Source organism: Arachis hypogaea, chromosome 15 (genome assembly GCF_003086295.3).
Source record: "Arachis hypogaea cultivar Tifrunner chromosome 15, arahy.Tifrunner.gnm2.J5K5, whole genome shotgun sequence".
In the NCBI taxonomy this organism is placed as follows: Eukaryota; Viridiplantae; Streptophyta; class Magnoliopsida; order Fabales; family Fabaceae; genus Arachis; species Arachis hypogaea.
In genome coordinates this window covers 18,928,329-19,000,417 of record NC_092050.1, presented here as the reverse complement: position 1 = coordinate 19,000,417, position 72,089 = coordinate 18,928,329, and the positions used below count along the sequence as shown (strand labels likewise).

Here is a 72,089-nt window from a genome sequence, read left to right as displayed (position 1 = left end):
CATCTGAAAACAACATTTGTATGGGATGAGAACCGGGGTTTTTAGCATAGTAAAGGTGTCCACATATATAAGATATAAGGTCCCAAAAAAGTCAAAGGTGATACTAGAACTCCGATACTCAGATTTAAAGCTTAGAGTTAAAGTTTAAAACCAACATACAAGGTGAGCCATCTAAGATACCCAAATTCTAACTTAATCCTGACTTAACTCTAACTTATGCCCTCTGTTTCTCGCCTTCCTCCCATCCTCCAAAACTCCAGTAGAACCACACAGACAAACAAAACAGACAAAGCAAACAAAAGTAGAATATAGATACGGCAGGTAGCAATTATAGCAGGTAAGCATAATAATCACATAGACAAGCCTAATTAATGCACAATCAAACAACACCATATCAATGAGTATTCCCTGCCTGACTCATGTGTATTACTTTGCCAGACCCACACACCCGGTAGCTAACCTGAATATCATCTCTCTGACATGCCTCCACACTCTTGGATATAGTGCCCGTCACACTCTCGGATATAGTGCCTGTCACACTCATGGATATAGTGACCTTGCATTCCTTGGGTTAATGTTTCCCATACTCTTGGATATAGCGTTCGCCAAGCTCTCAGAATATAGTGTCCGACACACTCATGGGATATAGTGCCTGACTCACTTCCCAGGGTAAAGTGCTCCCACACTCTTGGATATAGTGTCCGCCACGCTCTTGGGATATAGTGTCCAATACACTCATGAATATAGTACTCGACACACTTTACAACAGAGAGAAAACTCAAACATACTCATCATCAATCATTCTCATTTATCATTATTCATTCAAGTTCAATTATTCTTGTTCACCATGGCCAATACTCATTACATACTCAGCGTTTCCGCACTTCTAAATCATACTTCACCACTTCACAAACTTTCTTCACTTCCAAGTTACCACTCTCTCAAGGTTTAGCTCCCTCATTGTGCCTAAACTAAGTTTAGGGTCTTAGAAAGTAAAAATAGAGGTTTAGAGGTTCAAAATCATGTTTACATCACAAAACTCAAGTTGCTGAAAAACAGGGTCTCGCATACGCAGCCATGTTTCCGCGTACGCGACCCCTGCTTGCGTACGCGAGCCCCCTTGACCCAAATTGATTGCTCACGTTGCGTGCGAGTGTCCGCATACGCGACCCCTTAAATTCACATCCTCGCATACGCGTGCACCCTCTTGCGTACGCGGTACATCAAACCTGAATGGAATGCCCGCATCGCGTGTGTGCTCGAGTACGCGAGTTCTGCAAAATGGCTAAAAATTGTTAAGTGCTGCAGGATCCACCTTTACACACCAAACTTCCGACACGCATAACTTTTCTGTTAGAAATCATTTTGTTGAGTTAAGAAATTAACTAAATTAATTAGTGATGACAAACATTATTTTTGAGCAAAATAAATAATTAGTGTTGATTAATTAAATCTACTTATTAACTAATTGTTTATTGTTGCAGGCCAAATGCTAATAGCCCAAATGGAATAAAAGGCATTCAGCAAAGAATACTGGGCTGAAAGCAAAATAAAGAGCCCAAGCAAAAGCAAAGAAAGAAACCAAAGAAATTAAATCGGGCCAAGCATACCAATACCCGATACAAGCCCGATCTGGTTTCAGAAATGCAAATCCCTCTCTTTTGCTTAACCAAAAGCAACGTCCTTTTCCTCTCTAATCAAGTCACATCAAGACTTCAGTAAAGTAAGAAAGAGAAAGAGAAGAAAAGCTTCCTCCATAAGCCAGTAACCAAAGAAGCAAGAAAGAGAAAATCCAAGCTTGAAGCACAGAAGCTAAAACAGAAATCCCAAGCTAAATCAAGCTTAAGAAAGGTAATCCATCTCATCTTGCATGCATCAAATCTTCATCCCTTCTTCCCAACTCTCTGCTATATCCGAAAATGGCATTCAAGGGAAAGTTGGTCTCTGCCCTATTCTGCTTCACATCTACGGTCACAAGTGATACTTGGGGACCAAGTAGTTTTTCAATGGCTAAGATCAAGTTGACCATAAGAAGATTTCTATTGTTACTGTTTTGTGGCTTTCGGTCAAGTTGGAGAAGTCAGAAGCAAAGGTTCTACTTTGATGCTTGAGAAGAAAAAGTAAGCTTGTGGGTTGGTGAAGCTCAAGGCTCAAGGTGTTGACCTTGGAAAGAAGAACTCAGCCACATGCAAGGAGATATAAGAAGCTTGCTGTTCATTCAGAAGATAAGGAGAGAAAACCAGTAAATAGATGTTATTGTTCTGAGAGAGCTCTTTGAAGAAGTTCAACTAACTGGACAGTGTAACCTAATCAAAGGTGCATTCCGCCAGTATGAAGAACTGAATCAGAGGCTTGCTAATCTGGTTTTTCGCATAGCACAGAGGCTGTTGATGAAGTCAATCTCCTTCATGTTTTACTGATTGTAATGTTCTTTTCAATGTTTATCATTCTGTAATTTCTAGTGAGAAAAGGCATTGTGAGAAAACTCAAGTAAAAGCCATGAGTGGAAAAAGGCTGAGTGAAACACTTGAGAGAAAAGCCTAGAGTTATTTTCAGATTTCTTTAGGTGTGTTTATGTCTTGTATCTTGTACCTGTGAGGTATCCCTTTCTTAGTTGGGTTAGCACTAAGAGGTATAGTTAGGTATTAGCATAGCCAATGTCAAGTTAGGTTAGAACTTGAGTGTGAAAGGATTGGGTCAATCCTGTGTTATTGGTGTATGTAATACTGTTTACTATAGTGAAATTCTTCCATAGTTGTGGAGGAGACTGGATGTAGGTTGCATAGCACAAGGCAACCAAACCAGGATACATGCTGGTGTTAGCTTTTTTCTTCTCTGCTGTGTTCTGTTTTCTGATATTCATGAGACAAAAATAAATTGTCTCATAAATTTCTGCTGCTAAGTTAAAACAGAATCAGAATTGCAAATCTGTTCTAAAAGGGTAACAACAGTAATTAAAAGGAAGGCATAGATTCAACCCCCCTTCTCTAAGCCTACCACAACCTTCAATTGGTATCAGGAGCTAAGGTCTCAAGAATCAAGCTTAACCGCTTGGAGCAAAGATCCAATGGCGAACAATCTGGGCACAACCACAATTGCCTACACCCTCACTGAAGGCCAGTCAAACAACCGGCCACCTTTCTTTAACGGAAAGAACTATTCCTACTGGAAAGAAAGGATAAGGATCTTCATCCAATCCATTGACTACAACTTATGGAAGATCGTTGTGAGTGGTCCCAAGATCCCAACAAAAACAAGTGCTGATGGAGTGGTGACTCCGAAAGAAGAAGCTGAATGGAATGAAGATGATAAGAAGAAGATAGAGCTGAATGCTAAAGCAATCAACCTTCTTCCCTGTGCTATCAGCTTTGAAGAGTACCGGAAGGTGTCTAGATGCAAGACAGCCAAAGAAATCTGGGAAAAACTCCAGGTTACACACGAAGGCACTAAACAAGTCAAAGAAACGAGGATTGATATGCTGCGAAAAGAGTATGAGATGTTTAGCATGAAGGATGGAGAAAGCATTGATGAAGCATTTGAGAGATTCTCAATCATAATAAACAACCTTGATGCTATGGGTACAAACTATGCAGAACAAACCTTGGTGAGAAAACTCCTTAGAAGCCTCACAAAAGAGTGGGAAAACACTGCCACTGTCCTAACCGAGAGTAACAACATAAGTCCCATAACCTATGATGAGCTGAGAGGAAAACTCCTTGCCTATGAAGCCACACACACAAACACAGACTCAAAGAAAAAGGGAATAGCCCTCAAGTCACAAATAGAACCAAAAGAGAGTGAGTCTAGTGATGGTATTTCAGATGACGAACTTTTGTTTTTTGCTAGGAGATTTAGAAGGATGATGAAAAGCAAGGGCAAATACAAGGGTTCAAGTTCAAAGGAGCAAAAGATGGACTTGAGCAAGGTGACATGCCATCATTGCAAGGAGGCTGGACACTTCAAATCAAATTGTCCAAAGCTCAAAAAGGAGGACAAAGGCAAGAGGGAAAGGAAGAGAGTACTCATGGCAGCTTGGGAGGATCTTGAGAATGACTCAAATGAAGAAGAAGAATCTGAAGGAGATGACAAAGACTGTTTCATGGCTGGAAACAACAATCTTGATGAGGTAAACTATTATGATTTGACCATTGAGGATTTGCATGTTATTATTGATGATCTCACTTTAAACACATCAAAACTGCTTGATAAATACAATAAATGCAGATCTGAAAGAGATGTGTTAAGAGCTGAAAATGAATTTTTAAAAGAAAAAGTGAAGGAAACTGAATGTGCTTTAGACATCATTGAAGAAAACAAATTTCTAAAATCTGAACTTGAAAAATTAAAAGGAAAGCACATTGTGGATCCTTCACATGAGTTAATTGCTGAAAATAAAAGATTAAATGATATGGTTAAAAGGCTGAATAGTGACTTAGCAAAATTTGCTCAAGGTTCTAGTAACTTGGACAAATTACTTGCAAGTCAAAGACCATTGTTTGAAAAATCTGGTTTAGGCTACATAGCCAAGGAAGATGCATTTTCTAATATTTCCTCTATAAAGTTTGTGGCATCTTCATCAAATACCAAAACCATACCAAACAAATCTGGTATTGAAAATGCTCCAACAATTGAAGAAAAATTTGATGAAGTATACACAAGTGAAACTGACCCTTCACCAAAAACTGAACCGAGTTCAAACCGGCCAGGTTTGGGTTATATTTCGAAAAATGAGGCTGCTTTCAAGAAACCAACTTTTTACAACAAAACCTCATTCTCGAAAGGCAAAAATATTCAAAAAAATTCTGGTGAAAATGCCTTTGCAAAGAGGAATAACTTTACTAAAAATCAGTTTGTCAAAAGAAATGCATCTCCTCCAAGAACCAGAAAATTTCAAAGCTTTAATCATTTCAAGCAATATAACTCACATCAGTTTCAGCAACACACACCAGAAAATCATTGTGTTAATTGCAAGAAATTTGGTCACTCATATGCACAATGCTTCATTGAAAAGAGAGTTGTAGGAAACAAAGTCTACAATGTTGTTTGTGATTTCAATGCACTTGGGCAACCAAGATGGATTAACTTCAAAGGATCCAAATTAATTTGGATACCTAAGGCTACTTGAAACTCATCATGCAGATTTGCCTAGCATCCAAGAACAAAAAGGACATGTGGTACATGGATAGTGGATGTTCAAGGCACATGACTGGAAGGTCAACCTACTTCATCAAACTAAATAAGTATGATGGAGGTTTTGTGACCTTTGGAGATGATGGTAAAGGTAAAATCATTGCTGTTGGAAAAGTAGGTAATGAGCAATCTACTTTCATTGATGATGTACTTTTGGTTTGTGGTTTAAAGCACAATCTTTTAAGTATAAGTCAGCTGTGTGATTTGGGATATTTAGTTGTTTTCAAAAGGCTTGAATGCTGTGTTATCAATGAAAAGACAAATTAAGTGATGTTTGTTGCCAAGCGTTTCAATAATATGTATGGACTTACTCTTGATGAACTAAAGAATCAAAATGTAGCTTGTCTTCACTCTAAAGAATCTGAAAAGTGGTTATGGCACAAGAGATTGGGCCATGCAAGTATGTTTCAAATAAACAAACTTGTAAAGAAAGAATTAGTAAGAGGTCTTCCTTTGATAAAGTTTGACAAAGACATCACTTGTGATGCTTGCCAAATGGGAAAACAAACAAAAAGTTCTTTTAAACCAAAGGAAGACATCTCTACTAAAAGACCACTTTAGTTGCTACACATTGATTTATTTGGTCCAACAAGAACTCAAAGCCTAGGTGGTAAACATTATGGTTTAGTAATTGTGGATGACTACACTAGGTTTGGTTGGGTTTTATTTCTTGCACACAAAAATGAAGCCTTTTCGGCCTTTGAACCTTTTTGCAAGAAAATTCAAAATGAAAAGGATTTGAAAATCTCTTCTATAAGGAGTGATCATGGAACTGAATTTGAAAATAATTTGTTTGAATCCTTTTGTGAGGAATTTGGAATATCTCACAACTTTTCTTGTCCAAGAACACCACAACAAAATGGTGTTGTGGAAAGAAGAAATAGAAGCATACAAGAGATGACAAGAGCTATGCTTTGTGAGAGCAATGTTCCAAAATTCCTTTGGGCTGAAGCGGTTAACACAGCTTGCCACATTTTAAATAGAACAATCATAAGGAAATTTTTGAAGAAAACCCCTTATGAACTTTGGAAAGGCTACCCACCAAACTTAGATTACTTGCACATCTTTGGATGCAAATGTTTTGTTTTAAATAACAAAGAAAATTTGGGAAAATTTGATCCAAAGGCTTATGAGTGTTTGTTTGTAGGATATTCCACAACTAGTAAAGCATATAGGGTTTATCATCAAGATGCTAGAATTATTGAAGAGTCCATACATGTTACATTCTGTGATACTAACTTGGTGCAAAGCATTTTGGAAGATGGTGATGCAGGAAATCAAGCTCAAAATGAGGATGAAACTGCTCAGAATCATGGAAAAGAAAATTCTGGACAATCTGAACCAGAAACAGCAAATGCTGAAAATTCAAGAGACAATTCCATTTTGTCTTGTGAATCTGAAGGAAATTCTGCAGACAGCAGCACACAGAATCCCTTGGTAACTGAATCTGCCTCCAAGTCCACCAGACCTCGTGAATGGAGATTCTTGAAGAATTATCCTGAGGAATTTGTCATTGGGGACGTCTCTTGTGGAGTGCAAACCAGGTCTTCCACTAGAAAGGCAAATGAAGGTTCAAACATTGCTCTTCTTTCACAAATAGAGCCTCAAAACGTCAAGGAAGCCCTTAGTGACCCCTCTTGGATTAAGGCTATGGAGGATGAGCTTCTTGAGTTTGAAAAGAACCAAGTGTGGACGTTGGTTCCAAGGCCAAGTGAAAAGAAAGTGACCGGCACCAAGTGGATATTCCGGAACAAGTTGGGAGAAGATGGTAGCATTGCAAGGAACAAGGCAAGGCTGGTGGCACAAGGATATGACCAAGAAGAAGGAATCGACTTTGATGAATCCTTTGCCCCTGTTGCCCGAATGAAAGCCATAAGACTTCTCTTAGCTTATGCTGCATTTTGTGGTTTTAAATTATACCAAATGGATGTGAAATGTGCATTTTTGAATGGAGTGATAGATAGAGAAGTGTATGTGGAGCAGCCTCCTGGTTTTGAAAATAAAGAGCATTTTGATCATATTTTCAAACTATCTAAAGCTCTCTATGGTTTAAGACAAGCTCCTAGAGCTTGGTATGAGAGACTTAGCTCGTTTCTTTTGAAAAATGGTTTTCAAAGAGGCACTACTGACACAACTCTATTCATCAAGAACTCTAATGATTCTTTTATTCTAGTCCAAATATATGTTGATGACATTATTTTTGGATCAGCAAATGAATCCCTTTGTTCTGAATTTGGAAAACTCATGACAAGTGAATTTGACATGAGTATGATGGGTGAACTTAATTTCTTCCTTGGGCTGCAAATTAAACAAACTGAAAAAGGAACTTTCATTCATCAAGAGAAGTATGCCAAGGAATTAGTTAAGAAATTTGGTATGGAAAATGCCAAACCCATGGGAACTCCCATGCATCCTAATTCTAAATTAGATAAAGGAGAAAATGAGAAAGATGTTGATGAGACTAGGTATAGAGGAATGATTGGTTCTCTTATGTACTTAACTTCCTCTAGATCTGATATTGTGCAAAGTGTTGGATTGTGTTCTAGGTTCCAATCCAAACCAAAAGAGTCACATCTTTCTGCAGTTAAAAGGATCATTAGATATGTTCATGGCACATCCAATTTTGGTCTTTGGTATCCTAAGATTGATGATTTTTCTGCAGTTGGTTATTGTGATGCAGATTTTGCTGGTGATAGAGTTGATAGAAGGAGCACTTCTGGTTTATGTTGCTTCCTTGGGAAGTCCTTAAATGTATGGTCAAGTAAGAAGCAACCAACAGTGGCCCTTTCCACTGCAGAGGCTGAGTATATAGCTGCTTCTTCTTGTTGTTCTCAGCTTTTATGGTTAAAAACGCAGCTTGCTGATTACAAATTAAATGCTGAAAATATTCCCCTGCTGTGTGATAATATGAGTGCCATTAATATTTCAAAAAATTCAGTTTTGCACTCTAGGACTAAACATATTGAAGTGAAATTTCACTCAATAAGAGAACATGTCCAAAAAGGGGATATTAGTATTCAATTTGTCAAATCAGAGGAGCAATTAGCAGATATTTTTACAAAACCATTAGCTGAGGATAGATTCTGCATGCTTAGGACTTGTCTAGAAATTTTGAGTTATGAATCCTTGTTTGAAAAATGCTGATGTATTTGCTGGAGATTTTTGTCTCATAAACAGGCATGAGACAATTCTGGGCAGGTGATGAACGTTTCCCTCAAGTCAACGTGTTCTGGGCTTGTTTCAAATGAATCTCAATTTGGGCCAACCTCAATATTCAGATCAAGAGTGGTCCAAATGTGTTTCATTAATTTCTTATCACCTCAAGGCCCAAATATGAATGTTACAATCTTGTGTGTTAGTTTTTGATGACTTGTGTGTTTCATGAAAGGTTTTCAATAAATGTTTTGTGGCCCAAAAGGTTTTCAAGAGGATTTAATTTTGGCCCAAAAAGGTGTTTCAGGTTAATTTTGTTGTTTTTCTCAAATTTTAAAATTAACTTCCCTTTTATTTTAAAATAAAATAAAATCTTTCTTGAATGAGGTCATGTCTTTTCAAGTCTTTTCAAATGGTGATGCAGTTGCATGGTTTTGGAAATCCACTTTTTGGGTACGGTTACCAACACTCCCTCTCTTCCCTCCATAACTTCTTCACACACTCTTCGGTTTCTTCCCACTCACTTTACTGCTTCTCTTCCCTCAAAAGACTAAAACTAACCAAATGAGGAAGAAAACCATTCCTAAAAGGCCTCCTCGTGAAAAGATCTTCAAGCTACCCACAAAGCCTTCCACTCGCTCTCAAGACCGCACCTTTACCCCTTCTCCTTCTCCTCCTACCTCTCCTCCTCGCACAGCATCCATGGCTCGAACCAAGACTACACCAAGGTACCCTGCCTCTGCCAAGCCGACGCCACCACCAAAGGCCACACCTTCCAAGCCTGGCTCCTCAAAACCAAGTTCAGCAAAGCCTGGCTCCTCCAAAGGCAAACGTCAGGCGACTGAGGAACCCATACCCGAACCAACACAACCAAAATCCAGGTCGGTTCCAATGCGATCTCAACGAGGTAACACTCGAGTCCCTCTCCAGAATGTTAAAGAACCAGACATTGGACCTTTTGATCACAAAGCTCACTTTTTGACTTCTCATTCGAACTATAACCCTTATAGATTCAAATCTGCCATGAACAATGATTTTTATGAGAAGGTTATCCAGTATCGTACCCTATGTCCCTCTTTTCTCGCTGATTTGCCATCTTTGAAAAGAAAAGGTTTTCCTTTTGTTGATAACTTGATTTTTCTGGACTGGAATCACCTTTTTGACATCAAAAAACCTGTTTATCCCTTGTTGGTCAAAGAGTTTTATGCAAACATGACTTATCATGAAGGCACTGCTCATTCGTATGTCAAGGGCCGAGATATCGTTTTAAACAATGAGACCATCAGTAATGCTTTGAAGTATACTGATGTTGGGCCCTATGCCTATACGTCAGTTAAGTGGGATGAAGGGGTTGGTGTTTCTTACAATGATGCCATGGCTAGTATTTGTGAACATATCTCTTTAATAAATGGCATTACACCTACTCACAAAGCCCTAGGATATGAGCGTGCTCAACTGCACCGAATAGTCAATCATATTATTCTGCCTCAAAGCGGCTCATATCAAAAGGTTTCCTACACTGATACTCTTGTTTTATATGCCCTTCTCACCAAAACTGAAATTTCATTTGAATATTTGATGGTTAGATACATGTTTGACTCTGTTAGAAGTGAAAAGGACAAAGCTCTTCCTTATGGCATGTTTCTAACTTGCATTTTTGAGTATTTTGGTGTTGACTTGACCAATGAGAAATATGAAAATAGACATTCATATCTAAAGGGAGGTGGTTCAGTGAAACAGCAAAAAGGACCAACTCGATCTGAGAGAGTGGTTCTAGATGATGATGATGAAGAGTTCATTCCAGATGATTCTACTGCTCCTTCCACTGAGGGTACTTCCATCTCCACGAGGAAGAAATCCACTCTGCTGAATGTGGTCAGGGACGTTGCTCAAGAGTTTGTCTCCCAATCGAATCACTTGATTGAATTGAGCAAAGAGAAAAGGAAGCTGGCTAGCAAGCATGAGAAATTTCTGAAGAAATCAAGGGATAGGGTGGCTGTACTTATGACTTTCATTGACAACCTTCAAAATGATGAAGATATTGCCACTGATGCTGAAGAGGAAGCTGCCTCGGAAGGGAATGGTTCTGATGCCTAGGATTTGTCTCATAAAATCTGCTGATGCTGCTCATCTTTTTGTCTCAAAAACTCTATTTTATTTTGCTACTGCTTGGTATACTTTTGTTGTCTTGGATAACTGTAATAACTTTGAACACTGATTCACTTTTAGTTATTTAGACAGTTATTTTGGCTGTACACTAACCTTTCTTGCAGGGTCTATAGTGCTGTTTTGTTGTTGATCTTGCATGTTATCCGCCCTTGATGACAAAAGGGGGAGTAATAGCTATTAAAGGTTGATTAGGTTGATTTTGATTCTGATTGAATGATGCTGCTGATTTTTCTGATTAGTTAGTTGATTGCTGCTGATAATTTATTGATGCTGCTAATTCTTTTCTGAACTTTGTTTCGGATTAGAACTGAACTTTGTTTTTGCAATTTTTAGTTTTACAATATGCTTTGGCTGTTGTAATGATAAGAAATACTGGGCTGAATATGTGTTGCTGGTTATATAAGAATCCCTTAGTCAAGTTACATCTTGAACAGCTCCTTTTAAGCTTAATGTAAACAGGAACAAAAAGAAAAGAGCTCAAATTCAGGGGGAGCTACTATTGAAAAGGAAAGGGGGAGCAACATCATTCAAAGGGAGTCTCTAAAACCTTAACTCAAACTCATTTCCTTTTGATTGTTGCTTAAAATCATGTTTGTCATCAAGGGGGAGATTGTTGAGTTAAGAAATTAACTAAATTAATTAGTGATGACAAACATTATTTTTGAGCAAAATAAATAATTAGTGTTGATTAATTAAATCTACTTATTAACTAATTGTTTATTGTTGCAGGCCAAATGCTAATAGCCCAAATGGAATAAAAGGCATTCAGCAAAGAATACTGGGCTGAAAGCAAAATAAAGAGCCCAAGCAAAAGCAAAGAAAGAAACCAAAGAAATTAAATCGGGCCAAGCATACCAATACCCGATACAAGCCCGATCTGGTTTCAAAAATGCAAATCCCTCTCTTTTGCTTAACCAAAAGCAACGTCCTTTTCCTCTCTAATCAAGTCACATCAAGACTTCAGTAAAGTAAGAAAGAGAAAGAGAAGAAAAGCTTCCTCCATAAGCCAGTAACCAAAGAAGCAAGAAAGAGAAAATCCAAGCTTGAAGCACAGAAGCTAAAACAGAAATCCCAAGCTAAATCAAGCTTAAGAAAGGTAATCCATCTCATCTTGCATGCATCAAATCTTCATCCCTTCTTCCCAACTCTCTGCTATATCCGAAAATGGCATTCAAGGGAAAGTTGGTCTCTGCCCTATTCTGCTTCACATCTACGGTCACAAGTGATACTTGGGGACCAAGTAGTTTTTCAATGGCTAAGATCAAGTTGACCATAAGAAGATTTCTATTGTTACTGTTTTGTGGCTTTCGGTCAAGTTGGAGAAGTCAGAAGCAAAGGTTCTACTTTGATGCTTGAGAAGAAAAAGTAAGCTTGTGGGTTGGTGAAGCTCAAGGCTCAAGGTGTTGACCTTGGAAAGAAGAACTCAGCCACATGCAAGGAGATATAAGAAGCTTGCTGTTCATTCAGAAGGTAAGGAGAGAAAACCAGTAAATAGAGGTTATTGTTCTGAGAGAGCTCTTTGAAGAAGTTCAACTAACTGGACAGTGTAACCTAATCAAAGGTGCATTCCGCCAGTATGAAGAACTGAATCAGAGGCTTGATAATCTGGTTTTTCGCATAGCACAGAGGCTGTTGATGAAGTCAATCTCCTTCATGTTTTACTGATTGTAATGTTCTTTTCAATGTTTATCATTCTGTAATTTCTAGTGAGAAAAGGCATTGTGAGAAAACTCAAGTAAAAGCCATGAGTGGAAAAAGGCTGAGTGAAACACTTGAGAGAAAAGCCTAGAGTTATTTTCAGATTTCTTTAGGTGTGTTTATGTCTTGTATCTTGTACCTGTGAGGTATCCCTTTCTTAGTTGGGTTAGCACTAAGAGGTATAGTTAGGTATTAGCATAGCCAATGTCAAGTTAGGTTAGAACTTGAGTGTGAAAGGATTGGGTCAATCCTGTGTTATTGGTGTATGTAATACTGTTTACTATAGTGAAATTCTTCCATAGTTGTGGAGGAGACTGGATGTAGGTTGCATAGCACAAGGCAACCGAACCAAGATACATGCTGGTGTTAGCTTTTTTCTTCTCTGCTGTGTTCTGTTTTCTGATATTCATGAGACAAAAATAAATTGTCTCATAAATTTCCGCTGCTAAGTTAAAACAGAATCAGAATTGCAAATCTGTTCTAAAAGGGTAACAACAGTAATTAAAAGGAAGGCATAGATTCAACCCCCCTTCTCTAAGCCTACCACAACCTTCACATTTTTAGTCCTTTCTTTGAACAGCATAAATTTCACAGACCCAATTTTCATTTAAGACAAGTTTGGAAAAGTTTGGGGGTTCAGAAGATGAGTTATGCCTCGCCAAAATTCGGTCAAAAATAAGTTTTTCTCAAAAATTATCAAACCTCTATTTTCACCAAATCACAATTTTCTACCAATCTTTCACAACTATACACACCATTAACACATACCAAACCACATCTCAACATTTCATTTTCATATCATGATGTCCCATTCCATAAAATCATCAAGTCCAACTCCAACAATTACATTCAATACACATTATTCCTCAATATACCCACAATAATAATTCATGTTCATTAATCTCACTACAACATCAATCATCAATGTATCATTATAGTTCATTAAGCCATCACCTCATCAACTATACATCACATTCATACCTTTCACCAACATACCAATTGTCCACATCAATCCAACCCATAATATATTAACTAAAATCACTAAATAGGCATCAAACACACAATTCATCTTATCCTAGGTCTTCTAGCCTAAGTTTTCACAACACACTACATATTATATACGAGAAACCAAAACCATACCTTGGCCGATTTCTCTCTATGCCAAAGACACCCCAAATAAGCAAGGTCACAAGCCTCCACTACCAAACTTCAGCAAACAAAGCACAACCCAAGCTTCCAATTTCCACAAATATGCTCCAAATTACATATACATACTACCTAATTCATACCATTATATATTCACACACAAATTCAATACTCAACCACATATAATCAAGGAATTCACTAGAGTTTGAGAATCCTAACCTTATACGTGCCTTAATCGAACAAAAGCCCGCTAATTCCTCAAACTAATTGGACCCTAGAACATCAAAGAATAAAAAATCTCAACACCCTCAACATTGAAAATTTCAAAATTGGGGAAGAGAGAATCGAAATTGAAAATATGGATTTCTTACTGAATTGAGTACTGGGCTTTGTAGAGTTTGATGCAGTGGTCGCGTGGTTGTAAACGGTGCGGTGATCGGAGTTTCGGATTGGAAGATATGATGAGATGAAACTTGGGGTTAGGGTTTGAAGTTCTTCCCCTCCTCCCTTTATGTTTCCAGTGTGAAACTCATAATGTGGGGGAGAGAATGGCTGAAGCCATTCATTAATGTGTTGTTGGGTTGGACCTTGGGCACAATACGGGTCCAGTTTAACCGGTTTGGCTCGTTTGACCCAATTTTGGACCAAAACCTTTAAAATTAGTGTCAAAATTTGTATTTTAATTATTTCTATCTCTTTAAGATATAAAATTTAATTTTTAATTTTTAATTTTTTTAATTAATTATTAATTTATTAACTGATTATTTATTAATTTTGTGGGTTTTACACCCAACCCTTGTATTCCCTCTCCGATCAAAACCACGCCTCAACCAATGGCACCGAGCCTCCACTTAGTGCTCCACAATCAACCCAAGCATCCAACATGCACTGAAACAAATCAAGCACTCAAGCTACTCCATATAATCTAATTACATCAATTATCCAAACATTTACACTAGGATTTTCACTTAAAATGGGAAAAATTAAAGGAAACAAGTTTTCTTACCTTGTATCACATGTTCATGGGTCAAACCTCGCTAGAACTCAAGGTCAAGCTTCTCTTAAATATCAAAATCATGATTCTCTCAACATCTCAAACCCAAAGCAGGAAATTAAAAGAGAAATAGAAAATGGAAAAAGGATTTCGAAATTTCTTACCACAATAGTTTAATAGAAATAAAGAGGAAGTCAAGACGAATGCATAGCCACAAACAGATCGTCAATTTGAGCTCCGGATTGAGAGAAAAGTGGAATTGAAGTAATGAAGTGAATAGTACCAAGGGTTTGGTTCTCTCTTCTCCTCTTCTTCACTCTGGTGGCTCCCTCTCTATTTTTGGGGAAAAGAATGCTGAAATGCCCTAAATAAAGGCCTTATATATCATGGATTTGGGCCAAACATGGGTCCGTTTGTAATTTTAAGCTCGTTGGCCCACTTTGGGCCAAAATCTTTAAAATAAGTTCAACCGAGGGGGGAGACACATAAGTCGGTATCTACAACTAAGTTACCCCATGAGGTGGAGGAGGAGGAGGTGGTATTGGTGCTGGAGCTGATGAGGTGGTGACTCTATACACAATGCTGCATATGTCAGACTATCACCCCTATACTACAGTAGAATCTGCGCATGCAATCTCCCAGATGTGTTCTAGGTCCACCTCTTTCCCCTTGTTGATGACACATGGCGTGCTAGGAATGACATACTATGTGTCTATCAGAATCTATGTGGGTGCAGTAGACTGTTGACCCAATGGTGGTGGTGGTCAATCACCAAACTTGTTTTAGAACAAGTCATCCCCAAACTCCTCATACCTGTCCAACTCACAGATGGGCCTCGTATCCACCAGAGTAATAGATTGGTGGATGGGTTCGTGCAAGGTTTGATTCCTGTCACAGGGTGGTGTGATTGCTAACCCTAAAGTTGCGCCACTCCCAGATGACCTTCGACCAACAGCTATGCATCCTCGCAATGCCATTTAGCTTTCACTGAATACACCTGCCCTAAGGCAAAGAGGTCAGACCAAGCAGAGGGAGGCGAGCTGGGGAGTAGGTGTCAGAGAGCCGAGGGATACAGGTGGTGGGGAGCCTCGTGGATCAGGTGCTAGACAACAGAGGGCAGTAAAGTAGAGTCATATGGCCAAATAGTAGAGGCAGAGGTTAGACATGGAGTCAGAGGAGGCGGCCGAGTTTGACAGGTATGAGGAATTTGCATGACTTTTTCTAGGGGTGGCAAAGCGGGCCGGACCGCCCCAACCCGCCCCGCCCCACCTAAGCCCGCCCCATAAACGGGGCGGACCGGCCCGCCCCGCCAACTAAAATGGGTTCAAAATGCTAGTCCGTCCCGCTTTATGGCGGATTGGCGGGTTGGCGGGCTAGCCCGCTTCTTTTTTTTGAAAAATAAAATTCATTAAAATTAACCAAAAAATAATAATTAAAAAATCAAATACAAATAAAAAATAGTCAAATTATAATATAATTTTTTACTATTTTTTTTAATTTTCAACTTCAATAAAATTGTTCAAAATAATATTTGTCAATAGAATCATCTTTATTTTAAAAATTAAGTCACATAATTTGAGCATATATACGAAATTGTAAAATAAAATAAATAAAGTTAATAACTAAAAGAAGAATAAACACAAAAAATGAAAAAAAAGTGTTTAAAAATTCTATAGTTATTAATTTTATAATAGTAATCACTCTTTTATTTAATAAAAAATAAAAAAAATAAAAATCTTCAGCCCGGCAGGCCGATCCGCCTCGCCCCGCCAAAACCCGCCAATTTGGCGGTGCGGGTTTGGCGGGTTTTTTTAATTTGGCGGACTCCAAATCCTAGTCCGACCCGCATTTTTTAGCGAGTTTAGCGGATCGGCCCGACGGGCTCGACCCGTTTTGCCACCCCTAACTTTTTTTAGGACATCTTTGGCAACTCACCACCACCAGGTCAGCAGTCTATCGCACCCGCACATAATCTGACAGACACACAATATGTCCTTCTTGGCACGCCATATGTCATCGACCAAGGAAGGGAGGTGGAGCTAGATCACAACTGGGACATTGCACACACAGATACTACTGTAGTACAAGATAGGGGTGTTCAAATCCGATCCAAACCGAAGAAAACCCACCAACCGAACCGAAAATATTGAAAATTGAAAAATCAAAAACTGAAAAAAAATGATATTTTGCTATTTTTTCTGTGGTTCGGTTTGGTTTTCGAGTTTAGTAGAAAAAATCCTAACCAAATCGAACCAAACCGAAATTCTTAAAAACCTAAAATAAACCAACCCTTCTAGCCCCAAGGCCTAAGCCTAAACCTTCTAACCTAGCCGCCACTCTAACCCTAACACAATAACGCTCTCCACTCTCCACTTCACTCTCAAATCCTCTCGCCCAAAACTTCTCCTCCACACCCCACAGCGCCTTCGTCCTCTCAGACTTGACGCTGCCGAACAACACCGTCGCGGAGGCGCTTCCCTCTTCTCGGCGTGGCCCCCTTCCTCAATCCCTCACTCCTACCCATACCGCACACCACCTCTCTTACTCTCACTCATGCCCAAATCACAAAACGTGCTCTGTGCTCTCTCACTCACGTTCACGGTCTCACAGCTGCAATATCCTCTTTCAGTCACAGACTCACAGTCCTCTACTCCTTTTTGTCGTCGATTTTTATTCGTCCAACCGCCGTCTTCTCAAATTGCAGCACCTTCTTCTTTTGCAGTTTGCAGTATCATCGTTTTCATAGTTTACAACACTTTGTCTTCGCATCTCTGTGATTCGCAGTTTTAAATTATTTTTTGGATCTGATTATTTGTAATTAGTTTTTTTTTTCTGGTTCTAATCTAATACTTATTTATGTTTTGATTTGTTATTTTAATTTTTGGTTATGATTATTTGTTCTTGGTCATGAGTTTTTGTTTAGGGTTTTGGATTTGATTATTTCCTCTTGATTCTAATTGCATGTCTTATTCTGACTTTTTATTATAATTTTTATATGATTATTTGTTTTGGATTCTTATTGCACACACAGATACTACTGTAGTACAAGATAGGGGTGTTCAAATCCGATCCAAACCGAAGAAAACCCACCAACCGAACCGAAAATATTGAAAATTGAAAAATCAAAAACTGAAAAAAAATGATATTTTGCTATTTTTTCTGTGGTTCGGTTTGGTTTTCGAGTTTAGTAGAAAAAATCCTAACCAAATCGAACCAAACCGAAATTCTTAAAAACCTAAAATAAACCAACCCTTCTAGCCCCAAGGCCTAAGCCTAAACCTTCTAACCTAGCCGCCACTCTAACCCTAACACAATAACGCTCTCCACTCTCCACTTCACTCTCAAATCCTCTCGCCCAAAACTTCTCCTCCACACCCCACAGCGCCTTCGTCCTCTCAGACTTGACGCTGCCGAACAACACCGTCGCGGAGGCGCTTCCCTCTTCTCGGCGTGGCCCCCTTCCTCAATCCCTCACTCCTACCCATACCGCACACCACCTCTCTTACTCTCACTCATGCCCAAATCACAAAACGTGCTCTGTGCTCTCTCACTCACGTTCACGGTCTCACAGCTGCAATATCCTCTTTCAGTCACAGACTCACAGTCCTCTACTCCTTTTTGTCGTCGATTTTTATTCGTCCAACCGCCGTCTTCTCAAATTGCAGCACCTTCTTCTTTTGCAGTTTGCAGTATCATCGTTTTCATAGTTTACAACACTTTGTCTTCGCATCTCTGTGATTCGCAGTTTTAAATTATTTTTTGGATCTGATTATTTGTAATTAGTTTTTTTTTTCTGGTTCTAATCTAATACTTATTTATGTTTTGATTTGTTATTTTAATTTTTGGTTATGATTATTTGTTCTTGGTCATGAGTTTTTGTTTAGGGTTTTGGATTTGATTATTTCCTCTTGATTCTAATTGCATGTCTTATTCTGACTTTTTATTATAATTTTTATATGATTATTTGTTTTGGATTCTTATTGCACACACAGATACTACTGTAGTACAAGATAGGGGTGTTCAAATCCGATCCAAACCGAAGAAAACCCACCAACCGAACCGAAAATATTGAAAATTGAAAAATCAAAAACTGAAAAAAAATGATATTTTGCTATTTTTTCTGTGGTTCGGTTTGGTTTTCGAGTTTAGTAGAAAAAATCCTAACCAAATCGAACCAAACCGAAATTCTTAAAAACCTAAAATAAACCAACCCTTCTAGCCCCAAGGCCTAAGCCTAAACCTTCTAACCTAGCCGCCACTCTAACCCTAACACAATAACGCTCTCCACTCTCCACTTCACTCTCAAATCCTCTCGCCCAAAACTTCTCCTCCACACCCCACAGCGCCTTCGTCCTCTCAGACTTGACGCTGCCGAACAACACCGTCGCGGAGGCGCTTCCCTCTTCTCGGCGTGGCCCCCTTCCTCAATCCCTCACTCCTACCCATACCGCACACCACCTCTCTTACTCTCACTCATGCCCAAATCACAAAACGTGCTCTGTGCTCTCTCACTCACGTTCACGGTCTCACAGCTGCAATATCCTCTTTCAGTCACAGACTCACAGTCCTCTACTCCTTTTTGTCGTCGATTTTTATTCGTCCAACCGCCGTCTTCTCAAATTGCAGCACCTTCTTCTTTTGCAGTTTGCAGTATCATCGTTTTCATAGTTTACAACACTTTGTCTTCGCATCTCTGTGATTCGCAGTTTTAAATTATTTTTTGGATCTGATTATTTGTAATTAGTTTTTTTTTTCTGGTTCTAATCTAATACTTATTTATGTTTTGATTTGTTATTTTAATTTTTGGTTATGATTATTTGTTCTTGGTCATGAGTTTTTGTTTAGGGTTTTGGATTTGATTATTTCCTCTTGATTCTAATTGCATGTCTTATTCTGACTTTTTATTATAATTTTTATATGATTATTTGTTTTGGATTCTTATTTTTGCTTTAGTGCTTTGATTTTTTTTTTCTGTTCTGATATTTACATTAGATATGATTAGAATAGAATATTTTTTGAATTAATTGAAAAAGTAAAAAAACTGAATTAAACCAAATCGATTTTAATTGATTTGGTTTGGTTGGCTTTAGAAAAAAATCGAACCAAACGAAACCAAAAAATTAATATAAAATTAGATCGGGTGACTCTTTCTTAAATAACTGAACTAAACTGCACCGTGAAACCCCTAGTACAGAAGTTGTCAGACTGATATATCTAGCATGGTGATGCAGCAGCCAACACCTCATCAACAGCAGCACCACCACCACCTCCTCCTCCTCCACCATCTGGGGGTCACTCAGCCGTGGATACTAACTTATATGTCTCCCCCCTCAGTTGGACATAGTTACTGGGGATGATCATAGCCAGAGGCAACCTTTAGTGGACTATGGTTGGATGATAGATCCATAGTACTCTCAGTATCCGCGTAGGTATCCACAATATTATCAGAGGCCTAACCGCTAAATTCAACTGCCAATATGTGGCACCGTTGGTTGTCTGCATCATCAGCCTCCCCTTCCCTCCCCCATAGGTCATTATTATTTATTAAGAAAGTGTATTATGCTTATTTATATCTTAACTTGATATTGAGTGTACAGTCTAAGACTATGTTTACAGTTCATGCTTATATTGAATTTATAATCTGAGACCAAGTTTATTTATATTATTGGACTTTATTATGGTTGTATTAAGTATATTTATATAGTTGAAAATTATTGTCCCATATGAAAAACACGTATCTCGTCTTCGCTCAGCATAGACGCGTTAGTTACGAATGTGTCTCATCCCTGGCATAGACAAGATACGTTCATAAATATTATAGTATCTTATCTCGTCTACAAACTAAATATACTACTAATCCTCCGTTGGTTATCTCGTCTATGCTAAGGATGAGATACATTAATAACTAACTCGTCCATGTTAAGGACGAGATATGTAATAAAATGTATAAACGTAAAGTAACCTTAGTAGGTCTATTAGTGTAATTTTAATATTTATTTTATTTATTTAAAAAATTTACAAACCAATTATTTTATATTTATGTATAAATATATGTGTTATTTAATTTATTTTTAATATATATTTTATATTTAAAAATAGAGTAAATGACCAAAAATGGTCCTTAAATTTTAAATCGCTATTCAATTTAGTCCTCAACTTTTTAAAATGATCAATTAAATCCCTGAAATTCAAAAAAGTGCATCTCCGTTAGTCCCTTGCAGAAGTGCCGTCTAAACGTTGATGATGTGACATTCTAGCTATATGCTGATGTGTACCAAACTTGAATTTGATTCAAATTGGTACCTGAAATTGCTTAATAATTTTCAAATTAGTCCATTTTCAATTATAAATCCTAATCCCCAAATTATTGTCTTCTCTTCTTTGATCTCTCTGCTGTCTTCTTCTCTTCTTCGTCCTCTTCGCTATCTTCCAGTTCATATTCATCCTGAACTACAACATCAGTACACTTACCTAAAAACTATTTTAATTGCAAGTTAATGTGGTTGGATTAATTTTAAGTTTAGTACAAATTTAAATTATATGTATCCTTGCAGGTTCGTCCATTAAGCTAAAATATATTTTTTACTTTTAAGAAGATAACCATTGTCATCATCTTCAAGGTCTTAACATCACTTTCTAAGTTTGTACTTCCAATTGAACTCATGCAAAAATTTTTGTGAAATGGGTGTTGCACAAACTGGTTCTTCAGCTCCATCAACCCAACAGAAAAAATTACAATGGATTCCATACTGCAAAGTAAAAAACACAGGTGAATCCAAATCAAAGTGAAACTATCTTAACATTTTCTTTAGAGCCATAACCTTACCTCATAGTTTGGACAACCATAAAATAGTCTACCAGGATTCTTTGTCGTCGTTGAGTACTTCATCACCATCCGAAGTTTGCAATTATAGAAAACGACATTCTTACCTCCTCTGATGCACATTCTTTTGCTGACATAAGGTCTCCTACAGAGTTGTTCCTACTTGAGCTACTTTGACTTCTCTCCCCACCACCTATCATCACTCATGCAGACGAGAAAACAAGATGAACTGGAAGATAGCAGAGAGGTCGAAGAAGAGAAGAAGACAGCGGAGAGGTCGAAGAAGAGAAGAAGATAGCAGAGAGATCGAAGAAGAGAAGACAATAATTTGGGGATTAGGGTTTTATAATAAAAAATGGACTAATTTGGATATTATTAAGCAATTTCAGGTACCAATTTGAATCAAATTCAAGTTTGGTACACATAAGTATACAGCTGAAATGCCACATCATCAACGTTAGACCTCTGTAAGGGACTAACAGAGATGCACTTTTTCGAATTTCAGGGATTTAATTGATCATTTTAAAAAGTCGAGAACTAAATTGAATAACGATTTAAAATTCAGGGACCATTTTGAGCATTTACTCTTTAAAAATATATTTTGTACAAATAATTGAATTTTAATATATACATAGAAATTAAGTTGATGTTCAAGCACATGTTGGGATAATAGCTTACTATATAAATATTTGAACATGATCATAATTAAAAAGTCATTACAATTAAAAACACAGAATTAAGTGGGCTAACTTTATATCAGATCAATTGATTTTAATTTTAACATAAATAATTAAATATACACCATGAATAGGCTTTTTTTTTAATATGAAAAAATCACATGTTTATTTTTTTATTAAAATGAGATAATTAGGTGTAATTGTATATAGATGGACACTTCAGAAGGAACAGATCCAACATGTAGGTGGCATGTTAGTCCAGCACGCAAGTTGTGTGTTAGCCACGTATCGCATGGAAAATGGATGCCAATGCAACATATGACCTGCGCATTGAATGTTTTTTCTGTTATCTAAAAGTTCTTCTTATAAATATGAAGTTCGTTATTATTTTACACTACAACACAACCGGTATTTTGCGGCGGTTATGGGAGCCATATTGCGGTAGTTAAACCAAACACTGAAAGATAGGCCGTAGGTAAACAGTTAGCGGCGGTTTTAGCTAACCGCTGGGATAACCGCCGCTAAATAGCAAATAAACGAAAACATCATTTGTTTTGCGGCGGTTCTAAACCGCCGCCAAATTTTAGTATTCCGTTTATAATTATTAGAATCGGACCGGACCGTCCGGTGGTCCAACCGACTCAATCGTTAAACCCGCGCTCCAAATTTTAGTATTCCGTTCATAGTTATTAGAATCGGATCGGACCGTCCGGTGGTCCAACCGACTCAATCGTTAAACCCGCGCTTTAACAATGTCATGTTACCACCAAGACAAATGTCTCTTCAATGTATATAGCGCTAATAATTATAAGTATCATATGAACACATTTGAATGCCACACAATTTTTTGTTATATACTTTATATCTGATTATAGTTATTATAGGCACCTTATATATTGGGTAAAATGCACAATTAAATCAAATGGAGGACCAAATTACACAATTCTACCAAATTAAAAAACATTACCAAGATCTCCCAAAAGCATATTCTTATGTAATTCGAATCAGTCTCATTCGAATTCTCATTCGAATTAGACAAACCAACACTAATTCGAATTAGTCCTATTCGAATTAGTAGTAATTCTTGTAATTCGAATTTGTCCAATTTGAATTATGCTTGCATGTAGTCTTAGAGTAGTTCGAATCAGGGTGATTCGAATTATGCACGCTAGGACGTCCCTAATAATTCGAATGGGTCTGCTTCGAATTAATTTTGGACTATAGTAGATCGAATTAATTTACATCTATTTATATATGATCCAAGCGTATATAAAGAGTACAATAAAGAGTACATTTAATAATATCCATAATGAATTCAATAAAGAGTACATTCAATCATAAAATAAAAAAATAATAATTATAAATATTTTTTATAAATTATTAAAAATCAAATGTTTTCTAAAAATATTTATTAATATTTAGAATTTAGTCTTTAATATTTAAAATTAGTGAAATATTTGCCAAAAACATTATATTTTGTTGCTCAGTTAGCATTATTGAATCAATTAACCACGATAATATGCAGATGATTGATTGGTTTTCATATAAAAATATTTTTATTCTATTTAGTATTTAATTTTGATAAAACATTAATTAATTTTGAATTTAGTTATTATGAATTCTTATATCTAAGAATACAAGTTAAGACTGTTATTAAAAAAAATTTAAATTTTTTATTTTAATAAATGCTCAACAAATCATTAAAATAAAAAAATTATAATTTTGGTAAAATTATAAAGTTTTGAATTTTTAATGACTTGTAGAAAATATTTTTAATTATTATTTTTAATATTTTATAGAAAATATTTATAATTATTATTTTTAGAAAATATTTGATTTTTAATTAGTTTAGAGTATGATTTTATTTTCTTCTTTTACATCCATGTTTGAATGCAAATTTAAATGCCAATAAAGTAAACAAGAAAATCTTATTGGTAAATTTGTTCACATGAGTTAACATATATAGCTTATTTAACTTGTGAAATTTTTTTACGTAAAACGAATGTAGAAAAAGTGTTACGAGTTTAAGTAACAATGATTTAAACATATGTAAGATAGTAGTGTTTACTTAACTAGATTATACCCCGATGGTTATTATTAAAGAAAACATTGCAATATGTGGTAATACGCATTTTGCGGCGGTTTAAACAAAACCGCCGCAAAATGTAAAACAATAACTCACCCGACAGTACATATAGCGGCGGTTTTCGAAAAGACGTCGCTAAATGCAAGCCTGATGAAATATAGCGGCGGTTCGAAAAAATCGCCGCTAAATGCAGTCCTGATTGCAGCCCCAACCAATAACCGCCGCTATATGTGCTGCATGTTGCTGTTTTACAACCGCCCCAAAATTTTCGCCGCTATCTGCCGGAATTGTTGTAGTGTTATCTCATGGTGAAAATTTTCTTTTAGTGTGTTGGTGGTATAATAGAGGGTAAGACAAATATACTGATGTATTACAACCATGAGATTATACAAAATACACATGAGGGTATGAGCTTTAATTTGCGTGTGAGAATTCGTTTTTTTTATTATTATTTCACACGTTTTGTAGAGCTACATTATGGTCTCTATCAAATAATAGAAAATGATATCTTAAAGAAGGTGAATAATATTTTGTACAGAAAGCTCGTTATCATATTTGGCGGACTAATACAGTTTGATATCATGCTCATCACTAACAAAGCAAGTATGCAATAGATATTTCATATTCATAAGCAAACTCGGGTGCAAGAGACAAAGATTAAGTTGTATATATGTTGAGTTTGAACATATATTCTAATTATTTATTAATTATAATATGAGTAAAGTATCGTTTTTGTCCCCAACGTTTGGGGCAAATCCTATTTGTGTCCCTAACATTTAAATCGTCCTATTTGTATCGCTAATATTTGTAAAAGTGATTCAATGTTATCCTGCCATCAAGTACACATCATGAGTGCTTTAGTTTGAGTTTTAAAAATCTCTTCTCAAAGTTAGAATACAAATGTTTGGGATAGAATCAATTATCTACTCCGAAAAATAGCTCATCAAATGTTGAAACCAATTCCTACAATATTTACATAATTCATTTTTCTAGGGACATAATTGAATCTAAACACAAATAATGGGTATAATATTAAAATCGGACACATCCAAGTGAGACCTAATTGAGAATGAACACATCCAAGTGAGAATAATTGAAAAATATAATCTGATTTGTTAGTATAATTGATAGTAGGATAACATTGAATCACTTTTATAAACGTTAAGGATACAAATAGGACGATTTAAACGTTAGGGACACAAATAGGACTTACCCCAAACGTTGGGGACAAAAACGATACTTTACTCTTATAATATTTATAAATTACAATGATATAATGTATATTATAATTATTGAAGTTACAATAATATAATATTTTAAAAAATAATATTCAAAATTATTTTTAATTATTTGCAGAATATATAATTATTAAAATATTATAATTATTTATTAATTATAATATTTACAAATTATAATAATATAATGAATATTGCAATTATATAAGTTATAATACTATAATATCAAAATTAAAATTATCTTAAAGATAAAATTCTGAAATTATCTTTAATTATTTGCAAAAATAATTAATTATTAAATATTATAACTATTTATTAATTATAATATTTACAAACTAAAACAATATTATTAACAATACAATTATTTAATAATATAATATCTTAAAAAATAAAATTCTAAAATTATTTTTAATTATTTGAAAAATAATTAATTATTAAAATATTATAACTAATCCTTAATTACAATATCTATACAATAATTATAATATAATTAACATTACAATTAAAGTAATAATAGTATAATACTATTTGGTAAATAAGTTAAATAGAATATATTTTTTATATATCTTCGTATTATTTACAGAATATATAATAAACTATCAAAATATTTAACTGTAAATACACACCAATTATATAACTCATGCCAAGTTAAAATTAATAAAGTAATGGGTAACACTAAAAATAATATTAACCAACTATATATGAAAATAAGGGAAAAAAACTTACATATTCAACATGTTCCAAATGATTAATAATATGTTCCGTCTGCACTGTATAATTACATATAATTTTTTTAGATATAAACTAGCTATAATTAGTTAATTACTCACAAATAAACACTCTCAAATAAAACCATCAGTACTCTCCTAATCGCACGCACACGAAAAACGGTAATTAACTTTTTTTCGAAGATGTTTAATTTTATTACTATAGAAATACTTTGATTATTTACACACACATATGAAAAATGGTAATTAACTTTTTATTCAAGATGTTTAATTTTATTACTATAGAAATATTTTGATTATATATATATATATATATATATATATATATATATATATATATATATATATATATATATATATATATATATAACCATGTAAAAGAAAAAGTACAAGACTTCTTTTTCTTTCCTTGGACATATAAGACTCATTTTCTTAGAGCATTAGTAATTAGTAAACTCAGTCGTATTTCTTTGGCTATTCGTATGAATTTGTATTTACATTACGTGAAAAAAAGTTTGTTAATTTTTATTATTGCCACAAAGTTTGTAAATATAAATGTAAAGAGATAAATATTAAATTGGTACTCGAAAAATTCTGGCGCTGATAAACTAGTATCTGATTTTTGTTATTGGCAAAATAGTTCTTGAAAGATTTTAATATTTGATAAAATCACCCAACCGTAAAAAGATGACGTCTCAATGAACGAAAAACGCTGATGTGACCGTCGGAAGAGAGCTTTGATGATGGAAGAGAGATCCGATGACGTTTTCAGCGACCTCTTTCTTTTTTTTTTTGTGTTCGCTGCTTCTTCTTCTTCAACACGCCGCTGCGTCCCCTTCCGCCATGGCAGCTGAAGAAGAAGACTGTGATGGCATGCCGCTGCACCTCGTTGCATTCTTCGTGTTCGCCACTTCTTCTTCAACAACACGCTGCTGCGTTCCCTTTCGCGTCCCCTGCCGCCAGACCGCCATGGCACGCCGTTGCGTCCCCTTCCGCCATGGCAGTACCTCGTCGGGTTCTCGTGTTCGCCACTTCTTCTTCTTCAACACACCATTGCGTCCCTTCCACGTCCCCTTGCTATGGAAGCACCTCACCGCTGCATCACCTTCCGTCATGACAAAGAAGAAGAAGAAGAAGAAGAAGTGTCCTCTCCACCATGGCAGTATCTCGCCGCTGCGTCTCTTTCTGCCATGATCCCTTCTGCCATGGCAGCATTTCACCGCTGCGTCTCTTTCCGCCATGGCAAAGAGAAGAAGAAGAAAAGGACCAAAAACGTCGTCGGAGTTCTCTGCCATCTTCCGGCGGTCACATCAGCGTTTTTCATTCACTGTGACATCATTTTTTTACGGTTGGATAATTTTGTCAAATTTTAAAATTTTTCAAGAGCTATTTTATCAATAACAAAAGTCAAGTACCATTTTATCAGCGCCAGAATTTTTCGAGTACCGATTTAATATTTTCCTCAAATGTGAAATTAGTAAAAAAAAAACTACTTCACGTTAGTAGGTGTTGGAAGGCCAAACTATTATAATTAAAAAGACAAATTACGTTTACCTAAAAATATTCAAAGAATTATCCTTTTTTTTGTCATAAAGAATTTATCAATTTGTTTGAGACAGTTTCAACATCACTGGAGTTGCTAATGGAAAAACAAAATAAATTTCATATACTTTTATTAAACAAGAATCTAGAACAGGCAGAGATTTTTACCGTCCCTACATCTTTTTCCATTTTCTTCCAACTCAAACAGAAAACAAAATCTGTTGTTACTACTTTTGAAAATCCTTAGTCACTTCACATACCGCCAAATTTTTTTATAATTCAAAAATTTTGAAAAGTGAATTACGTTATATTCTCTAATCCCATGGCATGCAAAGCTCAAATTAGGACTGACCACCTTTCCTAAAAAGAAGGGCCACATACTCACACCCAGGTTTCTGAGTCTGATAAAGTTTCCCATTTAACAACCCACACCTTTTTTGGACAAATTTAAAAAAAAAAACTTAAGAAAACTAATTAAAATATTCTCTTGAATTTAGATAACTGAATTATGGTGCTAAAAATAATTATTACTAACTTAACTATCAAAATTATTATTTTAATGTCTAATTTGAGCGAAACTTTCACGTTAATCCAATTTCATAAGTAGTACATAATCAAATGGTTTGATTAGTTTCTAAATTTTTGAACATTTTTGTTTTAGACATTAGAAAATAAAATAAAAACATTACTAATTAGAAATTACAATAATAATATTATATGTATTGTACATGTGTTAATTTATATATTTTAAATATGTATTTTATATTTTAATATATATTTTATCAAATATCAATCATGATATATAGATCAAATCCTATAAATAAACTATTAGGATTTTAATTTTATATGAATGTCCTAAATGCAAAGAACTAACGTGAAAATTCTAAAACTATGTAAAATCGAAGCAATATAATTAGATTTATTCTGGATTCATATAAATCAAAGTGATATAATTCAGTTTACTTTGGATTCATATAAATCAAAGCAATATGATTCGATTTACTAAGGAGGCCCGTTATGTATATTAAATCGAACGAACTTGTTTCAATTTACAGCAATTGATAGAGCATGGTAAATCGAATATAATTGATTCGATTTACAAGTATAGACATCAATTTCATTAAATCGAATTCATTTAATTCGATTCACTAAGGAGTATGTGCTATATAAATAGGATCAGAATGTGTAGTGTTCAATAGAGTGGATTTCACAAGGGCTAGTGATGGTAGTTTTTTAATTCTAGTGTACTATAGAGGGACGATTAAGAAAAAAACGCTAGAGGGAATAAAATTTACTGATAAGGATCCGTTGAGTGTCTTATCAGACCTTCTACGAGCTTTATTGATTTTCAGAATACCATACTCCAGAAATTGGGATTGCATGGAGTGAAACGGGTAGAGAAGTTATTTTATAGAATTTCGATTTTCTGTTGGTCACGATGGGATGAAGTACGACTCGTTTGTGATAGACAGTGACGACGATTTGCAAGTTTTATTTCACTGTTGTCGCCAATTTCCTGAGGTGAGAACCCATGAACTATTGGTCAAACTTGGAGATGTGGTCTCCAGTTTAGGAGGATCGAACCGGAATCATCAATCTAGTTCAACCCCTGTTATTGCGTCTTTATCTCTATTTGTAATGGCATCTGCGAGAGATTTCGTGGCATCTCTGTCTTTCGCAACTGATCTACACCGCGATGAGATTGTAGAAATAGGTGATAACAGGAATACTCCTGTTATGATCCCGGTTTTTGGAGAGGTTGGAGAACCAGATGCCGTGGAAGATGTACTACAGGATGACGATGATGTGGAGCCCGCCATGATTGATGATGATAGTGATGACGATATAGGGAGGAGTATTCCTGTTGGGGCTAGTGGAGCATCGAGCTCGGAAACTCGGCAGTACCCCCGCACTTTTCAACTCTAGACTTAGAGGCCATGAGACAGTAGGGGGTTTGCGGATGTAGAATCCGATTTCGGGGCCAAAGATTCACAGGAGACCATAGGTCTAGCTAAGTTCCAAGTTGGTCAGCAGTTTTAGAATAAAGAGAAAGTCATCTTATGTGTGAAGACTTATAGCATCCGTCGTGGGTTGAGTACAACGTGTTGGAATCGGATCATGCCAAGTACTACAAAAAGTGTAAGGAGTTTAGAAATAGTTGCAAATGGTTGATTCTAATCACTCTTCGACAGCAGAAGGATATTTGGAAGGTCAGATGGTATAACAAACTTCATACATGTCTAGCCACGTCAATATCTAGTGGGCACAGGAAGCTTGATTATCATGTGATATTTGCTTTCATCCTTTCTATAATCAAAGCTGATGCAGCTGTGTCCATCAAGGTACTACAGAATGCGACGAAGGCACATTTTGGGTTTAGACCTATGTACAGGAAGATTTGGTTGGCTAAGTAGAAGGCCATTGCATAGATTTATGCGGATTGAGATGAGGCCTATAATGAGTTGCCAAGATGGATACTAGGTGCAGATAACGATGCCAAGTAGTATTGTAGAACTGAAGACGAGTCCTGTGCGATTTGGAGGCCAAGTTGACGAGTCATCAGCATTTCTCCACCAACCTTTTTGGTCGTTCCCACTGTGGATTGAGGCATTCAAGTATTGTAAGCCATTGGTAAGTATTGATGGGACCCACTTGTACGACAAATATCGGGGAACATTGCTGGTTGCGATTGCTCAGGATGAAAATTCTAATATCGTTCCTATTGCTTTTGCCCTAGTGGAAAGTGAAAATACAGAGTCATGGTTGTTTTTCTTGTCTCACCTACGGCAGCACGTGACTCCTTAGCCTGGCATTCTCGTGATATCATATAGGTATAATGGAATCAAGGCCACCTTGGAGGCTCCTGATGGTGGATGGCTTCCGCCTACTGCTTATGGTGCATTTTGTGTTAGGCATGTTCCAGTGAATTTCGCGCGGAGTTTCAAGGAAAATGATGTAAGGAGATTTCTAGTCAACACTGCTTACACGAAGACTGAGGCAGAGTTTGATTATTGGTTTGACATTCTTCGAAATAAAGACCCAGCCATGTATGACTGGGCCAACAGGATGGAGTATGATAAGTGGACTCAACATCGGGACGAGGGTCGTAGATTTGGCCATATGACGACAAATATATCCGAGTTTGTTAATTCGGTACTCAAGGGTGTCAGGAACCTTCCAGTTTGTTTCTTGGTGAAGTTTACTCATGGGAGATTAGCGGAGCTCTTTGTTTGTAAGGGAAGAGAGGCTGAGGCACAGTTGGGGACATGCCAGCAATTTAGTCAGCCACTGGTGAAGGCAATAGAGGCAAATTTGAAGGCATCAAGGTGATTCACGGTGACCTTGTACAATAGGAATAATTCGGAGTTTAATGTGGCCGAGACTACTCCGATAAATAACTTCTCACTTGGTACTTATAGAGTCTTATTGAGAGATCAGACATGCGATTGTGGGTACTTTTAGATTAAATTCTAACTAAACTTCTAGCACCTAGTTAATCTAACATTTAAGAATTTAATTAAATTTAAATAAATTAAATTAAATTAAATTCTTACTAAACTTCTACTGTCTAGTTAATCTAACATTTAAAACTTAACTTAAATTAAATTAAACTCTAACAAAACTTCTAACCTAGTTAAACTTCTAATATTTAAAATTTATAAATTATAACAGAATCTCTAATCACTATTCTAATTAACAGTTATTTATCACTTCTCTAACTTGCATTTATAGTTTTAAAATTTTAACAAACTACTAAATTACTACTCTAACTACCATTTGTAGTTTAAAAATTCTAATAATGCGTATAATCAAATTCTAAGCGACTTAATATCACTAACAATTCTGGTATATCTTAAAGAAAATAAATTTCATTCACTAACCTCTTCATGGATGCTACCAGCAATATGGATAACTCCGCCTAACCGATAGATACGATTCGGGTTGTCTTCTATTTTTTCAGTTTGAATATTGTGGGTTTCTTTCCTAACTTTTCTCTGGATGGTGCATTTTGGGGGGAGGAGAGATAATAAAATGTAATTCGAACCAAGTGAATTTAAATTGTATATATAAGTGTATATATATACTAAATCAAATCTATTGCATTCGATTTACCACTAGTGTACGTTACTTATAAATCGAATTCAATCAATTCAATTTACCAGGGGTATAATTTGATTTACCATGGGTCTAAATCGAAGCTCCTTATTTCGATTTACTATGAATAACTCATTTTAAATTTCAAACCATACTAAATTAAATCTTATTAAGTCAATTTATATATATACCTACTAATTTAAATTTTATTGATTCTATTTATTCCTAAAATGACTAAATCGAATGTAATAAATTCGATTTATATATAAATGTCAATCATAACATGCATGTAATATTTTTTTAGGACATTCATATATATATATATATATATATATATATATATATATATTATAAAATAATCATTCGTATAAAATATAAATTAAATAATATATATATTTATAATAATTAATCTAACAGTATATAATATTTTTTATTTTATATAAATAATTAATTTAATAGTTAATTTTTGTTGCACATGTTGTAGAAATTAATATGATGTTATCCTTATCTAACTTTTTATGGTGAAAATGGTGTTTACTTAAAAATGCACGATGAGGGTTACTTTTGTCATTTCAGTCTCTTGGAGCTGAAGTAAAGATATCTACGCTCAGAATCAAAGTCAGAAGCAAAACCACTGCCAAGAAAGAGGGAGAGAAAAGAAATCAGAAATGGGTTAAGGCTTAGGAGAGAGAAACTGAAAAACTGAAGGAAAATATTTTTATCGCAAATTTGGAAACCAACTCAAACTCAAATTATTTGGTTCAGTTTTTATGCTCTGTAAACTCCTGCTTGCCGGTTTTTCTGTTTTTGTCATCTCATTCATCCTCATCATCATTATCTTTCTTCCAAAAAATAATTATTTAATCCCAGAAACTCTTGGAAATGAAAGGAACCGTCTTTTCTGTAAACTGATCCCATTCTTATGATTTTGTTCTTCAATTTCTACTTTTTTCTTACAATGTTGGTAGGAAGTCCAACATTCTTAACCCTGAAACTGACACGTTAAGAGTTACACCAAACGCAACCCATTCCAATATCTGCTTTTGTTAGGTAGCTACATTTCTATCACAATGGCTTCAAAATCCAGGTAACTCAAGTTCTGTTGTTTCTGGGTTTCATTTCCATTGTTTGAAGATCTGGTTTCTGGCTTCTTCTGTGAAAAGCTTCATTTTTTTATATGGTCTTTTTTGTTTGATCTGTTGTTCATTGTGGAACGTTTTTTCGACCTAAAGTTTTCACCTTTAAACCTGTGTTTAATCCCCGCTGCATTATGTGTTTGAATTTTATGTGCTTTTTTGGCTTTCTGTGTAGTTTCGACGTGAAATTTGCATATGGGTTTCACTTTGTTTTCTTCTTTTGTTTTTTTTTTTTTGTTTGGTTTTATTATTTCGTCTTGAGTTCTGAATTCTTATACACCTCATGCTTTTCTTAAAGCAATAATTTCATCACCATCTCCTAATCTCAACTCAAAAATCTTCGCTTTTGGTTCACAATTACTGAATTACTAAACCCCATTTCATTTCTCATGCTGGGTGTTTCTGTTTGTAGTGAGTTTGGTTTGGCATTGTTTTCAGATGCTGAATTTGGCCTTAGATCCATACTATATGATTTTCGCAGCTGTTTGATTCTGTTATTTATAGCTTCTGGTGTTTTATGTCATGTAATGCAGTATTGATGTGTATTGACATTATGATTGAAATTTTTGGATCTAGTTTATCTGAAACTCCCAACAAAGGAACACCGGCTACTCCCAAGAAAGCAGCATCAGCCACTCCCAAGAAAGCACCATCCACCACTCCCGGCAAAGCTGCTTCAGCCACTTCCAATAAAGCATCCCCTGCAACTCCAAGAGTGAGCAAACTCAGCAAGGGAGTTCCCAAGTCAGAAGCTGAATCACCATCGCCTCTGCAAGCTTCGCGCCTTTCTGCAGAAAGATCACCGCGAACTGTGAATTTGAAGCCCAATGTTGAGCGAAAATCACCAAGGCCGGTCACCACTCCACCTGATGTAAGTCATCTCAAATGTTGAGATGGGTCATGTTTGATTTAATGTTTAGGCGCGATTTTCCTAGATTCTGTTTTAAGATGAAGCATTTGAACTTGAAGTCTTTGAATGTTTGATTTCTCTACAGTAGTGTAATAACTAATAAGTAAACATTATTAGCCTGGTATTTGCTAGTGAATTGCTGAAGATCTTGTGGTAGTTGATAAAATGGAAAAATATATATCTTAAGTCCTTATTTGAATTTGATTCTGTACTTAAAAATATGCTTATTATGTTGTTTGATTTTTCAGAAACCACAACCACGAGCTGCTAAGGGTTCAGAGTTGCAGACCCAGTTGAATCTTGCTCAAGAAGAACTAAAGAAAGCAAAGGATCTGCTGGTTCAGGCTGAGAAAGAGAAGGCAAAAGCACTTGATCAGTTGAAAGAAGCCCAGAAGCTGGCCGAGGAAGCAAATGAGAAACTCAGAGAAGCATTGGTGGCTCAAAAGCAGGTTGAGGAGGATTGTGAGATTGAGAAGTTCCGAGCTGTTGAGTTGGAACAGGCTGGAATTGAAGCTGTCCAGAAGAAGGAAGAAGAATGGAAGAAAGAGCTTGAAAATGTGAGGAGCCAGCATGCCGTGGATGTGGCTTCTCTTCTCTCCACCACTCAGGAGCTTCAGCGGGTTAAGCAAGAACTCGCCATGACTTGTGATGCAAAGAACCAGGCACTGATTCATGCTGATGAGGCAACAAAACTTGCTGAGGTTCAAGCAGAGAAAGCAGATAATCTTTCAGCCGAACTGAGGTATTTGAAAGCCTTGCTAGATTCGAAGCTGGAAACCGAGGCTAGTGAAAACCAGATTGTTTTGAAGCTAAAAACAGAGATAGAGGTTCTCAAAGAAAAAATTGAAATGGAGGCCAAAGGTTACAATGAGAAGTTGACGGAGAAAGAGAATTATATTGAACAGCTTAATGTGGAGCTTGAAGCTGCAAAGATGGCTGAATCTTATGCACATAGTATGCTTGAAGAGTGGAAAAATAAGGTTGAGGAACTAGAAATGAGAGTTGAAGAAGCAAATAAATTGGAGAGATCTGCATCGGCATCTTTGGACTCCATGACAAAACAGCTTGAAGGAAACAATGATTTGTTGAATGATGCCGAATCTGAAATCAATATTATCAAAGAGAAGGTAGCGTTGTTGGAAATGACTATCGGGAGACAAAAAGGAGATCTTGAGGACTCAGAGCAGTGCCTTCTTGTGGCTAAGGAGGAAATCCATGAAATGTCAAAGAAGGTCAAGTCTCTTGAATCTGAACTCAAAACTGTTGAGGAAGAGAAAGCCCAGGCATTGAGCAAGGAGAAGCTTGCAGAGTCAAGTGTGCAAATCCTATTAGAAGAGAAAAACAAACTCATCAATGAATTGGAGATATGTAGAGATGAAGAAGAGAAGAGCAAAATGGCAATGGAAAGCTTGGCTTCTGCATTACATGAGGTAACTGCAGAAGCTAGAGATGCGAAAGAAAAGCTTTTAGCCAACCAAGCTGAACATGAAAGCTATGGGTTGCAGGTTGAAGATTTAAAAGCCGTTTTAAAGGCTACGAATGAAAAATACGAGTCCATGCTCGATGATGCACGGCGTGAGATTGATGATCTTACATTTAGAATCGAGAATTTGAAGGAGGACAATGAGAGCTCCAAGACAGAGTGGGAGGAGAGGGAAAATCATCTAAGCAACTGCTTAAAGCAAACCAAAGAAGAGAACACGTCTCTGGGAAAAGAAATAGATAGGTTGCTTCATTTGCTTAAAGAAACTGAGGAAGAATCTAGTGCTAAGATGGAGGAAGAAGCTCAACTGAAGGAAAATCTAAAAGAAGTGGAGGCTGAGGTGATCCACCTGCAAGAATCACTGAAAGAAGCGCAGGCGGATAGCATGAAATTGAAGGAGAGTTTGTTGGATAAAGAGAATGAGTTTCAGAATGTTTTCCAGGAAAACGAAGAACTCCGAGCAAGGGAACTCGAATCTATTCAGAAGGTGCAGGAGTTATCTAAGCTGCTTGAAGAAGCTACAATTAGAAAAGACAGCAAGGATAATGAAGATCTTTCAGAGAGCGAGAAGGACTACGATTTGCTCCCTAAAGTAGTCGAATTCTCCGAGGAGAACGGACATGGACATGGACATGGAGGAGATGATGTATCGAAAGAAAACAAGTCTGAATCTCCGAAACCAGAGAATGTGAATGGAGAAGTGAAGCAAGGAAAAGATGATTCAGTAAAAGTTGAATTCAAAATGTGGGAGAGCTGCCAGATTGAGAAAAAGGAGTTATCATCAGGGAAAGAACAAGATCCTGAACCCTTTGATTCCTTTGGAGAGGAAGTTGTTGACTCAAAGAACATTGGAGTCAATGCTGCCACCGCTGTAGAGAACAAGAGTGATGGTGAAAGCCAAAACGAAAGCTCACCATCAAAGGAACAACAATTCAAGAAGAAGAAGAGATCACCACTTGGCAAGCTTGGAAGCCTGTTCAAGAAAAAGAGTGGTAGCAAATAGAACAAACAAACAACACATTTTGTTAATACTCCACTTTGGCAGTTACATATTGAACATCAAATTGTTTGCTGCACCTATTTATGGTTTTATGATGATGATCATATCTGCTTGTAATATTGTTTAGGATTTTTCTTATCTGATCACATTTTATTTCTTTTCTTCTTTTTCTTTCTGGGGTTGGCAGCAAGTTATCATTAACACAAGTGTGCACACCAAAAATAAACTGACAAACTGAGTGAGGCGATAAGCAATTGCAACTAGAAAACAGAATTGATAAGTGAATTGGCAATCCCATTTCCTACAATTTTCCTATTATAACACTACCTTATAGAGTAGCTTCAAAATAAGTAAATAAATAAATGAATAAATATTTAACTATTTACGAGCATATAAGTATATTTTCGAAAACATTCAAATTCTTCCTCGAAAATTTTAGACAGGGTATTTAGTTTTTAACAAAATTTTATTATTTAAAAGTCTTGAAAAATTATTATTGTCCAATAAATTGGTCTTTTTGTCATTGGCAATCAAATTTTTAATATTCATATTAGACAAATAAATTTTATTAAAATATTACTCTAAAGTAAATTATTCCCTTTCAAAACGATAAAGAGATTCACCTATCCAATGAAATTAATTTTCAAGGGCTTTAGAAAGAAAAAAAAAATTGTTATCCTATTAAAATATTCAAAGAACAATACTATATCACCAATAAATATTATTATTTTTTGTCAATATTTGACTAACAATATTTTTATCTATATTTACAAAAATTTTACACACAAAAAAAATATAGTTTACACCTATATTTATCAAAATTTTGTTTACATAAATAAATACAATATACATCATATTTTTTAGAATTTATATATATAAATTAATAAAATTTATTTATTAAAAATAATTTAATATTTATATTAATTAAATAATGATTAAAAATACTGAAAAAAAAAGTAAAAATTACTAGTACCAAGAGTTTCTCATATCAAAATTTGAGATTTTATTCATATATTTGAATTTGATTACTTGTTCAATGTTTGCTTAGCAGTGAAGGCAGAGAATGATAGAGTGATAATAGTAGCCAGCTGAAACCTTAATACTTAGTTGAAGTTGAACAGTGATTTTTTGGGCACACAACTGAATCTATTTGGCTTTGCCCACTCAACAAGAATTCGAACCAAATCGCACTCCCCCCCCCCCAATTCTTATCTATTCTTTCTTCCAGTTTTTGGCAGACGAATTTATCGATGATGTGGGCAGCGATTATCTGCGGATTGGTATTCTACAAATTGATCAAACGATTCTTCTACGACGACGACATTTTGGACGTTGAAGGATCTGATCACTCTTCTGCTCTTTTCTCCGTCGCCGATAGGTCCCTTTTCTTACTTCTCTTTCGTATTTTTTTTTTCAATCTAGGGCACGAATTTCCTCAAATTTTGAGAAATTTCAATTTTTTATGAGGTTTTCAATCTCAGTACACTTAATTTTCTAGCTGGTCGAAGAATTCCACGTGACTTTAATGTTTCGCATTTCAGGGTTCAAAAGCTTTACGGAGGAAATGTTTATGTTGGTCTTCGAATTCCAGATGCTGATACTAGTTCCAGACAGAGCATTGACATCGTTCTTGTCAAAAAAGAGTACTTTCCTTTTTTGATTTTCATTTCTTGTCAATTCAATTGTTTGTTCGCTCTGACAGTGTCACTGTTCTTGTTTGATTAATGGAGAAAATGGCATACTCGTGACCCTATTTATTACTTCTTTCTGCATTTACTTGCTGAAGTTTCAAATAATCAGTTATATGATTTCATTCCTTAAATGTCTCTGTTTCTGATATTTCAGGGAGGTAGTTGTGATATCCGTGAAGAACTACTCAGGGATTTTAACAGTTAATGGGGATGGTACTTGGGCCTGTGAAAAAACAAGCAGCCATAAAGTAGAGCGTCACCCTAATCCTGTGAGGAACTGCATCTCTTAAATGTCTTTGTTGCTACAATGCTGGTTCATAGGGTGGCTTGAATCAGAAACTAATATCAGATGGTTATTAATTAGTATGAACAGGAAACTGACATGGCTTGATTGCTTTCTGTTTCCTGAACTATGTAGGTGGCAGAAGCAAGAAAGCAAGCTTCTATCCTTGAATCATATCTTGAGCAAAGAGGAGTAGCTTTACCTGAAGGATACATATCTTGTAAAGTTGTACTTCCTAACCCTAAATTATGGTATGATTTTGAAACTTGTATAATTGTTCCTATGAGCTGTGTTAAATCTCTTCTAATATTTTCAAAGGGTCACATTTTCTGACCTGTGGGTAAAAAAGATAAAATGAAAAACTTCAAATCATGTAGAAGAGAAGAAAAGTTGATGCTTGTAAAAACCAAAGACCCAAGTTTACTATTGTGAAGCTTGATGTGGTGGAATGGAATATTTGGAGTCTGTTATTTTTGCTTCTAATTTCTAAATGATGAGGCTGCGGTATTAGATAATGATAAACATGATAATAAGGAGCTAGAAGAAGATTAAGTGATAACAGTTAACATACAGGATGATGATAAATTGCATTTTGATCTATTTTGGCTTTATTTCTTAGAAGTTTTTGTTTGTTGTAATGTCATGTAAGTTGCTCGTGATAAATTGTTCTTTCTCTCTATTATTTTAACTTTCCTGTTGATGTATTTTGTGTTTCTTCATTTGTATTTGCAGTACCATTGCAGCAAGTAGTTTGCCATCTGAAGTAGTTACCCATGATGAATGGGTACAAATGAAGCCTGGACCAAAGAATATGTTTTCCGGTTGGGTAAAGAATCCCTTTCGTGCTGGGAAGAAGGATATGCAAGAATCTATTCAACAGAATCTAAATTTTGTCCTTAGCACAGCTCCAATATGGGACAGGTTAGTTCTCATTTATTTGGCATCATTTAATGCTTCCAAATCAGACTTCTTTACTAATAAAATAAATTGCTTGGCCTGCAGGTTGGAACTGAAGGCCAATAAGTACGTGTTGGGTGAGTTCCTCGAATTTAAGGGCAAGCAAGAAGATCTTCAGGCTTTGAGTCAGATTAGAAGATCTAAAGTTGAGCGTATTACAGTCCAAAAGACAAGCATGTTTGGACTAGGTAATCTTTTCGAAATAAATTATAAACTATTCTTTTGCTTTCCAATGATCTTTAGCTGTGTAAACAGTTCCTCTCTCTTACAGAGTTTATGAATTAAAATCAAGAATTGGGGTGTAAAATTTCTGAGAGAGGATAAGATTGACTTTCCTACATATTCTAACATTGACTCTTATGCACCAGTTGAACTAATAGATTATCTATAGATACCATAAGGAGGCTATATCACTGTTTATTAATGCTTATGTTATTCTTATTCCAACGTTGAATTTCATTTATATCATGGTCTCAACTGGTAGCTACCTGTCTTTAGTGGAGGGAGGCAAAGCTTTCTTTAGTTTCATTGTTATAATTTGCAGTTGCTTTGATTTGCAGCTCCTTCTAGGCTCCAAGTGTTGTATGCATTGCGCGACTATAGAACTGAAGGGGCATCAGAAGCAGAGTGGAAAGAAGTGACTGTAAGATCAAGCACTGAGATCATCTTCCAGCTTGAAAATTCTTCGAAAGTCCGAAAGTTTAAGCTCTCATCAGTGATCTCTCTGACTCTTAGCGCATGACTTCGCCCCGGTCGGAGAAAGGTTGTGCTTTTTGCTGATGGCATCCGCCAATCTCTCTCTTTCTCTTTTTGCTGAATGGATGGGATGGATACATGTATATTATACTTTAAACTTTGCATGGAATGGATTTAATAACTTAATTATGGTCACATGCATGATACAATGCCTTAGAAAATATCTGGCGTTCAAACGTTTGTTTCTTATACATAATACGTGTTACTGTGTATATTAATGAAATCAACAGTTTCATTTGCTAACTAATCCCTACTTCGTCTGGTTGAAGATATCTCCTTTGTTCGAAGAAACAAAGAAGCAAATAAGAACGTTTGGCTATTATGAACGGAACTAATCTTTTGGTTCTTCTAGTCACACTAGTACAAATATTACATCTTATTAGTTTTATTTTTTCTAAAAATATTTTATATATATTAAAAATCAGTCATCAAATAATCAGCTATCAGAATAATCAAATTTGTTGTAATAGAATAATAAATCTGTAATATATAAATAATCAAATTTGTTTATATTAGTATAATATTTTTCTTATGAGATGTCAAATATGTATTTTATATGTTAGGACTATTTGGTAGATAGTTAATTTTTTTATATACACTTACCATTATTATTTTCCTGATCGGTTTTTTGCCTTCTCTACTGGGTCGAAATCAATAGCAAGAGTCGTACCTAACTAATAACAAAAACTATTGACTTTGTTTTATAAAAAAATGTTGATTATCATGAACACGGTATAGAAGAAAGATCATACCCACTTCACCTTTTGAGTAAATTATATCATTAAATAGATTAGATTTTCTATGTTGCTTCCTAATTAATGTGAAGGAGAAATTTTGTTGCATAAACAAAATATTTTATTAGGCAGTGTTCCCATCATTTAATAGTATGAGTAGTTAGACTTTGGTTTTGTCCCCTTTGTTTCTTTATTAGAACCTGTTTTTACTTCACAGGTCACAACATATATGAATGTGTCATTTTCAGTTGTATTCATACTTTCCATTTCGTGTCATAGTCTCTATAAAACTAATCGTTTGATATATTCACTCACTTTTGCCCGTTCTTCAAGTTTCAACTTAAGTCTTCATTCTATTTAACTAATTAATCTATTTATTTTCTCTACCTCTTTTTTCTCAGGCACATAAAAAGTGAAACAGGTAAATATAATTACTGTATTTTATATTAAAAAATAGATAAATGATTACATCATAGGGCCTAAAGTCTGTAAATCATTAATTATAATAATCTACATGGCGTACAAGTCCGTATCATTATACAATGGAAGTTCCTATAAAATGTGAATGAAAAGATAGAAGAGAAAAAAAAATTATATCCATGGTCAAATAATAATACATATGAAACATATATAATATACCTAAATGAAACAATATGTTGATCCTACAGAACAATGATACAATCCCATTATTATTGCCTTGATATATATTATAAACATCAAATTATGTGATCTTCATTGGACTGTCGACCATGGCTGGTTAGATTGTTGGCTACAAAATAAACAGATAAAGTAAAAAAAAAAAGAGAGAAAAATAAGTTAGCTATATAAAATTTATATAATAAATAATCAGATAAATTAGAGAAACAAAATTTTTGTTTCATTACCAAATTAATCACTATATTTATATATATTTTATCCAATACTTAATTATCAACCTTCTTATAACAATGTAGCATAGTTGTTAAAAAAAAATAAGAACAATAAGTGCAAGTGGAGATTTTTTTAATTGGGTTATACTAGGTAACTAATAATTTTTTTGAACAATATGAACAACTACCAATAAAATCAAAACACATTATACTTCCAAATTACCCACTCAAAATCTTAATATTAGAATAATCATCCGCACATATAATGAAATGAACATCCGATATATCCATTGTTCACATTGTTTAGTATTTTCATTGTCTTTCTATAATTTTCCTAATTAAAAATAGACACATAAAATATAATAAAAAGAAGGGAAATTAAAGCAAATAAATAAACTAAACTTACTCAATGAAATCTTTCCAATACGCATCATTTGGATCCACATCCATGAAATCTCCCCAAATTTCAAAGGTGGAATTACTGTTAATAATATTATTATTATTATTCTTGGTTGGAGAAGAAGAAGAACGTTCAGGTGAGGCTGAAACTGAAACCAGATTTGGAAGTGAACTTGATGGTGTGACTGTAGTAGTAGCATTTGTTGAACCAAATTGTTCGTCAAAATTCTGAGACTCACTGCAATTACTGCTATTATTATTGTTTCTGCTACCATTCATCATCGTCATCATCATCTGTTGTTGATCAAAGTTTTGGAACTGATTCTGAGAGGAAGAAGCAGCTGAATTTGAAGCATTATAAATAATGTTATGAAGGGTAGAATGGTCATTTACATTCAACCCTAAACCTTCATAAAGAAGAGTATCTGGCAGTGATAATGATGAGAAAGATGATCCAAGATTATTGAGTAAATTTGAGGGTGCAGGAGGCATGGGTTGAAGCATGTTTTGAAGGCTTAGAGCAGTGTTGATTTGATGATTAGGGTTTGTGAAAGTGGTGACAATGTTAGCAGCAGCAAGAATGTGTTGCAGATTGGTAAGGAGATTAAGGTGATCTGTTCTTGGACGGTGTGTCATTGGATCTAATCCCATTTGAAGAAGCTTCTTTTTCAAATGTGTGTTCCAGAAATTCTTTATTTCATTATCTGTTCTCCCTGGCAAATGACTTGCTATTGCTGCCCACCTATCATCAATAATAATCACTTCATTATTTATGTAATTAATTCATAAAGTTTATATAATATAAGAAAAAATTTAGAGAGCTAATTATAATATAAGTTAATTAAGTCATTTTTTTATTTTTTATTTTAAAATTCAAAAAATTAGAATAATAAAAGTTGTTTTTTTTGTAATATTTTTTTTTTCAATTAGTTGACTTCACTCTTGATTGATTTTCTAACAAATTCATGATATAAAAATAAGAATTTTGTATAATCATGTAATTAGATTCATGCGTTTAAATAACTTGTTTAAGTAAGAAATTCTAAAACTAATTTCTTTGCTAATATAACAATAATACACAATTTATTTACTAATAATGTTTAAAAAATAATAAAAAATCAATTCAAATAACTTAAAATTATTTTATTTAATATTTATTAATTATCATTAAGATAATTATATAATTTTAAATATAATAAATATATAACTATAAACATTATATACATAAAATTATAAATATTATATTAAATAAAATAATTTTAGTTATTATTATTATTATTATTATTATTATTATTATTATTATTATTATTATTATTATTATTATTATTATTATTTAGACTGTTGGTACATGGAAAATTAAATTCTTAAAGTAGGGATAGTTTAGTCCAAAATGCTAATAATTAAATTGAAAAGGTTGTTTTCATTGCTAAGTACCTCTTTAAGTATGTCAATTTGAAAAGACAAACTGCTATCAATTTATTTGATCTAAATTGATAGTTATATATTTTGAAAGAGTGAAATTTAGAAATTACTTGTTGCCAAGAACTGCATGCAAGTTGATGATGAGTTGTTCTTCTTCATCAGAGAACTTTCCACGTTTGATATCAGGTCTGAGGTAATTAGTCCACCTTAATCTGCAACTCTTGCCGCATCTGTTCAATCCAGCAAGCTTTGGAAGGGCTCTCCAACTTCCATGGCCATGTCTCTGAATGTAATCAACCAATATCTTGTCCTCTTCTGGTGTCCATGGCCCCTTCTTCAATCCACTTTCATCACTGCTTCCTGTTCTTCCCATCATCACTATTTAATGTTCCATATACATAAATATTGTTAGAAATATATAACATAAAGTGTACAATCATGTATATCATAGGGTGTACAGTTTCCATTAAAAAAAAAAAAAGAAGAAGAAAGCGCAAGAATCCAAACCTTTGATCAATGTAAGTGAAGTGGTGGTGGAAGATAGAAAGTTGTAAATTGTAATGGTTGGAAAACTTGAAGATTTACCAGACAAGTTAAGTTGTTAATTGTCTCCTCTCTCTCTTAATATATAGACATAATATATAGGGTAGTGATGAATGAAGTTTGGAAATTTCAATGTTATATCTCACTGACTTTTTTGTCTTGTCAGGATATATAGCAAATTCCAAGTTTGTCCTCTCTATATGTTTCTGATTACATACAAATTTTATATGATAATGACCTTATTAATTACTTGAAGGACCAACTCTGAGACACTATCATTAATAAGGTGAGAAACGTATATAATCACCAATGCACTTTATTTTGGTAAAAATTCACCGACAGTTATTTTTTTTTTTTAAGTTGATATGGTTAAAAATTGTTAAACAATAATTTTAGTTAAATTTATTAAATTATTTAATTATTTTTAAATATTTATTTTGCATGAAAATAACTTTATGAAAATATATTTTTCTTAGAATCATGGCATGCAGAAAATAGAATTAGAATGATAAAGCAATGTTCAATGGATAAGAATGTATATTATTATGTAATGTAATAACCTACGTATATGGTTCAGAATTTCAACGTAAGCTTATATAGTAGGTAGCAAGATAAGACATATATATATATATATGCTTGCTTATATGCATGCATGTATGATGATAAGTTAAGCATCGTTGATTTCTATCTTGTCTACATGGCAGAGGCTAAGAAAGAACACGTCAGCAACAACAACGAACTTAAACTACCAACAATGGGGTAGGTTTCCACGTGTCAACCTCACATTTTTCATGGCCCATTTCGAGAGACGAAATTTTCCCTTTGTAAATATCGATCGATATGTGTGTGTGCATGTAACATGTATATAATGTATTTATAATAACGTTTACAATTAGAACTATATAATTAACATATGTTTCGTGTGTCATGCAAACTATATACATAATCTGTCAGGTCCACAACTAAATCCTAACACATTATTCCTAACGAATCCATCATGTGTAACAAAACACATACATATGTGTCATGCTCTACTTGGGTAAGCGTTACCCTTTACATTTTTTTTTTAAAGCTCCTACGTGTATATTATTGGTAGCTGTGTTATACTTGATAGAGCGGCGTTGCAGAAAAGGGCAAGGATGACATATATAGGGATGGAAACCGGCAGGGTGGGGAGGGGAATATCTTTCCACTTCCTGTTTTTGTTTCTAATTTTGTTCTTCGTCTCCCGTTTTAATTTTTGCGGTAGAAAAATATAGTCTTCTGTCTCTATTTTTTACGAATCTCCATTTTATGTGAGACCTATTTTTCATCTTCTTATATTAATTATGGAAAAGTATTTGGAAACAAAAGGTTATCAGCCAAAAACTAAACAAAACCACATTAATTTATATTAATAATTAATTTTAAATTTTTTAAATTTAAAATTTAAAAAATTTAAAATTCATTAACTAAACCTAATTGAAATCTATAAAAACATTCATCTTCTCTCTCACATTAACCTACCCACCTCTAATAATCACACGCACAAACCTCTCTCTCCGTCAAGCTCTCTCCGCCTCCTTACCGCAACCCACTCTTCCAATGGCTTCCACTTCTATTTTGTAGCAGTGAACATAACATTCCGAAACACAGCAGGGCCAAGCAAGCACCAAGCAGTTGCCCTTAGAAGCGGAGCCGACTTATCAGCCTTCTACATGTGCAGCTTCGAGAGCTACCATGACACACTTTACGCCCATTCCATGCGTCAATTCTACAGCGACTGTCACATTTATGGCACCGTTATTTTATTTTCGGTAACGCCGCCGTAGTCTTCCAAAATTGCAACATCTTCCCCCGCCTCCCTATGACCGGCCAATTCAACTCAATTACCGCACAAGGCAGAACCGATCCCAACCAAAATATCGGAATCTCCATACACAACGCAACGATTCGACCGGCTGAAGATTTGGCCCCTTGCGTTGGTGTTGTGAAAACGTACCTTGGTAGGCCGTGGAAGCAATACTCGAGGACGGTTTTATCGAAAAATATAAAAAAAACATCTTAATACTTAACAAGAGAAATATCTAATTATATTTTAGCAAAAATAATTAACTATCTATAAAATTTTTAAAGAAATAGACACGTTCACATTTGCAATACAAAAAAATTCGAAAAATATATAAAAGAACATCCATTTAGTATGAAAAAGAAACATTCTGATACTTAACAGAAGAAACATCCATATATATTAACTCGTATAAATTTTGGATTCACCAAAGATATTTTGACTGGTTTTTGGCTAATACCCTTTTGGTTCCCTAACATTGCTCATTAATTATTTATATAAAAATTTTAGTAAAAAATTTAAAAAAATAAAAAAATATTATTATAACATACAAAGATACAACCACACAGCAATAAAAAAGGGAAAATAACGCTGCGATAAGAGACAATAAGACAGTGAATGATGACCACACGATTAGTACTAAACACGAGTGACGAGGAATATCATTGTAACACTATAAAAAAATGGGATTTATGAGTTCTGATTTTTTGGGGTGACTGAAGAATAAGACGGGACAGTATTAGTGTTACGAAGAGAAGGAAAAACACTTTTAAAATTAGGATTAGGTTTTTTAATATATATATATATATATATATATATATATATATATTATGTGAGATGACTAAAAAAATTATATCAAAAATAAATTATTAAAAATATTTAAATAAATTTAATATTTCGTAGATTAGCGGAAACAGGACGCGGATCTTCGTTTGGGTCCTCACGTCTTCTTCGGAAGAATTTTGATCCTCCATCTTTATTTTCATGAAAAAATTCTTTGTCTTCAAATTTTCATTTGGGGCGGTCTCTGTAGAAATCCTCACACTTCAAAAAATTTTGTCATCTTTAAACATATATAATAATACAAAAAATCTACCTTAATACTTTTAAACTAATCTTTTTAAATATTATTGACTAACTACGGACAAAAATAGTAGATTATATTGGTCCTATAATATTGTTATATAATAAAATATATGTTCGATATACCTCATGTTAATAACTTAAGGTTCGAAAAAGGATTTTATTGTAATATAAATAATAAAAATGTTAGTTGTACACTAAAATTAGCCATTAAAATTAGCTATTAATGTATTTGTATATAAATATATGTGTAGTTTAATTTATTTTTAATGTGTATTTATATTTTAACATATATTTTATACTAGTGGTTGATTTTGATGACTGATTTTAATGTACATGTAGTATTACTTTATAAATAATTTAACCTAATAATTATACTAATAATTGTTTTTGTGATTGAATCAATAATTTAGAATTTATAACTTTAAAGTCATAGAGATAATATATGTTAATGTATTTTTTTTACATACATATATTTAATTATATAATGTTATATATATCGATAAAAAAATATATTTGACTTTATAGTGGAAACTTCAAAAATCAAAACACAAGATAGGAGTATAATTAAAATCTTTGTATCAATTCAGTTAGGTGGCTACAGTAGAGAAAATTTTATTTAGCCCCATGAACATTATTTCATGGATGTCGATAAATTAATGAAAGAAGGTAGTGAAAGTAGGATGAAGACCTTAACCTCATTGTCTTTTATATGTATGTATCTTAGACTTTGCGAAGTCAAAGTTTCTATAACGATGGAAACGTTGTCAATAGGATGGAAAACAAAGAGAAAAAAAAGAATAATAATCATGTCAAGTATACATAAAAAATTAATCAATAAATTAATTATTTGTATAGAATATATATTAAAATATAAAATATATATTAAAAATAAATTAAATACTATATATATATTTATACACAAAAGCTAAGGCATATGCAGCAGCTTTCTGTTCAATCATATTAGGTATTACAAGTGAAAATCATTTGCATAAAACCTTATTTAATTTAAATTTCAAAGGAAATAATCATGACACATTTAGTTTATTTAGTATATGGTCCGACCCTCCTCATATGCGTATCTCGTAGTAGGAATTATTATGTAATGCCCTATTTTCTTTGGTCTAATCCATATCCATGAGTTCTAAATTCTAATTGAGCAATAATTATGCCTCTGCCCTTTTATATGTTAGGTGGGGTGAGAATAACTTTGAAGAATAATATCTTAGTAGTACGACTAGCTTTTTTTTTTCAATTTTTTATTACATTAATTTAAAAAATAATTAAAATAAATACTTTTAAATAAATTTATTATTTTTTTAATTTAAATACAAATCTACAAAAACAGATTACCTAAAATTAAAATTTAAAATATAAAATTTAAATCTTATAAAGACTAAAATATTTTAAATAAAAACTTTAAAATATTTTAAATTAAATTTTTACAATAAAACCTTCTCTCAATAAAAATTTAGAGTTGTGTTCGTCTTCCCCTCCTTATTTGTCGCCGCGTTCATCTTATCTCGGGCCACGCATCTTTTCCGCGACGATATCTTCCATCGGCGATGTACACCTATTTCAGCAATGTGCACCTCCCCGTGTCTTTTCTGTCGACTTATTGCCTCTTCCGTTAACGAATCTAATGAATCTCACCTCCTTCGAATTTGTGAATGTGTGTATGTGTGGTTAGTAGAGTTTTTTGTGATTCATCTATTCATTATGTGTCTATTATATTTAATTTAGATGTTTTGTGTTAAGGATTTTTTTTGTTATTTCTTTCACAATTTTTAGGTGAGTATAGAATTCTTTTTTTCTTTTTTTAATAATAAAAACTTTTATTTTTTTAATTCATGCATAATATTAAATGTGTGTTTATGGTGGTTTTTTTATGTATTTGTGTTGAGAATTTTTTTTACATAATTCTATTTATGTGGAATTTGTAATATTAATATAATTTAGATGTACGAATATTAATTTTGGATGTGTTTAGTTTTATTCAAAGAGAGAAAGTTGCATGATGCCCCTGCTGTATGAGCGAGAGACGGAGAGAGCACGAGAAAAAATACAGTGATAAACTGATGACGATGATCTTAGGATAGAGAGAAGAAAAACTAAAATAAATATTTTATTATATTAATAGAAAGTTAAAGAATATTTAGTTGATAAAGTTTAAACTAAATCTAATTAACAACTTGTTTATCCAAAAAATAAGAATAAATTAAAATTTTAAAAATAATTAAATAATATTATTTAAATTAAAAGATCGAACAAAAACTGAATTTCAAAGGATATGTAATATTTTTGTATACTATATTTTTCAATTGTAACAACTCATGATGATATATACTATACATTAAAATTCTTAAAGGTCGACGCTTGCTAAAGACTACTGTATGGTACGGTAGTGCCATTGATTATAATAAGGTACATGCTTAATTTATTAATAATGGAATCAACTCTTCTTTTTCTCAATATCAAAATATCAATTATTTTTTAAAAATTATTTGTTTATTTTAAATTCTAAACACTAATTATTATCTGTACTTACTACTTATTATTATTTATTTGTGTTCCCAATGCTATATATTCTCTATTTGAACTACCAATATTATAATGTATAATAGAAATTTAATTATCTTTAATACAATGCATCTTAGTAGTTTTAAATTAATCTCTAACTAATCTGGAGTGTTTCCGTAAGATTTTTTTTTTTTCCTTTTAATAATTTACATCCGATCCACTTTTTGATACCTTCCCACATCCATTGACCCTGATATTATGTAGGACACAATAATGCAATATATTGTAAATGCAATGAATAAATATTGAAGGAAGTAATAAGTAATCAATCATATGGTTTAAATTTAGATATAATTATTTTTTTAGTTTTTATAATTTTATTAAATTTGTAATTAAATTTTTATATTTTTTAATTTTATAATTAGATTTTTATTAATATATATAAAAAATATTAAATTTAATAAAAATATTATTTATAGACTAAAATCAGTCATTAAAATCAACTACTAATGTATTTATGTATAAATATATGTGTAGTTTAATATATTTTTAATGTGTACTTATATTTTAACATATATTTTATACTGATGACTGATTTTAATAACTGATTTTAATGTACACATAACATAATTCTAAATTTAAATGAATATTTTTTTATAAATTAAAAATATTTATAATTAAAAATTAATTAAATATTTGACAATATATTTTAAAAAATATTCTATTAATTTTAATATTTTAATATTAAAATTTTTTATAAAATTAAAAATAATATAAAAATTTAATTAAAAAATTATAAAGATTTAATTATAAATTTAATGATAATTAAACTTTAAATATAAAAGAAGCTTCGAGACGTAAACAAGTCACTGCCCATGTCACTGCCTTCTACGAATGTCAAACATCATTATTAATTTATAATTCAACAAATAGATTTAAAAGAAATTAAAAATGATAGTAATATATACGAAATCATTTAAATAAAGATATCTAAAATATTTTTAAAATTTTTTTTTAATAATTAAAATTTAATATATATATATATATATAACTAATTAAATTGTGTTATTTTTATTAAAATTTGATCAGATAAATTAATTTAACCAAAAAATTGGTGAATTAAATCTTAAATTGGTCTAAATTAATATTTTTACAATATTCTTATTAATTATAGAGAATGACTCAAATATTTTTATTATATATATATAAATATATATATTTTGAGAACTCTAAATTTTAACCATTTTTTTTTCTTTCTGTGTCGTCATAGAATTAAAATTTAGGGTTTTCAATATATATATATATATAAATAATAGAAATATTTTAATCATTTTTTATAATAGAAATATTATAATTATTTTCTATAAAAAATATTAATTTAAACCGATTTAAGGTTTGATTTATCAATTTTTTGACTAAATCGATTTGTCCGATCTAATTAATCGATTACATATGTTAAATTTTAATTATTAAAAAATATTTAAAAAAAATATATTTTGTGATTTCCAATATATATTTGTATACATTGACATATATTCTATCAAATAAATATAATCACTATATCTTAGCGCAATCATGAGCTGTTTAAGAATTACCGAATCATCCTGCTTGAACCACATGCATGCACAATGTGATATTGGAGTTTCTTCTCAATTTACCATATTTTTTCCCAATTAATAATTATTATATTCTTTTAAAAAAACATTCTTTTAATTTTTACTGCATCTACTATTTTGTTTACTGATTATTAGTTAAAAAAAAAAGGGGTTGATTCTAATCCCAAGCAAAACCGATATAATATTAAGCTCAAGCTCTTGGTCAATATACATACTAAACCTTGTCGAAACAGTTTTGACCGCTATACAAGATTGAACATATAAAAATATATATACTAGTGAAGTAGGACTTGTATTTGATATTGTTTTCTTACTGTAAAACTACTACGAGTACTATTATATTCATGAGTGAATCCAAATTCTAAAAGGAAGACAGGCTATAGCTAGACTTAGACAGTCAACTGATGAAATCCACTCGTAATAAATTTGGATTCGATACACACATGATGAAGTTTTAAACCTAGTATATTGTCATTTTAGAGGGGTTTTAAATTTTAATTTGCAAAATATCAATACAACAATTTATACTAAAAGTGTCAATTAATGTGAAAAAAAAAAATCCTAGGTGTTGGATATAAATTATTATATAAAGCGCTTCATAAGGGAGAGGAGCATTTTGTTGGAGCTGTTTATAAAAATATTGTAACTATGTATTTGTTTCTAGACACATTGAACAGTGTGGGAGTCACCATCATTCATGGTACAATTAGTCAATGTGGGGGTTAAAGGGATGGTAGACCTTAGTGTTGTTGCTAGGTTTTCTCCCAACATGACCTCATTATCCATTTTCACAAGCCACTTTAATTTGTTTAGGTTTTGCTTGTTTCCCCTTGTAAGTATTTTATCTCTGCTAATAATCAATTAAGCAATGAAAACCCTTTTCCTTCTAAAAGGTTTCGTGTAAATGGAATATTTTACCAATGTCAATAACAAGATCTACCATGTGTTACTTGTTGAGTTTGATTTCTTTGAATAGTTAGTTAGTTAGTTTGCTTAATATATACAAGCTATTACTTGTAAACTTCATACATGCTTATTGCTACAAATAGACACATTTCGTTAAATTTAAATATTATTGTTAATTGGATCATCAGAAGGGATTGGTCATTGTTCTCCAACTAAAGTTGTTCAACACATTAGTCCGAAAATAATAATCTGGTTTAGAAAGTCGACTCCATCACAACCAATAATCATACCATCATAAGAGTTGGTGGAAGGAAAAAATTCAAGTAAGAAATAGATTTACCGAAGGAAGGTTATTACAAAGTTAGTTGAGAAGATGCAATACGACTTTGAACCCTTTTATGTATCACAAAGCTGCATCAATATTATAGTCATCTTAACATGTTGTCTCTTATCTCTTACATTGTTTAACTTTTGCTTTCTAAAACTGCTGAGAAATCAAAGAAAATAATGTGATAATAAAAAATAAAGTTAAAATCATCGGGGGCGTGGAAGATGCCCATGCCGAGCATTTCATTCAACATGACACGGCGCAGGTTTTCAACGAAGAAAACAACCCACGAAAATTCGCATGACACGAGAGACACGATAGCGGGTGATAAAAAAAAATTACGATTGCTTTACTCAATAATTTGAGAGTAAGGTTGAAGAATGGCATAATTAGTGTGTAGGGGTGCACAGACCCGGCCCGGCCCGAAGGTTCGGTCCGGCTCGAACACTTTAGGGGTTAATTTGGTGTGATTTCATCGGGTTTAGGGTCGGGTAAGGGTCTCAAAAATAGACCCGGTCATTGTTTCGGGTCGGGTCCGGGCCATAGCTCGGGTCACTCGAAGTCGGCCCGGTGGCCCGGTCATCATACACAATTAATATTTTGTGTTATTAGTAATGGATCATAATGACTATTCTTATGTGGAATTTAAGTATTGTAAACCTTAATATTTTGTGTTATTAGTCATTATAAGACTATAAGTTAATAATGTTTTATGTTTAGAATGCATGAGACTTTAGACTAATGCATAATATTGTGTTATTTATATTGATTTAAATATTTGGTATTATTAGACAATATTAGTATTGATTGTGGTTTTGCTTTAGTATTAATTGTGGTTATGCTTTAATTTTAAAGAAGGGTTGGTTCTTGTTATGTTTTTCTAAGTGAATTTTACCATGTTAAATAATGGTTGGAGTCTTGGAAATTTGGATATTTTTACATGCTAGTTTACAAAAAGGTATCAACGTAATATAATGTTAACGGCCCGGTTTTCACCCGGTATAATTGTGGCCCGAAAGTGTATTGGTTTCATCGGGTCTAGAGTCGGGTTCGAGTCTACTAAATAGATCCGGTGTATATTTCGGATCGGATCTGTATCACATCAAACCCGGCTTCACCCGACCCATGTGCACCCCTATTAGTGTGGAACTCATTTGAAAAAGTGTTCCAGACCGGTTACCTAGCCCATATTGGCCCGCTAACCATAAATTTCTAACCATCATTTAAATTCAAACACTTTCTTCATTTTAGCTATCAAGATAAAATAAAATAACTACCACAAACTATATAAAGGGGGCTAAAGGCTTGAGCGTATACAACTACCCTCAGATATGACACACATCCCTAACTCTCACCTACCTCTCGAATCTATTTTGACTTGAGCGTCGAAATTTCTTTACAGGTACCACTTCCCGTCGCTCTAAGAAGATCCAATCCTGTCATCATCCAAGGCCGGTGAATCCTTGATCCACCTCACAATCCGTACCAGCAGTTTCTAGTACAGTAGCGCTGTCTATAGGGATTTGCCAAGCCTTGACGACATGACAGACGAACTCGAAGAGCGATCCTCAAACCTTCACTATGAGTTAGACCCGACGGGCAAGCCTCAGAACGACATTCCCCTGCCGACCTACGGGAGAACAACCAGCACCGCGCACCGCCAGCCAACCCCTGACAGGCAGCAACCAAGGAAGGACGATCACCAACTCAATAAGGCCAGAGCAATCGACAGCCTAGGAGAGAAAGCCATCCAGATTATTCAAGAGCTTTATCAAAGGGTACAAACCCTTGAAGGCCAGATCGCTTCCAAGGAATGATACCAGCCAGACCATGCAATTCAAGCAACCTCTAGAAGCCAATTACAGCATGAAACCAAGAACGAAAGGTCATCTGAACGACGCACGAAAAATGTCAGGACCGTAGTGCTTCCCGAGAGCCAGAGTGCCAACGACGATAGAAGGCATCGATGGGATTCCAAGCGGACAAGAAGTGAGCACGTTATAATGGGAGTCACCCATTTCACCGAGAAAATCCTGAAGGCCAAGCTACCAAAGGGTTTCGACAAGCCGACTGACATGAAATACGATGGAACGAAGAACCTGCAGGAACAACTCACGGCCTTCGAGGCTAGGATGAACTTTGAAGGGGTCGTCGATGCGATTCGATGCAAAGCCTTCCCGATAACCCTAGCCGGCCCCGCAATTAAGTGGTTCAATGCCCTCCCCAACGGCTCGATAGCTAATTTCAACGACGTCTCCATAAAGTTTATGACATAGTTCACTACCAGAATCACAAAAGTGAAGCACCCGATCAGCCTACTTGGAGTCACGCAAAAGCAAGACGAACCCACAAGAAAATACCTCGACAGGTTTAACGACGAATACCTAACGGTCGACGGGCTCATGGACTCTGTAGCCAGTCTTTGTCTCACCAATGGACTCATGAATGAAGATTTCCAAAAGTACCTCACCACCAAACTAGTATAGACCATGCATGAAATCCAGAACGTTGCAAAGAAATACATAAATGACGAAGAAGTAAGTCAAGTCGTAGCAGGAAATAAACGGCAGCACAACAACACGGCATCTCGGAATAATCCACCACCCAAAGACAACCTGAAAGAGCACTACAAATCCACCGACCCCAACCGGCCACCTAAGGTAGAAAAATTCACGAACTACACCCTCTACCGGTTCCAATCATGGAGATCTATCACTAGATAGCGGAACGAGTTATCCTCCCGAAGGTTCGACAACTGAAAGAGTGGATAAGCGGCAATAAAAGCCTGTACTGTGACTATCACCGAGGATATGGACACAAGACTCAGGACTGCTTTGACCTAAAAGACGCTCTCGAACAAGCCATTCGAGATGGAAAACTCCCAGAGTTTTCCAAAATCATTCGAGAACCCAGGAAAACTGAAAGGGACAGATCGCAGGAACAGGAAGGGCGCACCCCCAGGATGTTAAGGCAGGCCTAGCAAGAAAGCCCGAAAACCGACCCGATGATCATAGTGAACGTCATCACCGGGAAAAATGCACCAGAAAAATCCAAGTCATCACTAAAAAAGCACATTCGAGTACTGGTAGTAAAAGACGAACAAAGAACCACTACCCTCTTGACGACGATAACGTTCTCCCCCAATGACTGCCAGAACGGCACGTCAGAGGAAAGCACCCCTTTTGTCATATCAGCCAAGGTTGGAACCGGTTTGATTAAGTGTATACTTGTGGACATTGGAGCCGACTCCAACATCCTCTTTCAAGGAGCTTTCGACAAGTTAGGACTACGAAACGAAAATTTTCATAGCCACAGAAACGGGATAACCGGGCTCGGAGATAATTTTCTCAAACCGGACGGTTCCATAGCACTACCAGTCAACAGTCACCTTTGGATCCGGTAACCAAAAAAAGAACATACTCTTTGAATTCGTGATCCTAAAGGATTCCATAGCATATAACATTATCCTAGGAAGAAAAATCATCAACGACCTCTATGCCGGCATATTTACCAAGTTCCCCATCATGAAGTTCTAAGCCGACAACAAAACCATTAGAACGATTCACGGTGACCGAGAAATCGCAATGGAATGCGATAACACTAGCTTGGCCTTGCGAAAACGATCCTGAGTTGCAGTAGGGATCTTTCTCGCTGACTTGGACGCATGACAAGACGATCATCCTAGACTGGAACCAGAGAAAGACATGGAAAAGCTACAGAGAGGGCAAACCAAAGACAATCCATTCGATATGAGTTTCCGATCTCCAATAATCAAGCAGAATACAAATCCCTCTTAGCCGGACTAACATTGGCCCAAGAAATCGACGCAAGAACACTAAAGGTCTGCAGCGGCTCCTAGGTGGTCAGCTCCCAAATAAACGGGGACTATGACAAACTCCATTTTATCGTTGTAAATTATGCTAAAAATCATGGAGTTTATCAACTTTCTTGCACAATTTAGGACAACTAAATGAGTTTTTCGAATCTTGCTTTCGATGAAGTTGTGTGTGAAAAAATATACTTTTTTGTGCTCCTAATCATTAATTTTTATGCCATTTGATGCCGTGATTAAATTTGTTTAAGTGTTTCAGAATTAAGATGTATTAATGGTTTCAAAGGATAAAAAAGAATGGAGTAAAGAAGCAAATTCAGGAAGTGATTCGGGTGATAGCTCGCGTGAGCAAGTTACTCGCACAAGCCACACTTCCTAGTGTACGCGATATTCTCGCGTGTGCGAACTTTTTTCGCATGTGCGAGACGGGTCCACGTGTTTTGTTTAATTAAACGCATGCATCCTTGTTTTTGGGCAACAAAAAGGCCCAAAGTCTAGAAGTATTTAAGGAAAAAAATACAATGTAGTTCGGAGTAGGTAATCTTAGTTTTAGTTTTATTATGATGTTTTAGTAAATTCTAGAGAGAAGTAGAATTTTTAGGATTTTACTTAGTTTTCTCTCTAGTTTTAGTTTTTAAACTTGTTTTAGTTTAATTTTTAACTATATTTTCTTATTCTACTACCTTAGTTTATTAACTTTTTCTTGTTAATTCTTGTTTATATCATTTTAGCTTATGAACTCTTATTGAATTTGATATTTTTTTTATTGAATTTGATGTTTTATGTTTTCTTATTGCTTATTGGAGTTGTTATTATTGCTTTCTTGCATTGGGTAGTTGTAGATTTTATTAATTCATGCAATTTATTAGGCTTTTCTTTTATGCCTATCAAGTGTTCGTTAAAATGCTTTCTTGGCTTGGATTGGTAACATGGGTGACCTTGAGTTACTAATGTTCAAGTTAATTGATAATTTAGAGATTTTAATTAATCTTGTTTCCGGTGATGCTAATCGTTTGCTAATTCTGTAAGAATCGAAAATTATTAACCGATTAATTAAAATAAAATAATAAATTAATTGTCATTAATAGGTTCAAAAATTTAGACATCTTAATTTGGAAATTTAGAGGTGAGATTTGGATTCAGTGAATTTTTTTCGAGTGGGAAAAAGTAATTTTCTACGAAAAATTACATAAAAATGTGTACTGGTAAATCAGCCAGCAGTACCGACTTAAGTTTGTCTGATATTGCATAAGAGTAATAAAAAACTATAAAAATCCTTAGAAAAATATTTAGAATTGAAAACTGGGTGCTAATTTTAAAAGTTTTGGTCCAAAATTAGGCCAAACGAACCAAAAACGCTAAGCGGTTGGACCAGGCCAAAGTTGGGCCCAAGCCCAACATATATAAGCTCATTATGAAGCCAATTCAGCCTCATAATACACCAAAGAGAGGAAGAGTGCAGCTGATAAGGGGGAAGAGAGAACCTTAAGAAAACACTATTCACTTTCTTCTTTATTTGCTCATAACTTGAGCTACGGTGCACCGATTTGTATACCGTTTACGGCCACGCGAAGCTCTCGTCAAACTCGTCATTTCTAAGTAAACAAAGTTGGTAAAAACTCGAATTCCATACTCCTTTCTTCTTCCCTAACAGTTTTGAAATTTCGGGTATAATTATTGAATGAATTTTGTGATTTTGGTTGTTTAGGGGTGATCTAGCATTAGATTATTATTGGATTTTACCTGCTAATACCATTGGATAAAGTAAGCTATCCCTTAACCCTTGTATTGTGGTGTATTTGTGAGCTCTAGACATTAATTGTGGTAAATCGAATATGTATAGCTTGAATTTGGTGATTTTTTGAGTTGGTTTTGGCATTTGGATTGACTTTGGTGGCTGGAGCTTTGTGGAAGCTTGTTTGGAATTATTTTGGTGTTTTGTGCTAGTTTTGGAATCGGCTAAGGTATGGTTTCGATTTTCTTTAGTTAATATTTAATGTTTCGTGAAACTTATACTAGTGGACCTTAGGATAGGATTGAATTGATATTGGTTGTTGATGATTGTTGATGATTGACGAGGAATGATGATGTTGTTGATAATTGATGATGAATATTAATTGTCCTTGATAAATGATGCGGATTAAGGATTTTGACAATGATGAATAATGATTTATGATGGTTTGGTTTGGTAATTCTTGAGAGTGGTGGTGTATGAGTGGAAATTGTAGAAGCAGTTATAGATTTTAGAACTAAATGGTTAGGTGTTGTGGGGTTGAACAATGATAGAATTGTAATTAGTAAGGTGTAGGAAAGTGTAAGATTGGAATTGAGTGTGTTTGAATTTGGTTTGGTGATGCGGATTTTCTATATCCACAAACTAAACGGCAAGTGCACCGGGTCGTACCAAGTAATACCTCAGGTGAGTGAAGGTCAATTCCACGAGAATTGATGGACTGAGCAACTATGTTCGAATGACTCACTTAGTCAGGCCAGCAGAAAGTTGTGTTTTGAGGGTTGTAAAATGCATTAAACAGTAAATTCAGAGGATTGTAAAGCAAATAATAAAAGTGGTGTGAAATATATGAGAGAAATCAGTTAAGGTTTCGGAGATGTTTATTTTTCCGGATTAAGTTTTCTTACCAACTGATGAGCGGATAATTTATACCTTTTTTGGCATTGTTTTTACATAGTTTTTAGTATGTTTTAGTTACTTTTTATTATATTTTTATTATTTTTTATGCAAAAATTACATTTCTGGACTTTACTATGAGTTTGTGTGTTTTTTTCTGTAATTTCAGGTATTTTCTGGCTGAAATTGAGGGACCTGAGCAAAAATCTGATTCAGAGGCTGAAAAAGGACTGCAGATGCTGTTGGATTCTGACCCTCCTGCACTCAAAGTGGATTTTCTGGAGCTACAGAAGCCCAATTGGCGCACTCTTAATTGCGTTAGAAAGTAGACATCTTGGGATTTCCAGCAATATATAATAGTCCATACTTTTCCCGAGATTTGATGGCCTAAACTGGCATTCAAACGCCCACTTGAGACCCTTTTCTGGAGTAAAACGCCAGAACTGGCACCAGAACTGGAGTTAAATGCCCAAACTGACACCCAAGCTGGCGTTTAACTCCAAGAATGGCCTATGCACGTGAAATCTTCAATGCTCAGCCCAAGCACACACCAAGTGGGCCACAGAAGTAGATTTCTGCACTATCTGCACTTAGTTATTCATTTTCTGTAATCCCTAGTAACTAGTTTAGTATAAATAGCACTTTTTACTATTGTATTAGGGGATTATGATATTATCATCCTTGGACTTGGAGGCTGGCCACACGGCCATGCCTAGACTATTTTCTCTTATGTATTTTCTACAGTGGAGTTTCTACACCTCATAGATTAAGGTGTGGAGCTCTGCTATTCTTCATGAATTAATGCAAATACTATTGTTTCTCTTTCAATTCACGCCTACTTCTTCTCCAAGATATACTCTCATACTTAATTCAGTTAAGTCAGAATGAAGGGGTGACCCATGACAATCACCCACTATCTTCGTTACTCGCTTAGCCAAGATCCGCGTGCCTGACAACCACAAAGCGGTCTACATGATGTTCAACGTAGTTATTGGATGACAGCCGGAGTATATTCTCTTGGGTATCTAATACACAGACTGAGTCCGTGAGATTAGTATCTTCGTGGTATAGGCTAGAACCATTGGCAGCCATTCCTGAGTTCGGAAAGTTTAAACCTTGTCTGTGGTATTCCGAGTAGGATCTGGGAAAGGGATGACTGTGACGAGCTTCAAACTTGCGAATGTTGGGCGCAGTGACAGTGTGCAAAAGGACAAGGGTCCTATTCCGATGCTAGCAGGAACCGATAGATGATTAGCCGTGCGGTAGCTGTACCTGGTATTTTTCATCCGAGACGAGAAATCCGACAGTTGATTAGCCGTGCAGAGATCGTACCTGGTATTTTTCATCCGAGAGGATCATACAGCTTGCTATGGAAGGGAGCACGCATGATTGGAAGAAGACAATAGGAAAGCAGAGGTTCAGAAGCAACAAAGCATCTTCAAACGCTTATCTGAAATTCCCACCAATGAATTACATAAGTAACTTTATTTTATTTTATGTTTTATTTATCCTTTAATTATCTAAACCTCATACCCATTTGAATTCGCCTGACTGAGATTTATAAGATTACCATAGCTTGCTTCAAGCCGACAATCTCCGTGGGATCGACCCTTACTCACGTAAGGTATTACTTGGATGACCTAGTGCACTTGCTGGTTAGTTGTGCGGAGTTGTGAAAAGTGTGAATCACAATTTCGTGCATCAAGTTTTTGGCACCGTTGCCGGGAATTGTTCGAGTTTGGACAACTGACAGTTCATCTTGTTGCTTAGATTAGGTAATTTTATTTTATGTTTAAGTTTTTTATTTTTATTTTCGAAAAATTCAAAAAAAAAATGTTCTTCAGAATTTTTAAGAATGAATTCTAGAGTTTCATGAGATATGTTGAAGCCTGGCTGGCTGTTAAGCCATGTCTAATCTTTTGGACTGAGGTTTCTACTTATCTTTGCAAGAGCCTTTGGATTCCTATCAATTTGGTTGTTGTATGTAATGCTCTACTAAAGCTTGGCTGGCCATTTGGCCATGTCTAATTCTTTTGGATCGAAGCTTTAGACTAACATTGCATGAATCCGGGAATTTTTATTAAAAATTTTGTATCTCTTTATTTTCCTTTTCCAAAATATTTTCGAAAAATATACAAAAAAATTAATAAAATCATAAAACTAAAAAAATGTTTCTTGTTTGAATCTTGTGTCAAATTTTAAGTTTGGTGTCAATTGCATGTTCTTAAATTTTCTTAATTTTCAAAAATATATGCATTGTATTCTTCTTTGATCTTCAAGTTGTTCTTGATGATTTTCTTTGTTTAATTTTGTGATTTTCTTGTTTTGTGATTTTTGTTGTTTTTCATATGCATTTTCGAATTCATAATGTCTAAACATTAAAAATTTTTAAGTTCGGTGTCTTGCATGTGTTTCTTTTCTTAAAAATTTTCAAAAATATGTTTTTGATGTTCATCATGATCTTCAAAGTGTTCTTGATGTTCATCTTGATATTCAAAGTGTTCTTGCATGCATTATTTGTTTTGATCTTAAATTTTTATGTCATGTATCATTTTATTGTTTTTCTAACTCTCCATTAATTCAAAAATCAAAAAATAATCTCTTTCCCTTATTTCACTCATAAATTTCAAAATTTTGGGTTGATTTGGTCAAAAAAAATTTTTCAAAATTTAGTTGTTTCTTGTTAGTCAAGTCAAAATTTCAATTTAAAAACTTTATCTTTTCAAATCTTTTTCAAAAATCAAATCTTTTTCATTTTTCTTTCCTGTTTTTCAAAAATTCTTCAAAATAAAATTTTCAAAATCTTTTTCATATTTTTATTTCATAATTTTCGAAATCATTGCTAACATTTAATGATTTGATTCAAAAATTTCAAGTTTATTACTTTCCTGTTAAGAAAGATTCAATCTTTAAATTCTAGAATCATATCTTTTAGTTTCTTGTTGGTCAAGTCATCAACTTTAATTTTCAAAATCAAATCTTTTTAAATTTTTTTTCAAATCTTTTTCAAAATAGATTTTAATCATATCTTTTTCAAAACTTAATTTCAAAATCTTTTTCTAACTTCTTATCTTTTCAAAACTTAATTTCAAATCTTTTTCAATTAACCACTTGACTTGTTTGTTTTAATTTTAAAAAGTTTACTATTTTTTATCTTTTTCAAAACCACCTAACTACTTTTCTCTCTCTCTCTCTAATTTTTGAAAACCACTAACCACTTTTTCAAAAGTCTTTTTAATTAACTAATTGTTTTAAATTCTAATTTTATTTGATTTCTTTTCTTAAATCTCGAATTCTAACTCATAATTAAAATAAAAACAAAAATATTTTTCTTTTCTTTTAATTAAAAATTCGAATACACTCTCTCCCTCATCTCTCTTTCTATTTATTTTATTTATTTACTAACACTTCTCTTCTCATAATTTGAACCCCCCTTCTCTATGTTCGAATTCTTCTTCCTCTTTCTTCATTCTTATTCTTCTATTCTTATACTCACATTAAGGAATCTCTATACTGTAACATAGAGGATTCCTTTTCTTTTCTGTTCTCTTCTTTTTCATATGAGCAGGAACAAGGATAAGGACATTCTTGTTGAAACTGATCCTGAACCTGAAAGGACTCTAAAGAGGAAGCTAAGAGAAGCTAAAGCATAACACTTTGGAGAGGACCTTACAGAAATTTTCGAAAAAGAAGAAGACATGGCAGCCGAAATAACAACAATGGTGGAGATGCAAGGAAGATGCTTGGTGACTTTACTGCACCAACTTCTGACTTCTATGGAAGAAGCATCTCAATTTCTGCAATTGGAGCAAACAACTTTGAGCTTAAGCCTCAATTGGTTTCTCTAATGCAGTAGATTTGCAAGTTTCATGGACTTCCATTGGAAGATCCTCATCAGTTCTTAGCTGAATTCTTGAAAATCTGTGATACTGTTAAGACCAATGGGGTTAATCCTGAGGTCTACAGACTTATGCTTTTTCCTTTTGCCGTAAGAGACAGAGCTAGGACACGGTTGGACTCACAACCTAAAGAAAGCCTGAACTCTTGGGAAAAGTTGGTCAATGCTTTCTTGGCCAAATTCTTTCCACCTCAAAAGTTGAGCAAGCTTAGAGTGGAAGTCCAAACCTTCAGACAGAAGGAAGGTGAATCCCTCTATGAAGCTTGGGAAAGATACAAGCAATTGATCAGAACGTGTCCTTCTGACATGCTTTCAGAATGGAGCATCTTATGTATATTTTATGATGGTCTGTCTGAATTGTCCAAGATGTCATTGGACCACTCTGCTGGTGGATCCCTTCATATGAAGAAGACGCCTGCAGAAGCCCAAAAACTCATTAAAATAGTTGCAAATAACCAGTTCATGTATACTTCTGAAAGAAATTCTGTGAATAATGGGATGACTCAGAAGAAAGGATTTCTTGAGATTGATACTCTAAATGCAATATTGGCTCAGAATAAAATATTGACTCAGCAAGTCAATATGATTTCTCAGAATCTGACTGGAATGCAAGCTGCATCCGGCAGTACTAAAGAAGCTTCCTCTGAAGAAGAAGCTTATGACCCTGAGAATCCTGCAATGGAAGAGGTGAATTACATGGGAGAATCCTATAGAAACACCTATAATCCTTCATGGAGAAATCATCCAAATTTCTCATGAAAGGATCAGCAGAAGCCTAATCAAGGCTTCAATAATAGTAATGGTGGGAGAAATAGGTTTGGAAATAGCAAGCTTTTTCCATCATCTTCTGAGCAATAGATAGAGAATTCTAAGCAGAGCCTCTCTGACTTAGCAACCATAATCTCTGATCTATCTAAGACCACTCTCAATTTCATGACTAAAACAAGGTCCTCCATCAGAAATTTGGAGGTACAAGTGGGTCAACTGAGTAAAAGAGTTACTGAAATCCCTCCTAATACTCTCCCAAGCAATACAGAAGAGAATCCAAAGAGAGAGTGCAAGGCCATCAATATACCCAACATGGCCGAACCTATAGAGGAGGAAGAGGCAGTGATTTCCAGTGAGAAAGACCTCAATGGACGTCCACTGACCACTAAGGAGTTCCCTATTGAGGAACCAAAGGAATCTATGGCTCATACAGAGACCATAGAGATTCCACTGAACTTACTGTTTCCATTCATGAGCTCTGATGAATATTCTTCCTCTGAAGAGGATGAAGATATTGTTGAAGAACAAGTTGCTCAGTATCTAGGAGCAATCATGAAGCTGAATGCCAAGTTATTTGGTAATGAGACTTGGGAGGATGAACCCCCATTGCTCATCAATAAACTAAATGCCTTGGTTCAATAGAAATTACCTCAGAAGAAACCAGATCCCGGAAGGTTCTTAATACCTTGTACCATAAGCACCATAACCTTTAAGAAGGCTCTATGTGACCTGGGGTCAGGAATAAACCTCATGCCACTCTCTGTAATGGAGAAACTGGGGATCTTTGAGGTATAAGCTACAAGAATCTCAGTAGAGATGGCAGACAAATCAATGAAATAGGCTTATGGACTTGTAGATGATGTCTTAGTGAAGGTTGAAGGCCTGTACATCCCTGCTGATTTCATAATCCTAGACACTGGGAAGGATAAGGATGAATCCATTATCCTTGGAAGACCCTTTCTAGCCACAGCAAGAGCTGTGATTGATGTGGACAGAGGAGAGCTAGTCCTTCAATTGAATGAGGACTACCTTGTGTTTAAGGCTCAAGGATCTTCTTCTGTAACCATGGAGAGAAAGCATGAAAAGCTTCTCTCAATACAGAGTCAAACAGAGCCCCCACACTCAACTTCTAAGATTGATGTTGGGAGGCCACCATTAAGCTTTGAGTCTATGTGAAGCTCTCTAAGAGCTCACTGTCAAGCTATTGACATTAAAGAAGCGCTTATTGGGAGGTAACCGAATGTTATTTAATTATATTTATTTATATTCCATTGTCATTTTATGTTTTCTTTAGGTTGATGATCATGTGAAGTCATAAAAACAGTTGCAGAATTAAAGCAAAATAAAAAACAGCACACCTTGGAGGACAGGCTTACTGGCGTTTAAACGCCAGTAAGGATAGCAGAATGGGCAGTTGATGAGCGGATAATTTATACGCTTTTTGGCATTGTTTTTAGTATATTTTTAGTAGGATCTAGTTACTTTTAGGGATATTTTTATTAGTTTTTATGTTAAATTCACATTTCTGGACTTTACTATGAGTTTGTGTGTTTTTCTGTGATTTCAGGTATTTTCTGGCTGAAATTGAGGGACTTGAGCAAAAATCAGATTCAGAGGTTGAAGAAGGACTGCTGATGCTGTTGGATTCTGACCTCCCTGCACTCAAAGTGGATTTTCTGGAGCTACAGAACTCCAAATGGCGCGCTCTCAACGGCGTTGGAAAATAGACATCCAGGGCTTTCCAGAAATATATAATAATCCATACTTTGGCCGAGTTTAGATGACGCAAAAGGGCGTTGAACGCCAGTTCTACGCTGCAGTCTGGAGTTAAACGCCAGAAACACGTCACGAACCAGAGTTGAACGCCAAAAACACGTTACAAACTGGCGTTCAACTCCAAGAATGACCTCTCCACGTGTAAACTTCAAGCTCAGCCCAAGCACACACCAAGTGGGCCCCGGAATTGGATTTATGCATCAATTACTTACTTCTGTAAACTCTAGTAGCTAGTCTAGTATAAATAGGACTTTTTACTATTGTATTTACATCTTATGATTTTTAGTTCAACTTAGGATCATATTGATCACGTTTGGGGGCTGGCCATTCGGCCATGCCTGGACCTTCATCACTTATGTATTTTCAACGGTAGAGTTTCTGCACTCCATAGATTAAGGTGTGGAGCTCTGCTGTTCCTCATGATTTAATGCAAAGTCCAACTGTTTTATATTCAATTCAACTTATTCCGCTTCTAAGATATCCATTCGCACCCAAGAACATGATGAATGTGATGATTATGTGACGCTCATCATCATTCTCACTTATGAACGCGTGCCTGACAAACACTTCCGTTCTACATGAAAACAAGCTAGAATGAATATCTCTTGGATATCTAATACAGGGGACCGAGTCCGAGTTATTAGTATCTTCGTGGTATAAGTTAGAACCCATGGATGGCCATTTCTGAGATCCGGAAAGTCTAAACCTTGTCTGTGGTATTCCGAGTAGGATCTGGGAAGGGATGGCTGTGACGAACTTCAAACTCGCGAGTGCTGGGCATAGTGACAGACGCAAAAAGGAGGGTGAATCCTATTCCAGTATGATCGAGAACCTCCAGATGATTAGCCATGCCGTGACAGAGCATTTGGACCATTTTCACAAGAGAGGACGGGATGTAGCCATTGACAACGGTGATGCCCTTACAAAAAGCTTGCCATGGAAAGGAGTAAGACTGATTGGATGAAGACAGCGGGAAAGCAGAGATTCAGAGGAATGAAAGCATCTCTATACGCTTATCTGAAATTTTCACCAATGATATGCACGAGTATTTTTATCTTTACTTTCTGTTTATTTATTATTATTATTCGAAAACTCCATAACCATTTGATATCCGCCTAACTGAGATATACAAGATGACCATAGCTTGCTTCATACCAACAATCTCCGTGGGATCGACCCTTACTCACGTAAGGTTTTATTACTTGGACGACCCAGTGCACTTGCTGGTTGGTTGTGCGAAGTTGTGAAGTTATGTTTGGACCATGGTATGGTGCACCAGTTATTGGCGCCATTGCCAGGGAGAGAACGAACAACAAATTTTACAACCTCAGGGATCACAATTTCGCATACCAAGTTTTTGGCGCCGTTGCCGGGGATTGTTTGAGTTTGGACAACTGACGGTTCATTGTGTTGCTCAGATTGGGTAATTTTCTTCTTATTTTATTTTCAAAAAGTTTTCAAAAAAAATTTTTTTTCAAAAAAAAATATTTTCTTCTTTTTCGTTTTTACCAATTAATATTCGAAAAAAAATATATTTTTCCTTTTGTTTTCGAAAATTATTCAAAACTTTTAAGAATGAATTCTAGAGTTTCATGAAGCATGTAGAATCCTGGCTGGCTGTAAAGCCATGTCCAAATTCCTTTGGACTGAGGATTCAACTAATCACTTCAATGCATGTAATAGCATACTAAAGCTTGGCTGGCTATTTAGCCATGTCTAACCCACAGATTGGAGCTTTAGACAAAAGAGCACAAGATTCCTGGAATTCATATTAAAAATTTTGGAATCCTTATTTTTCCTTTTCACATTAATTTTCGAAAAATAAAAATTTTTTTATAAAATCATAAAAACCAAAAATATTTTGTGTTTCTTGTTTGAGTCTTGAGTCACTTTTTAAGTTTGGTGTCAATTGTATTTTTCTAAAAAAAATTCTTTATGCATTTTTTCAAAAATTCATGCATTCATAGTGTTCTTCATGATCTTCAAGTTGTTCTTGGCCAGTCTTCTTGTTTGATCTTCATATTTTCTTGTTTTGTGTCTTTTCTTGTTTTTCATATGTATTCTTGCATTCATAGTGTCTATACATGAAAAATTTCTAAGTTTGGTGTCTTGCATGTTTTCTTTTCTTGAAAATTTTTTTCAAAAATAAGTTCTTGATGTTCATCTTGACATTCATAGTGTTTTTGGTGTTCATCTTGACATTCATAGTGTTCTTGCATTCATCACATGTTTTGATCCAAAATTTTCATGCATTGAGTCAATTTTGTGTTTTTCTCTTTCATCATTAAAAATTCAAAAATAAAAAATATCTTCCCCTTTTTCTCCTCATAAATTCAAAAATTTGAGTTGACTTTTTCAAAACTTTTTAAAATTTAGTTGTTTCTTATGAGTCAAATCAAATTTTTAATTTAAAAATCTTATCTTTTTCAAAATCTTTTGCAAAAATCAAATCTTTTTCATTTTTCTTATTTATTTTCGAAAATTTTAAAAATATTTTTTTTAAATCTTTTTCTTAATTTTATATCATATTTTCGAAAATATCATCAACAATTAATGTTTTGATTCAAAAATTTCAAGTTTGTTACTTGCTTGTTAAGAAAGATTCAAACTTTAAGTTCTAGAATCATATCTTGTGATTTCTTGTGAATCAAGTCATTAATTGTGATTTTAAAAATCAAATCTTTTTCAAAACTAATTTCAATCATATCTTTTCAATCATATCTTTTTAATCATATCTCTTCATATCATATCTTTTTCAAAAATTTGATTTTAAAATATATTTTCTAACTTCTTATCTTCTTATCTTTTAAAATTTGATTTTCAAAATTTGTTTCAACTAACTAATTAACTTTTTGTTTGATTCTTATCTCTTTCAAAACTACCTAACTTACTATCCCTCTCTAACTTTCGAAAATACCTCCCTCTTTTTCAAAAATTCTTTTTAATTAATTAATTGTTTCAATTTTTAATTTTAATTTTAATTTTATCTTAATTTTCGAAAATCATTAACTCTTTTTCAAAATTTATTTTTGAAAACTTCTTCATCTCATCTCCTTCTATTTATTATTCATTTACTAACACTTCTCTTCATCTCATATCTCTGCTCCCCTCACCCTTGTGTTTGGATTCTCCTCCCTTCTCTTTCTTTACATTACATTCTTTTCTTCTTCTACTCACACAAAGGAATCTCTATACTGCGACATAGAGGATTCCATATTTTCTTTGTTATTCCCTTCTTTGTCATATGAGCAGGAGCAAGGACAAGAACATTCTTGTTGAAGCAGATCCTGAACCTGAAAGGACTCTAAAAAGGAAACTAAGAGAAGCTAAAATACAATAATCCAGAGACAACCTTACAGGAATTTTCGAACAAGAAGAGGATATGGCAGCCGAAAATAATAATAATGCAAGGAGGATGCTTGGTGACTTTACTGCACCCAATTCCAATTTACATGGAAGAAGCATCTCCATCCCTGCCATTGGAGCAAACAACTTTGAGCTGAAACCTCAATTAGTTTCTCTGATGCAGCAGAACTGCAAGTTTCATGGACTTCCATCTGAAGATCCTTTTCAGTTCTTAACTGAATTCTTGCAGATATGTGATACTGTTAAGACTAATGGAGTAGATCCTGAAGTCTACAGGCTCATGCTTTTCCCGTTTGCTGTAAGAGACAGAGCTAGAATATGGTTGGACTCTCAACCTAAGGATAGCCTGAACTCTTGGGATAAGCTGGTCAAGGCTTTCTTAGCCAAGTTCTTTCCTCCTCAAAAGCTGAGTAAGCTTAGAGTGGATGTTCAAACCTTCAGACAGAAAGAAGGTGAATCCCTCTATGAAGCTTGGGAGAGATACAAGGAACTGACCAAAAAGTGTCCTTCTGACATGCTTTCAAAATGGACCATCCTGGATATATTCTATGATGGTCTGTCTGAATTAGCTAAGATGTCATTAGATACTTCTGCAGGTGGATCCATTCACCTAAAGAAAACGCCTGCAGAAGCTCAAGAACTCATTGACATGGTTGCTAATAACCAGTTCATGTACACTTCTGAGAGGAATTCTGTGAGTAATGGGACGCCTCAGAAGAAGGGAGTTCTTGAAATTGATACTCTGAATGCCATATTGGCTCAGAATAAAATATTGACTCAGCAAGTAAATATGATTTCTCAGAGTCTGAATGGAATGCAAGCTGCATCCAACAGTACTCAAGAGGCATCTTCTGAAGAAGAAGCTTATGATCCTGAGAACCCTGCAATAGCAGAGGTGAATTACATGGGTGAACCATATGGAAACACCTATAATCCCTCATGGAGAAATCATCCAAATCTCTCATGGAAGGATCAAAAGCCTCAACAAGGCTTTAATAATGGTGGAAGGAACAGGTTTAGCAATAGCAAGCCTTTTCCATCATCCACTCAGCAACAGACAGAGAACTCTGAACAAAATACCTCTAATTTAGCAAACTTAGTCTCTAATCTATCTAAGGCCACTGTGAGTTTCATGAATGAAACAAGGTCCTCCATTAGAAATTTGGAAGCACAAGTGGGCCAGCTGAGTAAAAGGATCACTGAAATCCCTCCTAGTACTCTCCCGAGTAATACAGAAGAAAATCCAAAAGGAGAGTGCAAGGCCATTGAACTGACTATCATGGCCGAACCCACAAGAGAGGAGGAGGACGTGAATCCCAAGGAGGAAGACCTCCTGGGACGTCCAGTGATCAATAAGGAGTTTTCCTCTGAGGAACCAAAGGACTCTGAGACTCATCTAGAGACCATAGAGATCTCATTAAACCTCCTAACGCCCTTCATGAGCTCTGATGAGTATTCCTCTTCAGAAGAAAATGAGGATGTTACTGAAGAGCAAGCTGCCAAGTTTCTTGGTGCAATCATGAAGCTGAATGCCAATTTATTTGGTAATAAGACTTGGGGAGATGAACCTTCCCTGTTCACCAATGAACTAAATGCATTGGATCAACTGAGATTGCCTCAGAAGAAATAGGATCCTGGAAAGTTCCTAGTACCTTGCACCATAGGCACCATGACTTTTGAAAAGGCTCTATGTGACCTTGGGTTAGGAATAAACCTCATGCCACTCTCTGTAATGGAGAAACTTGGAATCTTTGAGGTGCAAGCTGCTAAAATCTTATTAGAGATGGCAGACAATTTCAGAAAACAGGCTTATGGACAAGTAGAGGACATGTTAGTAAAGGTTGAAGGCCTTTACATCCCTGCTGATTTCATAATCCTGGATACTGGGAAGGATGAGGATGAATCCATCATTCTTGGAAGACCCTTCCTAGCCACAGCAAGAGCTGTGATTGATGTTAACAGGGGTGAACTAGTCCTTCAATTGAATGAGGACTCCCTTGTGTTTAAAACTCAAGGACATCTTTCTGTAAACATGAAAAAGAGGCACAGTAAGCTTCTCTCAGTACAGAATCAACTAAAGCCCCCATAGTCAAACTCTAAGTTTGGTGTTGGGAGTCTATAAAATTGACCTGATCACCTGTGTGGCTCCATGAGAGCCCGCTGTCAAGCTATTGACATTAAAGAAGCGCTTGTTGGGAGGCAACCCAATTTTTATTTATCTAATTTTATTTTTATTTTATTGTTCTTTCATGTTTTATTAGGTTCATGATCATGTGGAGTCACAAAATAAATAGAAAAATTAAAAACAGAATAAAAAATAGCAGAACAAAATCATACCCTGGAGGAAGGACTTACTGGCGTTTAAACGCCAGTAAGGAGCATCTGGCTGGCGTTCAACGCCAGAACAGAGCATGGATTTGGCGTTGAACGCCCAAAATAAGCAGCATCCTGGCGTTCAGATTCCAGGAATGCACACTGAGGAAAGCTGGCGCTGAACGCCAGAAACAAGCATAGAACTGGCGTTCAACGCCAGAAACATGCTGCATCTGGACGCTGAACGCCCAGAACAAGCACCAATTCGGCGTTTAAACGCCAGAATTGCATGCAAAGGCATTTTACATGCCTAATTGGTGCAGGGATGTAAATCCTTGACACCTCAGGATCTGTGAATCCCACAGGATCATCTCAGCATCTGTGGACCCCACAGGATCCCCACCTACCTCCACTCATATTCTTCCCTCTTCTCAATGTTCATCCTCTCTTCCCAATAAACACCTTTCCCCAAAACCCTTCACCAATCACATCAAGCTCTCTCCCCTCTCCTCCATTTCTTTTTCTTCTTTATCTATTCTTTCTTTTCTTGCTCGAGGGCGAGCAATATTCTAAGTTTGGTATGGTAAAAGCATAAAGCTTTTTGTTTTTCCATTACCATTGATGGCACCTAAGACCGGAGAATCCTCTAGAAAATGGAAAGGGAAGACAAAAGCTTCCACCTCCGAGTCATGGGAGATGAAAAGATTCATCTCCAAAGCCCATCAAGACCACTTCTATGATGTTGTGGCCAAGAAGAAGGTGATCCCCGAGGTCCCTTTCAAACTCAAGAGAAATGAGTATTCGGAAATCCGACATGAGATCCAAAGAAGAGGTTGGGAAGTTCTAACAAACCCCATCCAACAAGTCGGAATTCTAATGGTTCAAGAGTTCTATGCTAATGCATGGATCACTAGGAACCATGATCAAAGTAAGAACCCGAACCCAAAGAATTATCTCACCATGGTTCGGGGGAAATACTTAGATTTTAGTCCGGAAAATGTGAGGTTGGCGTTCAACTTGCCAATGATGGAAGAGAACGCACGCCCCTACACAAGAAGAGTCAACTTTGATCAAACGTTGAACCAAGTCCTCATGGACATATGTGTGGAAGGAGCTCAATGGAAGATTGACTCAAAAGGCAAACCGGTTCAACTAAGAAGATTGGACCTTAAGCCTGTAGCTAGAGGATGGTTGGAGTTCATTCAACGCTCAATCATTCCCACTAGCAACCGGTCTAAAGTTACTATAAACCGGGCCATCATGATCTATAGCATCATGATTGGAGAAGAGGTGGAGGTTCATAAGATTATACCTCAAGAACTCTACAAGGTGGCTGACAAGTCCTCCACTATGGCAAGGTTAGCTTTTCCTCACCTCATTTTCCATCTATGCAATTCAGCTGGGATTGACATAGAGGGAGATATCCTCATTGATGAGGACAAGCCCATCACTAAGAAAAGGATGGAGCAAACAAGAGAGCCTATTCATGGATCTCAAGAGACGCATG

The 72,089-nt window shown here is 34.8% G+C and overlaps 3 protein-coding genes and 2 non-coding genes across 5 annotated transcripts; 2 read left to right on the top strand and 3 right to left on the bottom strand.

Annotated features, from left to right (window-relative positions):
• Positions 1 to 32,102: 32,102 nt before the first annotated feature.
• Positions 32,103 to 36,226, top strand: LOC112749819 (WEB family protein At3g02930, chloroplastic). Its single transcript, XM_025798224.3, has 3 exons — positions 32,103 to 32,623; positions 33,249 to 33,543; positions 33,831 to 36,226. The coding sequence occupies exons 1-3, from the start codon at positions 32,607 to 32,609 to the stop codon at positions 36,066 to 36,068; spliced, it is 2,550 nt and encodes an 849-aa protein (XP_025654009.1). The 5' UTR covers positions 32,103 to 32,606; the 3' UTR covers positions 36,069 to 36,226.
• An 826-nt stretch (positions 36,227 to 37,052) lies between these two features.
• On the top strand, positions 37,053 to 39,999 carry LOC112749821 (uncharacterized). Its single transcript, XM_025798227.3, has 7 exons — positions 37,053 to 37,443; positions 37,607 to 37,708; positions 37,911 to 38,025; positions 38,175 to 38,290; positions 38,772 to 38,960; positions 39,042 to 39,184; positions 39,557 to 39,999. Exons 1-7 carry the CDS (start codon positions 37,316 to 37,318, stop codon positions 39,736 to 39,738), a joined length of 975 nt encoding a protein of 324 aa, XP_025654012.1. The 5' UTR covers positions 37,053 to 37,315; the 3' UTR covers positions 39,739 to 39,999.
• A 900-nt stretch (positions 40,000 to 40,899) lies between these two features.
• On the bottom strand, positions 40,900 to 43,817 carry LOC112749820 (transcription factor MYB41). Its single transcript, XM_025798225.2, has 4 exons — positions 43,684 to 43,817; positions 43,287 to 43,554; positions 41,762 to 42,496; positions 40,900 to 41,255 (listed from the first exon to the last, which is right to left on the bottom strand). Exons 2-4 carry the CDS (start codon positions 43,550 to 43,552, stop codon positions 41,219 to 41,221), a joined length of 1,038 nt encoding a protein of 345 aa, XP_025654010.1. The 5' UTR covers positions 43,553 to 43,554; positions 43,684 to 43,817; the 3' UTR covers positions 40,900 to 41,218.
• An 18,746-nt stretch (positions 43,818 to 62,563) lies between these two features.
• LOC112753093 (small nucleolar RNA R71) lies at positions 62,564 to 62,671 on the bottom strand. The gene has a single exon (XR_003177492.1). It is a non-coding gene; the product is annotated as a small nucleolar RNA R71 (small nucleolar RNA).
• A 6,010-nt stretch (positions 62,672 to 68,681) lies between these two features.
• On the bottom strand, positions 68,682 to 68,789 carry LOC112753618 (small nucleolar RNA R71). The gene has a single exon (XR_003177995.1). It is a non-coding gene; the product is annotated as a small nucleolar RNA R71 (small nucleolar RNA).
• Between the last annotated feature and the right edge of the window lie 3,300 nt (positions 68,790 to 72,089).

Excerpts from the sequence above, each read along its gene's own strand:
- LOC112749821 (XM_025798227.3), top strand. The coding sequence starts at position 37,316 with ATGATGTGGGCAGCGATTATCTGCGGATTGGTATTCTACAAATTGATC. Across the intron at positions 37,709-37,910 it reads ATCGTTCTTGTCAAAAAAGA|GGAGGTAGTTGTGATATCCG; the intron begins GTACTTTCCTTT and ends CTGATATTTCAG. Across the intron at positions 39,185-39,556 it reads GACAAGCATGTTTGGACTAG|CTCCTTCTAGGCTCCAAGTG; the intron begins GTAATCTTTTCG and ends TTTGATTTGCAG.
- LOC112749819 (XM_025798224.3), top strand. Across the intron at positions 33,544-33,830 it reads CGGTCACCACTCCACCTGAT|AAACCACAACCACGAGCTGC; the intron begins GTAAGTCATCTC and ends TTGATTTTTCAG.
- LOC112749820 (XM_025798225.2), bottom strand. The coding sequence starts at position 43,552 with ATGATGGGAAGAACAGGAAGCAGTGATGAAAGTGGATTGAAGAAGGGG. Across the intron at positions 42,497-43,286 it reads CATGCAGTTCTTGGCAACAA|GTGGGCAGCAATAGCAAGTC; the intron begins GTAATTTCTAAA and ends TATTGATGATAG. Across the intron at positions 41,256-41,761 it reads TATTGGAAAGATTTCATTGA|CCAACAATCTAACCAGCCAT; the intron begins GTAAGTTTAGTT and ends TTTATTTTGTAG.